Source organism: Cupressus sempervirens, chromosome 1, assembly GCF_028749045.1.
Source record: "Cupressus sempervirens isolate cs-2001-9-10 chromosome 1, ASM2874904v1, whole genome shotgun sequence".
Taxonomy (NCBI): domain Eukaryota; kingdom Viridiplantae; phylum Streptophyta; class Pinopsida; order Cupressales; family Cupressaceae; genus Cupressus; species Cupressus sempervirens.
In genome coordinates this window covers 379,483,208-379,555,296 of record NC_143118.1, presented here as the reverse complement: position 1 = coordinate 379,555,296, position 72,089 = coordinate 379,483,208, and the positions used below count along the sequence as shown (strand labels likewise).

General features: G+C 33.9%; 1 pseudogene; it reads left to right on the top strand.

The window, feature by feature from the left end:
• Window positions 1-30,771: 30,771 nt before the first annotated feature.
• Window positions 30,772-52,462, top strand: LOC149577838 (UDP-glycosyltransferase 92A1-like; annotated as a pseudogene).
• Window positions 52,463-72,089: the final 19,627 nt, after the last annotated feature.

The following is a 72,089-nucleotide window of genomic DNA, read 5'->3' as shown; positions in this document are numbered from 1 at the left end:
ACCACATTATAACATAATCAATAAAAATTTAATGAATTTTAGTTATCTTCAAAAAAATTAAGAAGTGGTTCTTGTTCAACCCTCCCATGCCACTGCACTTTGCCACATGAAAATAAAATGAAGTTTCACTTTTCTTTTTCTCTTTATATCCTAACAATGTCAAAATTTTGACAAAAGTACTTATATATTGTCAAAATTTCAAGAGAAACTTAAATCTCGTCAAAATTTTGACAAGATACTTAAGAATTGTCAAATTTCAATTTTTTCATGATCATATTAAAAAAAAGACAAATTGATCAACCAAATTGGCATTTCATCAAAAATTTAGGTCAAAAGTGGGACTCAAATGTACTAGTGCTAGATCTACTTTATTTGTATTTGTGGTACTTAGATATCCTTGAATTTACATATAGAATGCATTTCATATATTCACATTGTGAAAATACAAAAAAGTATAATTGCATCTAGTCATTCCATTTCCTTTTAAGGAGATTTTTTAATCTTTATTTCCCAATGTTTTTTAGATATTTTATTTGATGCATATGATGATGATTTTATGTATTACTTCATTGAGGCTCGTCTTTTTAAAGATGATGTTAATCAACATTTAGTGATTCATGATGTTCCTAACCTTGATAATGGAACTATTTGAGATGAACCTTTAGATGATAATGTTGATTACTCCTTTCCTCATGAAAATATGGCATGGTTAATACCTTTTCTTTTCAACATGACCTCTATTTTAGGTATATTTTTCCTCCTAGTAGAGATGAAGCATTAGTGGACATTCAAAATCCTTATCATCTCTCTTCTAGCCATAACCTTATGAACAATCAAGAGCTTTATCAAATTAACATGGTTCATATTAATCAACATTTTAATAAATCTTTCATGATTATTAAGGGTTTTCCTCAAATAAATATTAAGGGAAAATATAGTGATCCATTGGATTATCCTTTAGTGCCTCACACCTATCATACACAGCATAATTCTCAACCTACTACCTCTCTTCCACCTTGTCAATATTTTCTTCCTCCTCCACCTCATCTTCCTTGTTGGATTATGACTTGGTCTCAGAGATGCGTAATGCCCCCGCCAAGATTTCTCTTTGGGAAATTCTTCAAACATATCTTTTGTATCATGAAGCTTTGAGAACAACTTTACCCAATCTCTCAATTCTACCTCCTAATTAAGATAACATCAATGCCTTTTTACAATAGATGCATACCACTCTTGTCCCACCTGCAATTGTGTTTACTCATGAGTATTTTCCCTCTAAATAGCTTCAATATTTTCACAACCTTATTATGGTATTTGTTTCTATTAATAAATCTACTGTACAATGAACTCTGATTAATAATTGATTGGGTTTGAATATTTATAGTGTGGATATGCTAAAGTCTATGGATGTTGATATTTTTACCATTCAACTTGATAACATTCCTATTCATGGATTTGATAACATTGATAAAAACACTTTGGGTATTATAATTCTATCTATGAAAGTTGGCTTGGTGACATTGGATACTCCTACAAATGTTATGCCTAGATCTCTCAATTATAACATTCTCTTAGGAAGACCTTTGTTGCATTCTATGCATGTTGTTCTTTCTACTCTTCATCACAAGGTTAAGTTTGTTTATAAAAAATTTATGTATACCCTCCATTTCTATGATGTACCTAATATTTGTTTAAATATACAATATACTATTGTTTCTCCTCCTACATAGGAAGTGAAGAAACCTAAACCTAAATATAACCCTTCTTCTTCTACTCTTTCTAAAGATGATTGGGGTACATTATATTTTAATGCTACTTTTATTGGAGAGTATAGAGTTAATGATCTTTCATTGATGAGAAATAAAGTTCCTCCTCTCTTTACAAATGTTAATTCTACTTGCAGTCATACGTTATCTATCAAACCTACTCTGTCTTTAGGCAATGGTTGGAAAAAAAAAAAAAATTCTTTCAACACCATTTTTTCTCATACATTAGGATATGTGCAACAAAGTAGTTCTCTGTCCACAACCTCTCCTTTATCATCTTCAACTAATAAAGAACATTTTTTTCCTATGCTTTGTCATGCTAGGGTGATTTCTAGACCTAAACATAGACATAAACATTGTCAACAACTCATGAATCTTTCATTTTGCATGTATGATCATTATCATGATCGCTCTACTATTGATTGTAAAGCTTTACAATAAAAGATTCAACAACTTATTGATAATACATATTTATTTTCATATCTTCTTATGGTGAGATCTATGTTTATCTACATTTTTGTAAATAATATCTAGGTCCCTATCATGTATCTCCACACCTTGTAAAATTGTCAGGTTCTCTCTTAGGGGTTCATTATCCTTCATGGTTCACTCTGTGAGCAGAATAATAGGACATATTTTCCCTTTTTTCCTATACTTGGGGAGAAGCTAACTATATCCATAATCCTCATTCTTTCAAGGATTCACTATTTCCTTTGGTTAGGTGTTATTCATTTACCATATCACATCTAATCTTATATTATTAGCAAGTGCAATTTCATGGTAGATAGATCACTTGCCTTGGAGACTCATAATAGTGTGTTGTCATTTTCAAGGACTTACTTTTTCACTTCATGCATGTTGTTTTATTTTACTCTACCCTTCCATGGCCTCATAGGATTTGTGACCTCTTTGGTTTAGACTAGGTATTGCTAATGGATACTATCTTGATGTCGAAACTACTATATCCTTCTTTATCACTTCCTTAAGATAAAAGCATAAGAAATTATTTTCCCATTTTGGGGGGTGGCAGGGTGGGGGGTGTGTACATGGTGCCCTTATTTTCATGTCTTGGATTTGGTTGAGTAACATGATGCACACACTTGCTAGACCATTTGACCTATCCTTGCAAATTCTCAAATAATTCTCATCAAGTAAATTATGAATTTTGAGTATGGCTTAGGGTAGTTTTGTTAAATTAATTAGATATTTTCTAATTAACTCTAGTCTACTTAAGCTACACTTTAGCCATATAATATTTAATTCTTTCATTAATTATTATTATGATACCTAGGTTAGTTACTTGTTAGGGTTTTGATCTCATTTATAAGGATGACCTCTCTTTGTAATTATACATTCATTCACTTTTGATAATAGATATCTCTTTTTTCTCATCAAGAATGTTTCATCTATGGATCTGGGAATTCCAGCCTCCATAGCTTTTGCTTCTCTCTTTTTGTGACAAGTGTTTGCATGCAGGTGATTCTTGGGAGTTGTGGGGTCGATCTTTCATCAACTTTAACAAATTTTTCCTTGGATGCTTGGTATACTTCTTAAGTTAGCCTCAAATATATGCATTGATACTTCATCCCTCCTTTATGAACATCTTTTCTCTTTATGGAATAAGCATATTTATAAAGAATGGATTCCTTATGGGAAGAAAATATCCTTGACATTGGCTCTCTCTCTCTCTCTATCTCTCTCTCTCTCTCTCTCTATCCAAATCTCCCCCCTTTGCACATACATGCTAGATCTTATATATGGGTAACACATTCAAGAACAATATGCTAAATCCCATACACGAGTAACACATTTTTATAATTTTATATGATTCAAAATGAGAAGCACATTTATCATTGGAGAATTAACTACACCCCTTATCTCTCTTCTTTCAATCAATGATTTATTATGATCTTGAGGTTAACAAAGACTCAATCTCTAGTGGGCTTGATGGATTATCTGTCTCCTTAATTGTGATAATATTATCATATGTATTGTGCTCTACTTTACCAAGAGTTTGGATTGAGTCAATACCTAGTAAAGATGTGTGCTAAATGTACTATCTTAAATTGAAGGAAATACAATTTAATGCTCATTGAGCACCTATTTTAATGTGAGATCACCATTTCCTTGTATTTATCTTCCTTTCCTCCCTTTTCTTCTCCTTCTCCTAGGTGTAATTGGTGTACAATCTAATTGATTCTCTTGAAAGATCATATTTTCATGGTGTAAAGATCGATGTAGGACCTAACCACTTAGGTCCACCCTTTTCCTCATACAATCACTTGGAATCTATCTTCCACACAAAAATGGATTTTTTTCAATAATTGTACCCAATTTATGAGAATCAAGACCTATTTTGGGATCCCACAAGAATTCTAGAGATTGTGGGTCATGTTTGACAGGGATGTAAGCTAAATGATGTAATGTATCCCTAATTTGGTCCTAGTTTGGGTCTTTTCTTGGGTTATAATTTTGAGGTTATTTTAGGGTACAAATCTCTAGGCAAGCCAAACTATCGGAGAAATCTTTTTTGAGCCCTTTATAAACCCCTCCTCTTTCTCCATTTATCATCTCATCTCATATTAAGCATTGACAAGATCAAGTACTCATTTTAAAGTTTTCAAGCATTCAAATCATCAAGCATCCCTCAAGAAATTCATTCATTGAAGATCAAGGATTCAAGCATCAGTCCATTGAAGGAGTTTATCTAGAAAGATCCATTGTTTCATCTTCTACATCCATTCATCTTCATATTCTTGATCTAAATCAATTGGTGAAGTAAGCACACTACATGTGATTTGAGATCCTACTATTGTAAGGTGAATCTACAGATTTACTTTACATTTCTTCAATTCAATTATTTTAATTCAAATTTATGTCCTAAATTGGGGGTTGAATAAGGAAAACCCCCCATCAACAAAAAAAATTTAGAGCAGAGGAAAGTAAGTCATTTAGAGCTAGAAATAGTTCATTCCTTTGAGAGGCACTTGAGATCCTTATTCAATTAATCAACATCATCATTCTTTGGTCCCTTCTAATTTTTCTCATCCTATTCCCCCATCTTGAAAGTTTTCATCATTCTACTCTTTCTTGTAGGCACTCTAAACACAACTTCAAAATTAAGCTATTTATCAACATATATAAAGAAAATATAGAATCATTGAATTTATTTTATAAATAGTGTGAGGGATTAAATATAATAAAATCTATTTTGGAGATCCTTAACCTAATTCATCATATTATTATCCTTTTCACACTCTATATTGTGAGCCATGGACCATTTTTCCATAAATACTTCCTCTTGAATAACAAGGAATGCACTATCCAAGTTCACCATCTCTTCAACATTCTATAAATTAGCAATGATGTCCAAGGATTTCTCTTCTTTGGTATCTCATTCTCCTCATCGTAGTCTTCATCATTTGAGGTATCTTTGTCTTCACTCCTACAGGTTCAAACTCCTAGTTAGTTTGAGAGATCACTTCCTCTATCATTTTCTCTTTAATATCTTTGTTGTTCCTCAACCTAGTAGATATAAAATTCAAATAGATGATATCAAACACTTTATCTCTTGATCTATTTAATTTGTGGCCTTCTTGAGTCAATTTATTCTTTTTCAAAATCCTATGATAGTTGAGGAAGAAGTTTCACAAAGGATAATTGGAATTCTATGATACCCTTTTTTTTCCAAGGTTTCTATGTACAATTTGGGATTATTTTATTTGTCTTTACATATAAAATATATGACCAATCATCATCTCTAACTCCATGCAATAGATTTGAAATTAAGAATTGAAGATTGTACCATGCTTATCAAAGCACTCCATTTGATGACCTTATCAATCCATTAGTAGCTGATTTCCTTAACATACTTTGAGGTCTATTCTTGTGTTTGTTTAAAATTGGGTGCTTTGAAAATATTTTTAGCTTTCTAAATAAGAACTATTATCTAACATTTTTTTGATAATCTTCACTTCAATCTTCAGAGCACTTTTGAGAAGGATCTTGAAAGTCTTGATCTCTTATGAGAATCACATGCTCACTCCACAATTCTTCTTAGAATATAGAATTTTGTTTTGTAAATTACAATAAAAAGATGAAATAAAAAAAATTTAAAAATTCTATAAAATTATACTTCTTGGATCCCTAAGGAGGATTAGAAACTACACCTTATGTACATTTTATTTTTAAAACCATTTTAAATAATAATAATAAAATGTAATATCTGATTTTATTATTTCAAATAAATAAAGTAACACAACTTTTAGATACATATATTAATTTGATGATATGAAGGTTTGTCACGTGAAATTATTATTAATATGGCATTTAGAAGACAAAGAAATTTCAAACAAATTTTGATTTCAGAGTATGTGGAATGCCAGCAACGGTACTTATTATATTTATCAAATAGAAAATTCTGGTAGAGTCAAACATTAGTCTACTGATTTGTAGAAGGTCCAAGACCCAAATGAAGATCCAAACTAAGCTCAGCTTCCTGCATTTGTGAACCTACATTATTATTACCATTATTGTTACTAGTATTCTCTTTGTGTTTTTGTTCTACATCTACAATGACTTCCTGCTGTTGAATCTCGAGCAAGTTACTCAGGTATATTGGTTGGAAGGGCAAGGGTAGTGCTGAGAAGCTTCCTAAATCATTTGATGGAGACTCCAAAAAGTACTTTTTTGGAGAAGATGACGTGATTGAGGAAAACCCAGAGCCAAATTCTTTGCATTGTGGAGTGGCATAACTCAATGGATTGCTAGCAGGAAGGCTAGTTGCAGAGCTTTTATTAATGGCACAAGATGGGTATTCTACATTGTAGCCAAAAACATCAGGAATGGGTTGAATAATGGGAATAACTATGTTAGAAGGCCAGTGACTATGAAGATCGGAGCCAGGAAAAGGTTGCAGGCCATATAAATTACGTTTACTGCCATAAAAGTCAGGGTTACTCCAAGACAAATACGTGTTACTGCCATATAAATTAGGGTTACTACCACATCTCCTGCTACTTCTGTTGGCCTTAATGAGAGCTCTCTTTTCCTTCTGTCTCTTCTCCTTATGAGCTTTCTGGTGCCCTCCCAGGGCCTGTGAATTCACAAACTCTCTGCAACAGTATTGGCATTCGTACTTTCGGCTCTCTGTAGTCAATCCAGAGGGGTTGCTACCAATAGAAGCCTTCATAAAGTCCTTAATTTTCTTACTATGATCCATGGATGTCTCTTTCTCTGCACTGCATTCACAGATGTTCTTCAATTCATAGCCAAACAGTTTGAGAGGAGGCTTAAACTTAGGCCCAAAGGCTGATCTCAACCCTTCGTTCACCCTGTTGCTTCTCTGATCTAATTTCTTGACCCTTGATTCTCCATGCTCAGCTATCTCCTTCCCCATGGAGTTTTTTTTTGATACTATTCAATATTGTTGCTTTTTACTAGTATCACGATATACGAATTTCCTCTCACACATTGAATTGATTGCCAAGGGAAGTATACTAGTATTTGTACAGGTTATTCATTCACTGCCCTTGTTTTGCAGTGATTCTTCTTTGCATGCAGTACAAAAACTAAAAGCCATAATAAAATTTATTTATCAAAGAAGAGTGGTGGACTGACTGCATGCTGCTTGGATGGTAGGCCATATAAACCCAAGTTGGGTAAGTGTTCTGCAATCTTCACCACGCGTCTTTTCCAACATTAAATTCTCGAACCTCCTCTTGCCTTTCTTAATAATGCTTGCATTTCAGACACAAATACAATGACATGCATCTGGTTTGGTCAAAGATATTTCTGGCATGCTTTGACTGCAGTGTGATTGGAAAAAAATTCAATTGCCTGACGGGGCACTAAAAATAATAAGAGTTAAATGCTCAATGACATGCATCTGGTTGGGTCAAAGATATTTCTGGCATACTTTGATTGTAGTGTGATTGGAAAAAAATTCAATTGCCTGACAGGGAACTAAAAATAATAAGAGTTAAATGCTCAATGACATGCATCTAGTTTGGTCAAAGATATTTCTGGCGTCCTTTGACTGCAGTGTGATTGGAAAAAAATTCAATTGCCTGACGGGGCACTAAAAATAATAAGAGTTAAATGCTCTTTAGATTCGAGTGCCTTCTACGTTTTTCCAAAGTTAACAAGGGGTTCACTTAGAAGAAGCTAAATTCTAGGTCATCGGACAGAAGCCTTTATTTTAAAAAATAAATTCAATTTTCATATGACATATGATTTATACTTCTCCGTGTTCTGAACTCTTAATTTCGTATCCATGATTGTGAATAATACTTCTTAATCATTCTGAAAATGTTTGCTTTTATTTCAGTGTTCTCCTTTTGTTCATAATTGCGACTTTGATAGTCCTGTTGTTTAACACTGCATGTTCAATCATTTGGGAGCGGTTTTGCAGCCGATGGGTTCTGTCCGGAAAGACAAGTTTAATGGTATATGTTAATTAAATCTATTAAAAAATGTTTTATGGTTTTCTTTTTTTTTATTTTAAATAAAAATTGGACGAGGTCATTGAAAGTTAATAATAATAATTAGTTTGATAACACTATATGGAAAGAGCTAGTAAGAAAATCCTATTTCCTTGTTACAAATAAAGATTATAAGATTAGTCAGATATGAAAGAGGAACAACTAGGCATCATTTTTGATTACTACCAATAACCAAAAAGCATCTCAAAATATACTATAATTTGTCAATACTATGAGTTGGCAAACTACCCTCTTGCCCCACTTCAAGGCCCACACACATACTTGAATCATCTATGTGATCACTATTAATAATCCCTCCCAATAGCTTGTTGAATGCATCATGCTTGTATGAGTTGATAATTATATATTTTTTAATTGAATTTACTAATCAAAATAGAATATTATTGGAATTTCAACTTGATAAATGAAATTATCGAAATAGTGACTGAAAGATTTTTATTATACCAAAAATCCTTAGAACGTTGGTAATAAAAATGAATCTAATGATGTCAATGAAGTACAAAATACTCAAATGCAGTGAAAGGACATTTCTAATCATTAAGACTATTGAATCACTCATGATTAAGATACATTAAATGAACGTGCTTTATACTTCGCCATGATTTATACTTCTCCGTGGATGATAAACTTCTAACTATCTGAGATAATACTAAAAGAGATGGAAATAATGAATCTCGAGGCCCAAAACTCTATGATAGTAAAAGAGAGATTGAACAAATGAAATCAAGAAATTAATAATAAAAATTTAAAACTTTACATATGTAGTATATATGAATATGTTATATGTATGTACATGGATACATATATATTTATTTATGTGAATAAATGTTTTTATTAATTTTAAAAAGTTTTACATAATTATTAAGTAATTTTTTTAAAATATAGTAGATATACATTTAAAGGAAATAATTCAATGAGTGCTATACTTAGGTTCAATGAGTGCTAAGTGTTTCATTCATTCTTATGAGAGATGGGTTCATATGAAACACTACTCATGAAACATAGGTCAGTGAGGTTGACTAAAAAACTACACAGTCAAATCTCGATAGCAATATTACAAAATAATTCAAAATTAATATTTCTTAAGTTTTTAGATAAATTTATTTAAGATATCTACAATATTGATAAGTTGTTTAATATTTTATCTAAAAATTCAAATATACCTAAAATACATAACTATTTAAAATTGATATTTATTTTAAATTTAAATATTTAACAATTATTAGAACCTAGTTAGAAATTTGCCAAAGATGCGAATTGTAAACTAGTTAAAGGGGAGTGGGACCTATTTATGTTGTTTCATCTATTAAGTTGATTTGGAGGTGTGTTCTTACTACTGTAATGGAATATACTTGGCTTGACAAGGGATATGATAGAGCTCATACCAATCACTTTGTGCTTCTTAATCACTTTAGATATATAAAAAAATGAGTGTTTTCCCTTCTATCTGTTGTGTTCATTGTCTCATAGTATTAATGCTTTAAGATTCAATCCCAAAAAACCCATCTTGCATAAGGATTTGATGAGGATGATCCATAGTTATGTGAAAAAAAAAATTCTTGGCCCTATTCTGAGGAAGATTGAGAAACATAGTGGTAAAATGGCTAGCTCAAGAGAAAAGGTGGGTAAAGGTATTTAAGGATTTTAGGGTAATTAGGTATGGGTTCCACTGGTTTAACTAAAAGGAAGAAGAATAAGGTCAATTATTCATATCTTGTGTTAGAATCTAAAGAAGAAAGTAAATATGAAGAGACCAAAGAAGCAATGGAAAGGAAGGACAAAGAGGAGACAGACACGCAAAATTTGGGGGAAGTTGAAAATTGTGAATTAGTGGAAATATTGTTTGGGGGTTGTAATTTCATGGCTTCCCCTCCTTTGTGTTCAGGTCAAAATGAAATGAGTTCTCATGTGGTAGTAAAGGAATAATGAATTCAAGCTAATCATGATGATATGATCTCTCCTATTGTGATCAAAGAAAAAGAAATTTAGATCTACCATCATAGTCTTGAGGATGAGGAGCCAAGACAAGTCATTAGGCTTTTTGAGTTTGAAATGTCAATTAGGCATGACTTGTTCATCTCTCTAAAAGATGTTGAAGGTATCGATACTGAAGGTATGTCTCATGGCCTAAAAAAAAATGATAAAAGGGACAAGTCTTTCTAGGAGGAAAAAGAGAAGAGACAAGGGAGGATTCCAAAGCTACAAGTGGTTGATGGGGAGTTCAATACCAAGCTAATAAAGGAAGACATAAATTATTTGGTCATTGATCCTTGTCATGGTGTTTTACAAAGTGCTAAATTTTTTTCCCTCCACTCATTTAGTCTAGATAAATGGGCATTTCATTCCCTCAAAATATTGAATTTAAAATGTAGAGATCTTGAAGGGAAAATTTAGGAGATTCAACATAAAGAGGAAGAACATGGGAAAAAGGAGGAGGTAGAGAAGAAGGGGAAATAGGGGATGATAAATGAAACAAAGAGTAAAATTGAAATAATGCAAAACTTGACAAGAGATGCACTAGCTAGATGTCAAGGTTTGCTAGAAGCTATTGTAGAGTGCATGAATAGGGTGTTGGGTATCTTGGAGTAGGATAAGAAGGTGAAGCTATTTCTTGACCTAGAGGAAGCTAAGAGGGAAAATTTGAATGATGGTCTTGGAAAATGTACCTAATCCAACACCAAGAACAAGAAAAATAAAGAGACTCAAATTGACAAAAAAGACATCAAAGAGGTCACAAAGAAGATAAAAAGTGTTCACTAAGAGCTGAAAGATAACATGGAAGAATTAGTCTACCTTCTTCTACTTTAATGTTGTCTCTTTCTTTTCTTTTTTTTCTCTAGTTAGACTATTTTTCCTCTATATGTATTGGTTTAAGTGCTTACTATAGCCAAGTTTTGTTGTAAGTGGATGTGGGTGTGTTTGTTGGTCAAAACACCATTTCATTTTGGTACTTTTCAAATTAAATTATTTTGTTACAATATAGTTGGGGTTTCGGGTCCCATGTAAAAAATCTATTTTATCCTTAATAAAAAAATTATTATTATAACCCTTCCATTTAAACATATTAGTAAATTAGGATATGTATCTTAAGTATGTCTTTCTACAAAATATTTAGAGATATTGATATAGGATCTGGTTTTCCTTATTATTTATTATACCTACATTTTTTACTTTTATTAATTTTTATAACAAACTTATTTTAATTTTAAATGGGACTTTTTTAAGTTTATCTTGGTGGATACGTCAGTTGAAAGAAATGATCTAGAGTCCAACATAAATATAGCATATTTCATAGGACACTAAAAGCCAACCCATGTGCTAGGGTATTTCCTCAAGAATGTCAATATTCCAATAGAACTTCCCAACCATAATAGTGAAGACCTTAGGTATGAGAAAAATGAAATCAATCTATGTTATTTTTATAATGAAGAAAAGGATGTTGAATTAGAAATCATAGAGCTCAAATGCATCACTTAGTTGGCATAAAAATACATGAACTTGTCATATAAAGGAAGAAGGGTGGTAGAAAATCAATAACTATAAATGGACTAAAATAAAATTACAAATCATTTAATATTTAATAAATTTAAATGAAGGGAAAAAATCTCTTGCAAAAGAATTAGGACCACTATATAGAAGAAATGCATGATCAAACACCATCTTTAGATACTTTTTAAAATGGCATAGTAATGAATTTAGAAAAAAGATGAGAAAATTAATCACTAGAAATGATAAAATTTTATATAAGGATACATAACCATCTTAGAACTTATATAATAATTTTTAATTTATGATATACCTTATGATGGACTCTTCCTTCAAACTTTACATTTTTTAGTACACTAGTCAGATATTTCAAAGTTTAGTTCCAAATTAAGGATATGTAAGTAAATCTATAATTTTATTTATTTATTTTTAATTATTAGGGGTGGGGAAACTATATTTATAAAATACTTTCCATATTTTGCATGCTAGTGAATCCTTTTATTTATGAAGGAAAGAAAACTTCACGAGTAAAAAGGGGATGAGGTAGATAATTGTTTTTAGGAGAAAATGTGAAAAGGAATAATTTTCTATGAGTATTGTCATGTGGCTTAGATTAGTCAAAGTGGTATATCAAATTTCTTGGTTTGAGTTTCCAAAATCAATTAATTATTTTATATATTAAAAAGCAACCAAAATGGGGGTCGATCCGGAACATAAATACAAAGCTTAAAAATCATTCAAGAGACACAACCAACATATTAACCAACCTCATTCCTTAATATAAGAAAAACACCAAAATAAGATGTTTCAAAATGTACTACAAATAATATCTACAATATTCTCATCATTATACATAAGACTAGCCCAAAAATTCCTATTGAGAATTTAACAAGTCCAGAAAAGATCAACATAGAAATCATAACAAAAAACCAAAAATGTAGCACATAGGCAGGAGCTAACTCTCCTTGATTTGGTTCATTGGGTTCTCTAGTATCAAGCATAGCTAATCATCTACCAAAATGTCATACACCAAAGGGGTTGTTTCCATGTCCTTATCCTTAGTGGTGGCCTCCTTGCTCACCTGCAATAGATTAAGAGTAGTCATAACCAAATGCATGACCTTGACAAAAATGTTAGCAAACTTATCAAAATTTTCCTCTAGGTGCTCATTCTTTTTAATCGTACTAGTGATGGTCTCCTCCAACCTGGCCATATCCAGTCTCACCTAGTATTTATTAGTTTTATCCATAGTACTCACCTCCTTCTAGATGTCACTCCCGCTAATATTCTCCTCCTTTTGATCAGTGCCTCCCACAAGAACCCCCCTTGAGTCTTTCTCATCAAATTACCAATTCTAATAGGAGATGCATGATCATTCCCTATTCTCCCATAATGCCTTCCTTCCTAGACTCTGGTGTGTTGGCCTCAGTTTTAAACATATTAGATACCCAAGAGGATAAAGGGGTGTCTTATTCCCCTCCCATAACCTCCTCATCCTTCCCTTCACTACCAGTCTTTTCCTTCTCTTTTTCCCCAAAATTCCTCCTAGTAGCTTTCCTTCTAGGTCTAGAGGGCCAATTTTCTTTCTCAATTATTAGTGGACTAAGAATTGTCATGTCTTTCCTTACCAAGGGTAGCCAAGGGTTTTTTTTCTCTATATTTTACTCCACCTACTACTTGTTAGAAACAATAGTCCACCAAGATAATTGAGAGTGGGGAGGGGGGTGGGGGGTGAATCGGTTAAATTATTTATCAAACTTAATTAATCTTAGCTATTAAATCAAAGTAAACATCAACCATAATAAGATGCACATACACAATTACACCAAATTTTTTAAATAGGGAAACCTTTCATAAAAAGGAAAACCCTGGTGGGAATGATGCCCACAAAGATATATTGACATAAATATTCCTTGTTAGAGGATGGACCCTGTTAGGAGTCTATAAACACATTCAGTACATAAGAGTCTTTGTTAGGAGAATTTGAATCCTTGTTAGGAGATTCCAACCCCATTAGGAGTTTGCCAACCTTTTTAGGAGTTCTAGAAGATAGAAGGACCCACTATCCAAATAGCTTCTAGGGCAAGACCACTAAAAGCATTGTCCAACTAATCTCTCAACTATTCCTTGTAGAATAGTTTTTCATATTGTGCTTTAACCTCTTTCTTCTATCCTATCAACTAGACCAATCACTGTCAAACTTTTTAGACAAGGTCACAAACATTAGATCTAAATATCAAACCTTAGACCTCATAATAAAACCTTGGCAACAAAGTTCTCTCCAACTTCATTCTATTCTGCTTATCCTCGCATATCAACTTGTTTCTCTTCTATTCCACTCTTTGTGCTTCTTGAAATTATTTATACATTCATACATAACAAAGGAAAATTTCCTTCCTTTATAACAAATCCATAAAACAATTCCCTAAGTTGGATATTACACCTTCCCAATTAATTACTATAGGACCTCATTAAGAACATGTTATACTTAGTGATAACATTAATCTATTGCCTTGTAACTTGAATAACTTTTTGTATGTGTAATATTATGATGATAAAAATTAGCCACATCATAAATAACATGTCTTCTACATTCTTTTAACCTTGCTTCTTAGAATAAAAACTCTGCTAAGAGATATAACATGTTTACCAGAGCATACTTCTATAACCTCTATCCCAAAATAGTCTTCACCAAAACTTGCATAACTTCTTCAAAATTAATATCTTATAATTTTGAGATTAGATTAATATACTAGACACTTAGTAGTATTTATCTAAAACCTCACTTAGTGAAAATTCTCACCAATCTATTAGTACCTACTTGATCTGTATCGTTGTTCTTCTGTTAGATACCACAAAAAACTACTACGTTTCAACATAAATGACAAATATAATCATAAATGTAACATATCATCATGATAGTGATCTAATCATGTTTTTATAATACTTCCCCATAGAATTATCATTAAAATTCACGTTTCCAATGATTCCCCCTTTGGCATTAATGGCAACATAGATGAAAAACATCTAGTTCCAAGAATATCAACATTAAAGACTATTATTCTTTCTTTTCAAATCCTCTTCATTAGTCATTATCGCCCATTAACATCAATGTCAAAGGTTTCAACAACCCTCTATCTTTGCAACAACTATCTCTGACTTACTCAAGTGTCCAAAGTCACTATTCAAAACAATATCTATCAAGAGTCTTAGATGACTCTATCCATCACAGATACCCCCCCATATAGGAATCATCAATATTCAGTCCAAAAAAACAATAGTGCTCTAGATCACTAGACTGATGCACTCTTGCATCATCTACTCTTATGTAGGTAGGGGCATAACTTCTAGCATACCCCACAAATACTCAATATTCTCTTTGGGAAGAGGCTTGGTGGAAATATCTACAATATGCTCTTTGGTGCTTACATACTCCAATCTGACTTCCTTTTCTACAACTTTCTCTCTCAACATGTGATATTTGATAGAAATGTACTTAGTTTTAGAATGCAACACTGGATTCTTATATATATTCACTATGCTTGTGTTATCACAATGTATGACAATAGGTTCACTGAACTCTATCCTTATATCCTTCAAAATTTTCTTCATCCAAACAACTTGATTACAATTGTTTGTTGTTGCAACATATTCTATCTCTGATGTATTCTATGAGGTAGAGTCCTACCTCTTTCTTAATCAAGAAACCAATCTTCCTCCAAGAAAGAAAGCTCCACCACTAGTGCTCTTTCTATTATCCATATTTACTGCCCAATCAACATCAATATAAGCATATAAAGTTAAATCATTAGATTTTTCATACCAAAATCAAAACTTTGATGTTCCCTTCAGATATCTAAATAATGTGCTTCTCTGGGATCAAGTTAAAATCTTGCAAAAATTCTAGTTGTATTTTCTATATTCGGCCTTTCATGAGTCAGATATTATAATCGTCTAATCATAAATCTGTACTTCTTCTACTCAACATTAGGTGTCTCATCTTTTGTAGATAACTTATGTCTAGTTACCATAGGTGTTCCAACTGGTTTACATGTTTCCAAACCAAACCTCTTCAATAGATCTTTCAAATACTTAGTCTAATAAATAAATATTCCTTCTTTATCCTACACAATCTATAATCCTAGGAAGTATTTCATCTCTCCTATTATACTCATTTCAAATTCCTTCTTCATTTCTTCTGTAAACTTATCACTCTCATTATCATCTCCTCCAAATATGATATCATCAACAAATATTACCTAAATCATCAATCCATTATCTATTTCTTTCTAGTATAGATTATTTTTTGCCATACCTTTGCCAAATCCAAGTTTTGTCAAATGCTTGTCCAAGCTTGCATACCAAGTTCTGGGTGCTTGTTTAAGCCATACAATACTTTCTTTAATCTGTATACCATGTCCTTGTCATCTGTTAAAGGAAGAACTTCATGTTGTTCTATGTATACCTCTTCTTCAAGTTCTCCATTAAGAAATTTTAACTTGATATCCATCTTATACTCTTTGAATTTCTTATGTGCTGCATAGGCTAAGAATAACCTCACTACTTCTATTCTTGACACGAGAACATATGTTTCATCATAGTCTATTCATTATTGCTATGAGTAACCTTTACATATCAATCTTGCATTGTTCCTTACAACTTCACCTTGTTCATTCATCTTATTCTTGAATACCCATTTTGTTTCTATCACATTCTTGTCTACTAGTCTGGGGACCAATTCCCATGCCTCACTATATGATCCAATTCTTCTTTCATAGCTTGCTTCCAATAGTCATATTTGTATGCCTCATCTACATTCTTCTTTGTCATATTCTTACTAGAAGTAGGAGTTGTTATATCAGCTCTTAGCTCTATTCTAGGTTCTAAACTTTGTTCCTACCTTAGCTCTCCATTATTCTATAAATTTATTGTTAGTTTCAAAGAATACTTCATCATTCCTTGGTTTAGTAATAACAACATTCTCATTATTAGAATTGTAGTCAACTACTCTTTCTTATATCCTAAATTTCTCATAAACTCTTACATTTGCACTTTCAACAATAGTCTTAGTTCTCATATTATAACATCTATAAGCTCTACTTTTGAATGAATAGCCAAGAAACATACCGTCATCATTTCTAGCATCAAATTCACCAACATCTTCATCTCTTTTGATATAACATTTGTTGCCAAAATTTTTGAAATACTTAACTATAGGTGAGTGACCAAACCACAGTTCATAAGGGGTCTTGTTTGTGTCTTTCCTAAATTATACTCTATTCATAGTGTATACTATTGTATTCACAGCTTCACTCCAAAAAATATTGGATACATCATTCTCAGCTAACATAGCTCTTGTTGCTTCTATTACTGACCTAATTTTTCTTTCTACAATGCCATTTTGTTCAGGTATTCTAGGAGATCAAAACTACTTCTTGATTCCATTAGCTTCAAAAAAGATATTAAACACATTTGAAGTAAAATCTCCTCTATTTGATCTTAAATATTTAATCTTCATACCTAATTCATTTTCAACTCTATTCTTGAATATCTTGAACTTATCAAATGTCTCAAATTTTTCTTTAAGAAATGCAACCCACATCATTCTAAAAAATTCATCAGCAATAATCATGAAGTACCTTTCACCATGGAATCCTTTAGTCCTCGTATGAACACTAAGATCTATATACACAATCTCCAAATTTGTTTTAGTAGTAAACTTATTGCTAGGAAAAGAAGTTCTAGTATGTTTTTCCAATACACACTCCTTGCAAATTGTGTTAGTAGGTTTTACAATCTTAGGCAAATCTCTAGTTGCAAACATACTACTAGTTTTCACAATGTTTTCATCGTTTATATGACAAAATCTCTTGTGCCATAACCAACTGTAATCTACCTTTTTAACCAAACATGTCATTTCAGTGGGATTCACCTGAAATACATTACCTCTAGATTTGGTTCTTGTTCTAATTACCTTTCCATCTTTGTCTCTGATCATACATGTATTCTCTATAAACTATAGCTAATAACCTTTATCTACTAGTTGTCAGTTATACATTTCCCATATTAAAAATCTGGATGAGACTCCACCTCAAATAGAGGATCATCCTATTTTACAAGAGTTTAGAGATGTATTTCCAGATGATTTGCTTGAATTACCCCCTAAAAGGGAGTTTGATTTCTCAATAGATCTCATACCAGGAGCAGAACCTCAATCGAAGGTTCCTTACTGCATGACATCTATAGAAATGTATGAATTGAACATTCAGTTACAAGAACTTTTAGATACAGGATTCATACACCCTAATGTATCACCGTGGGGAGCTCCTGTAATTTTTTTCAAGAAGAAGGATGGTACCTTAAGGTTGTCCATAGATTATCGTATGTTGAACAAGGTGACCATAAAGAATCGGTACCCACTACCCAGGATTGATGAACTCTTTGATTAAATGAAAGGGGCAATCGTATTCTCCAAGATTGATTTGCGATCTGGGTATCACCAACTCCGAATCTGAGAGGAAGACATACCTAAGACTACATTTAGAACAAGATATGGCCATTATGAGTTTGTAGTCTTACGTTTTGGACTAACAAATGCACTAGCTTCTTTTATGAACCTGATGAATAGCATTTTTAGAGATTGTCTTGATAAATTTGTGGAGATATTTATTGATGACATATTAATATAGTCCAAGAATTTGGAAGAGCATGAAGAACACTTGTGGATAGTGTTGCAATTATTAAGAGACAAGAAAATTTATGGGAAACTCTCTAAGTGTTCCTTTTATCAAAAGGAGATCCATTATTTGGGACACATTTTGTCAGCCAAAGGCATCGCCATGGACCCTGCAAAGATCAAAGCCATCCTTCAATGGCCAACTCTAGAGAATGTCAATGAAGTTAGGAGTTTTATGGGACTTGCAAGATATTATAGGAAATTTTTTGAAGGTTTTTCCTGCATAGCAGCACCAATTACATCTCTTCAGTGTAAGAGAAAGAGGTTTGTGTGGACGGAAGCATGTGAGAAAGCCTTTTAGTTACTCAAGGAAAAACTTACTCCAGCACCTATTTTGATTATTCGAGACCCAAATGGGTATTTTGTTGTCACCACCGATACCTCAGGGGATGGACTTGGGGGTGTTCTGATGCAAGATGATAAAGTTGTGGCTTACAAATCCAGGAAACTCAAATCTCATGAAGTAAACTATGCTCCTCATTATTTAGAGTTGGCTGCTATAGTTCATGCCTTACAGATGTGGTGACACTACCTATTGGGAAGGCCATTTGAGCTAAAGACTAATCATATGGGGTTGAGGTACATTTTCACTCAACCAAATCTAAATGCTCGACAGAGACGATGGCTCAAATTCCTCAGTCAATATGATTTCGGCATCGAGTATATAAAGGGTAAAGAAAACAAAGTAGCAGATGCACTTAGCCGCAGAAGACATATTGTTGCTATCTCTACATCTCGAACACACATGAGGGAGTATATCCTCCAATATCTTCCTGGGGATACTCATTATGAATGGGTAAAGTCAGTCTTGGATATGGATGTTGTTGATCCAAGATTTGACAACTATTCTTTGGATGAGGATGGTCTACTTAAATATCAAAACAAGATTTATGTTCTTGATTGTGAAGGATTGTGGAAAATTATACTTGAGGAAATGCATAACACTCCATTTTCAGGGCATCTAGGGGTAAATAAGATAATGGCTGACTTAAGGCCTTTGTATTTTTGGCTAGGACTCAAGAGGGATGTGACAGAGTATGTAGCCCAATGTTTAGAATGCCAGCGTGTTAAGGCTGAGCATGCTCATCCAGTAGGTCTTCTGTACCCCCACAAGATTCCACAGTATAAATGGCAGGTTATTAGCATGGATTTTGTATAGGGTTTACCCATGACTCGACAGAGGCATGATGTTATCTTAGTTGTAGTTGATAAGTTGACAAAGGTTGCTCATTTTATTCCTGGTAGCCTGAAGGACAAATCTCCAGTATTGGCAAGGAGGTTTGTTCAAGAGATTTTTCGACTGCATGGTATTCCTGAGACTATTATTTCTGATAGAGACACCTGGATGACTTCAAGGTTTTGGACAACCTTGAACACTACTTTAGGTACATGTTTGAATTTCAGTACAGCATGCCACCCTGAGACTGATGGTCAAATAGAGCGGGTGAATCAGATATTGGAAGATTTACTACACATGTATTGTATGGATCAGCAGTACAAATGGGAGGAATATCTTCCATTAGTGGAGTTTGCCCATAATAACTCTTATCAATCATCTTTGGGTATGGCCCCATTTGAGGCTCTCTATAGACGAAGATTTCAGACTCCTATCAATTGGGATAAGGTTGAGGACAAGATTATTGTACGTCCTGAGATGCTAAGAGAAATGGAAGAATAGATATCTCTAATCCGCATTCGATTGAAAGAGGTAGCAGATCAACAGAAGAGTTATGCAGACAAGAAATGCTCTTTCTGCCAGTTTCAAATTGGGGAGGGTTAGGCCACAAAAAAGTTCAATCTCTTTTGGCAAGAGTTCAAAGCTTGGCCCAAGATTTGTTGGTCCGTTCGAGGTTCTAGAAGTCATCAACCCAGTTGCTTATCGGCTTGCTCTGCCGCCTACTTTAGCCCACATTCATAATGTTTTTCATGTATCTTTGCTTAAATCCTATCATCTTGTTATATCTCACATTCTTGACTGGCGTGCATTACAAGTATAGGATCCAGGGGTGATGGTAGTTCAACCCACCCGAATCATTGAGCAACGTACCCTTAGGGTACGAGATAGGGATGTACTCCAGTATAAGGTCCAATGGGACCAGTTCAGGGTGGATAGTGCCACTTGGGAAGACGCTGATGATTTACACAAATCATTTCCCTATTTTTTTAAAACTATTTAAAACTGGATACATAATAGTTTTGGTATGTGTAAAAAAAAAACAATTTTTTTTGTGCAAGACATCGGGATGATGCCTTTTCCTAGTGGGAAAGGATGTCACGTCTCACCCTAGAACCTTTTTTTTTCTTGCTTATGTGGCTATGTCGACTTGGTCAAAATTAAGACTTAATTAAAAGTTAAATGAAAGTTAATGTTTTAAATTTCTAATTGAAATGAATTATGATGATGGATACATATGAAATATTACATTCAATGATGATGTTATTTGATGTAATCATGATGTGATGTTCATAGTTCTGATTTAGTTAATGTTATTCTTAAAAGATGATGCAAACAAGTTGTTAATAATGATTGATATTGACTCCATGTTATGGTTGTGAGTGTTTAAGTGGATGCAGGATTGTAATGTCCCCTTTCTAGAATTCATAGCATGATGTTGTTGTTAGCCTATTTCCCCATAGTCCCATAGGCTAACTAGGACATTAAAGGGGCTTAGAGGCCATTTGGCCTAGACAGTTTCAGTTGCAAGTCTTTCTGAGGGGTTCTGGGGCAACTTTGGGCATACTTACTATTTATAGTAAGTCATCTTGGACATGGCCGAACATTCAGTCACAGTGGTATGTCGATGGTAATTGTTTAAAATTGACAAGAAAACTTATTTATTATTGATAAGATTTGTTATGCATTGATAAAGCCATTTTATAAAGTTAAATTTAAATATTTAACTTTATTAATGCATAGACTATAGTTTTTGGGAAATATTTAAATTAAAAGAGTTCCCTTTATTTTTATAACACAGACATAAGGTACATAAAGGGAGTTATGTTTTATCCCACATTGAGAAAATGAAGGATTGAGCTCTTGTGAGAACACTATAAAAGAAATGGAAGAGCTTTTTCTTGTATGCTTGGATGAAGATTAATGTTATGTTGCTGGATATATGATTATCAGGCTTGGAGGACGGAATCCCTCTTTGCTAGCATTCTCTTCGCTGTTGGAAGACACAGTCAGGAGGATCAATGGTGTTTTCACTTTAGGAAACACATTGGGTTTCATTTGGGGCGTTCACATAAAGAAATTTACAAGGGTTTGAGGTGCAGATCTGAAGTTAGTTATTGCTATAGTGCTGCATCAACAGTATTTTTTCTACAGTCGGCATGAATAGTATTTTGCTACAGTACGGCATGAATAGTGTTGGTATAAAGTTTACTTTTTTTTTCAGCTGATTAGAAGTTTGGAAGGCTACTGACTACATCTGCAAAATACTACTGCAACTAATTCCAGGTTTCTTCTGTCAAATTTTGATACTTTGCATAATAATTGTTGAATACAAGTCTGAATAGTTGTTGCAGCCTTTAAGGCAGTTGTAAGTGCACATCTACATTTAAAAATCACCCTTTATCAGTAGATTGAAAGAGTTTCCAGATTTTTCATATATTGTTGAATGTGTGCCAAGTGTTTGTGAAAATGTTATGATGGGTATTATGCATTTTAATCTCACTTCATAGTTGTTCGTAAATCTACTCATTGGAAAGAAATTTATAGAGGAAATTAGCTTTATGAGTTTCCATACAAAGTGTTTGACAATATTCCTTATGTTAAATTTTTACAAGTCAAAGTTTCAAATCAGGGGAGGATATTAGAGTGGTATCAGAGCTATAAGTCCTGCCATCCTGTGGAGGTCTTATAGGAAATTTGGAATTGGCGGATAGAGGGGAAAGTGTTTGATGAAATGTCAAAACACTAAAATCAGAGCATTTATATTTGAGCATGCGATAGGGGCCTTATAATTTTTGCAATACCAGAGCAAGACAAAGTAGGAGTTTAGAACTACAAAGAAAACGGTCTTGTTCATCCGTACAGGGGGGTATAGAATCTAGTCATATAGACACATTAGAGGTATTCTTTGATCAAGATAGCAATATGGGTGACCGAGATGACAGGAATACAAGATTAGGTGGAGGTGGGAATGCCAGTCTAGAGCTTGGAGAGGAAAGATTCTTACAGTTATTAGAGACCTTGGTACAGGGTCAGCGAGTAGCAGAACAAAGGGCACAGGAACAGAATCAGAGATTGGATCTTATGATGCAGATGATGGCTCGTCAAATGGGGTTGAATGCTAACATGGGTGGAGGAAATAATCAGAATGGTAACAATCAGAATGGAAATGATCAGGATGGGACACATAATGGAGATGAACAAGTTGGGAACAATTTCGGTCATGCACCCCAACGAGCTAGGACAGTGAGTTCAAGGCCCATGATTCCTACATTTCCTCCTAGAGCTCCAAAGCAGCTCGTACCAGAGCCCCAGATTACTGATATACAAGACTAGTTGAGGAGAGATTGGGAAGTTGGAGGGCCAGATTTTACTACTGCAATTACCTTTAGGGAGTATATGGATGTGCGGATGAAACATATGCCATGTGGACATGACAGGAACCAGAGCTATGAGCTACAGAAGAAAGTAGGGAGACTTGAGTTACCATATTATGATGGCTTAGGAAATTCTACAGCAAGAGCTTGGGTTCAAAAGCTTGACACATACTTTCAATTGAACCCTATGCCCGAGGAAGAAGCTATTAAGTACGCAGCAATTCATCTGGATGGGTTAGCACACAAGTGGTGGCATCATGGTATGGTCACTATGGGACATGCACACATTACCTCATATGTGGAGTTTACAGAGAGGCTAATTGAACGTTTTGATAGGAAGGATCCAAAACTCCATTTCAAGGAGTTAGCTCAGCTTAAACAGTGGGGATCATTGGAAACATACATTTTAGAGTTTCAGAAACTTGCAGTGTTAGTAATAGATGTATCTGAACGGAGGATACTAGTTCTATTTATGGATGCATTAGCTGATCCGTTGAGAGGGTGGATTAAAGCTCTCAACCCTCCCACTTTTTAGGAAGCCATTAAGAAAGCTCATGACATGGATTCCTCTTCATCTTCAAAAAATAAATTCTAGGCAAAGAGTTTCCCTTCAAGGAAAGATAAGGATAGGAAACCTTTTCATAAAGAGGTTCAGTCAGCTAAGGAGGAAAGTAAGAGGTTGGACAATGAGACACTTAATGATCTCAGGAAGAAGAAGCTTTGTTTTCATTGCAAGGAGCCTTGGGATTTGTCACATAAGTGTCCATTGAAAGCAAAAGCTAAGTAGATGGAGTACTTTTCAGCCGAAGAGTCAGTAGATCTTCAAACAAGATATGTTTCAAGTTTAACTTCAGGTAACTCTTCTTCCTCTGATGATTCAAAACTCATAGAGCTCTCCTTGATTTCTTTTATTTCTAAAGGCCTTGATTCAACTTTCTCATGTGTAGCAGGAAATTGAATCACATCTTTCTTTTCTTCTATTTGTTTTGGCTACATTGTAATAGAAGAAGATTTAATTTCTCTAAAAATAACACTTCTTGAATAAAATACCTTTTGTTCAATAGGATTCCAAAGCTTGTATCCTTTCACACCATAGTTGTATCCATTGAAAATACATTTAACAACTTTGTTAGCTTTCTTTTTCTACTTCTTCTTTGGCATATGAGCATATGCTTTGCAACCAAACACTCCTAGATGTCTAAGTGAAGGCTTGTGGCCTGACCATGCTTCCATTGGTGTCTTATCAACAAGAGCTAATGTAGGAGACATATTTATTAGGTTGCAAGTAGTGGCTACAAATTTGGCCCAGAACTTCAGTTCTAGTCCAGTACCACTTAGCATACTCCTAGCCTTCTCCATTAGGGTCCTATTCATTCTTTCTACAACTCCATTTTTCTGTGGAGAATATGGAGTTGTCTTCTCTCTTTTAACACCAAAATCTTTACAAAATGTGTCAAAATCATTGGAGCAAAATTCACCACCATTATTAATTCTCAAACATTTTATTTTCTTTCTAGTCTACAACTCAACCATTGCTTTAAATTCTTTGAAACAACTAAAAACTTCAGCTTTACTCCTAAAGAAATAAACCCATGTTCTTCTATTGAAATCATAAATAAAACAAACATTATAAACTTGATCTACCAATAGAAGGAACATCAATTGGACCAAATATATTCAAATGGATTAGATCCAAAATACATGAGGACTTATGAGAACTTGAATAAAACTAAATGTGGTTTTGTTTACCATAGATACAATGCTCACAAAAATCAAATTCAAGATTGCAGTCATTCAACCCATTAACAAGGTTCTTATTTTTCAAGGTTTGTAGACTATTCTCACCTATGTGGCCAAGTCTTTGGTGCCATAACATGGTCTTCTCTATAGGAAACTTTGATTTGGTAGATAGAGTACTCTTGGTTACCCAAAAACTATGACCATCTATTGAAAGAGAAACCCTATCCTTTTCCAAAAAAGTAGTCATCGTTACAGTCTTATCAAAAGTACTATTACACTCAATCATGCATGCATCAAGCTAGTACAATGTACCCAATCTACTTCTTCTTTCTATTACCATAGCACCTTTCACCATTTTCACACCTACTCCAGAAAACTGTACATGTACTCCCACATCTATTAGTTTGCTAACAAATAACAAATTCTTCACTAGTCCTGGGATATGCAAGACACCATCAAATCTTCTAATTCTACCATCAAAAAATTTCGCATGAATACTTCCATGATCAACAATATCAAGAACTGAGTTATTGCCCAAATACACCTTACCACCATCAAAATTTTCATACTTACTAAACCAATTTCTATTAGGAGTCATGTGGAAAAATGCACTTGAGTCTATTAACCATGTATTTTCACCTACACGAGTGGCCAAGACTATGATGAAAGCATCTCCATCTTCCTTTTCAAACTTAGAATTATAATCTTACTTCTTCTTCTTTTTTTCTTTTCCTCTTTGCAGTCCTTTTAGAAGTGTTTGGGTTTGCCATAGTTCCAGCAAATTACCTTGGACTTATCAAGAGATTTTGATCTCCCTTTATTTTTGAACTTAGAATGGCCATGTTACTTTTTTTTCTTGCCTCTTTCTTTTGGTCTTCCTTGAACACTCAAAGCCTCTTTGGCATTCAAAGAGACCTTCCTTCTCATCTCCTCAAAAAATAGAGAACCAACAATGTCCTCCATCTTCAAGACAACTAAAGTGCTCCCTATGGCCATAACTAGGTTGTCCCATGAGTCTCGCAATGGACATAGAAAGATTTGGCACCTCTTTTCTTCATCCATTGGCACCTCAACAAGGGTCAACTAAGTCGCCAACTTATTAAAAATTTCTAGATGCTTAGAAATTTGTCCACTTTCTTCCATTCTCAAGGAATACAACTTCTTCCTCAAGAAAATCTTGTTTACAAGTGATTTCACTTGATAGATCTCATTTAACTTCTTCCAAAGCTTCTTCACGGTAGGTTCTTCATGGACATTAATCAGAATTGAGTTTGCAAGACACAATCTAATGAGACCTTTAGCTTTTCTATCTGTCACATTATATTGTATGGCAAAAGTCTGATCTATGGGCCTCAACTTGTTCACATCCATTGCATCTCATAGATCCTGATCAATATATAGATCTTCCATCTTCAGCTTCCACATCTCAAAGTTTGTGTCAGAAAACTTTTCAACATCAATTCTCCTCAACATGCTTGCCATCTTTGCAATCTTGCAACACAGAAATAAAATACTTTGCACAAGCTCCTACTCAAACCTTGATTAGCTCAAAAAACCATATACCCAACAAATAGAACCAAAAATGGCCAAGCTATGATACCACTTGTAAGGAAGAAAAGGTGTGTGGAAATGTTTCCTACACTAGTCTTGAGAGGATGGTTATGCAAATTTCAACTGAGTATTGTAGAAATCTCAAGAAATGCATAATAAAGTATAATTAAAATAACAATGAACACATAACATAGTGATTACCATGGGGAAACCCTTCTGGGAAAAAAATCCCACCCTCCAAAACCTACACAATGTATTATCAAACCAATATGATTACAATAGACTTGCAATGCAAGTTTTTATAGGAGTGCATAACCACAACTCAGACTCAGAGAGACTCCTTCTAGCACCACTCTTGCAAAAAATCAATTAAACAAACACCTCCCCAAGCCCTCCTCTTATATTAATTTTACAACCTAGAAACTACTTGTGGTTTTACAAAACCATGGTCAAAACTACCATGCCTCATGTTACCCATTTTGACATTTACATTTCCAAGATGGAAAAACAGCCATGTTAAAATAGTAATCCCGTCCATAATTCTTTCTCTTAGTTTAGACCCCCATAAAAGTCATAAAACAAGCTAACTATGCTCTAAATATGGCCCTCCTATATCCTACTATGGACAAGGCACATTTTGGTATTTTATATACTCTTTTCCAAGATATAAACAAGTGGAAAACTTCCACAAACAAATTTTGGAATTTTCCAAAAAAAGATTGCAAGGTTGAGACACATGTTCTCAACACTAGTGGTCCACATTCACTCCCAATTATACCTCACAACCACAATTTCCCAACAACAGACAACAAAGAGTTGAGAAACATGATAAGGGTTTCCATTCATGCACAAGTTTAAAATAGACATTAGGCATGTGATCACAAAGCAGCATAATAGGGTAACTTTTTTCTTCTAAATGGAAATTGGTCTTCCATGTTTTGTTTTGTTCTTTGGCATACCACTATTCTTTTGTATTCTTTTGGTTTCACTTGTTTTCTCTTTAACAAAGGCATACCATTTCAAATCAAACACCATAACAATGAAAAAATGAACAAATTTCATCAAAAGAATTTCAATCTACCAACCTTTAAACACATTTGTTTTAAAGACTATAGATTCACTAATATAATATTGTCAAGAATGGTGTAGATAGGTCCTATATAAGCTCTTAAACATTAATTATTAGTTCATTGAATTACATAAATTGAAAGTGAATTACTATATAATTATATTGATCATACCCTACCCAATATAACCAAAATTTTAAACTTAAGATAAAAACGAGAAAGGTATGTTCTTTCTGGACCAATATGAAATGGACTGTGAAAGAATCTACAAAATTGTGTTCCCATAATTGTTTCTTGCATGGTTAGAATTTTGCATCATATGTTTTTAAATTATTTTTTTATTAGTTTTTTTCTTGGTATATTTTTGGCTACTCCTATTTTCAAATAGAGAGCTTAGAGTTGTTTTCTATTTGAAATAAAAAATTATCTTTTTTTTTTTAAAGCAGAAAATGTTGAGAAAAGCTTGCTAATATAATATTCTCAAGAATGGTGCAAATAGGTCCTATATAAGCTCTTAAGCATTAATTATTAGTTCATTGAATGAATTGAAACAAAATTAAAATTATATATAAGTGCATTGATCATACCTGCCCAATACAACTAAAATTTTTAACTTAAGATAAATGAGAGAAAGGTATGTTCTTTCTGGACCAATATGAAATGGATTTTGAAGCGATCTACAAAAACATGTTCACACAATTTTTTCTTAGGTGTTTCTTACAAGGTTAAAATTTTACATCATATGTTTTTAAATTATTTTATCTTTTATTTTTTTTCTTGGTATTTTTTTGGTTGCTCCTATTTTCAAATAGAGAGTTTAGGGTTGTTTTCTACTTGAAATAAAAAATTGTCTTTATTTGAAGGAGAAAATGTTGAGTAATGCTTGTAATAGAATAAGTGTACTAACATAGATATTTAATTACTTAAAGCTTTGTGCTTTATTAAAACTTGTTAAATACCTTTGAATTGATTAGCAAAGGAGATTTGTTCTTTAATACTTCTTGGTACTATTAGAAGTATGCAATAATGTTAATTGACTTTTATGCATTGAGTATTACATTATTTTTGAAAAATTTAGTTATTATTAGGTTACCCAATATTCATGTTTAAATTATTATTCAACATCCCATGGTATGAATGAATATCAAAACTAAATATTGGAGCTACTACTATATTTTGCTAATTATTTATTATCTTGATATCATCATTTATATAACAAAAAATATTGTGGCTTAAAAGAACTAGTGCTAAAAAACAAGTCACAACTCATAGGTCACTTTAGCCTTAATTTATTTGTCCTCGCTAGTATTTAGTGATGTGACTTGTGATACTCAAATCTCTAGCCTCTACCTTTTTTTATTTCTTACATTTCAAACTAACAATTCACTCAAGATATTATGGGGGCTAAGAGTCTAGGAGGTCCAAGTAAGAGAACAAGGAAGAGTATGAAGAAAAAAGTTGTTGAGGCTCCTAAGGTTCCTAGGTTTGCAACAAAAGACATCATCTAGAGCACTACGAAGGTAGGCAAGGAGTTAGCAAAAGTCATCAAAGAGCTTCTTTAGTTGCTGGTTGGGTTTGCTAGAGTGTTGGTTTCTAGTCCGTGGTTGTTTGTTGGTTCTATTTATTTTTTTGTTTCCAACTTTTTGTGTTAATCTCTAGGTTCCAATTCCTTGTAAAACCTAGGTTTGTTTTTGTTTGTTTACTCTAATGGTTTTAGGTCCCTATAAAACTTGGTCTTTTGATGTTTTGTGGTGAACTTCAGGTTTCAGGTCCTTGTAAAACCTGATGATGCTTCATGTTTATCTTTAGGTTTTGTAAAGGGTTTTGGGTCCCTTCAAAACCTATTTTTGCATCAATCTAAAAAAATTCACTCAAGATGTCATACAATTAAATACAATACTTCAGTAATAGATTTTGAGTTCCTCCTTAAAAATTGTTATTCTATACAGACTTGCTTCCACAATTCCACATATTTTATAATGTCAATTTTACATGTTCCCTATATATATACATTTATATAGACATATATATAATATTTTTAAATAAAAGACCTATCAGCATACCCTTTGCACCTCCTTTGGGTGCAAGTGCTAGTAGTAGTATTCTTGTCTCCTCTAACAATAGTTTATTAAAATAATATCATATTATAAACTAAGTCACCACACCTTGTTTAAATACAATTTCTAATTAAGTCAATAGACTTCTTCTACGAAGCGAACACTCCAAAATATTGTCTCATGCACAATCAGTTGTCTCATGCAAAAATTACAAAGTGTATTTTTATGCCATCACATTGTTCTGCTAATGTCTTGCTGGCATATTCAATTTGAATTCTAGAGAAGTAGTCATAAAAACTAGTGACAATAGAAGTAGTCATGTACTTGTTATCATATTTAATTCTAATTCTAAGAGAAGTAGTCATGAAAATTAGTGGTGACAAGTAATAGTAACTAACTATATGTCATCTTAATGAATTGATCCATCATTTGACGCCTTTGCGTTTAGATAACCATTTTCATTGCATACTGAATCTTTATATACTCATCACTTTCTATTCATATTTCAGATCTTCTTAGTTGGTTTTAGACTTGAAACTTTTTTTTACTACACACCACACATGTTGTAAGCTTCATCGTGATGATCAAAAGACTAGGACATAGCTTTTCACTATCATTTCATTTCTTTAGCATAAAATCATGTAGCTTTTCAGTGACATCCTATTTTTTGATACACTTAGAGTTTTATGGGCAGTTAACCCAATATTAACATCTAACATATCTAATAAAGCTTGGAAGGTGAGCTTGTATTATGAATTTCCATTGATTTACCAATTTAGTTCTTTCCATTCAACAAGAGTATATGCAAAATTCTTATTCAAAAGTATTATAGTAGACATCTCTAGTTTTTTTATAGAATTAATTTTAGCAAGAAATTTAGTTTTGCATGTATCTAGTTTTTCTATGCGGATACAAGTTTTATTCTATTAAGATCTAGAGTCATATTTACTTAATATTAATTTCCTAAGTATGTTAACATAATAAAAAACATAATGTATGTAATATGTTATTATTTAAACCCAATGACATGCAAATGCTTATACTTTCTTTGTTCAAGATTCATCTTAATTTCCATCCATAGTTGTTCTTTTGTTTCTTTCTTAGTGTATCATATATATTAATTGGGACATCATTTTATAATTTGTTGAAATTAATTGAAATAGTATAAATAACTATTCCACAATATCTCTTATCATTTAAATATTGCTTTCACAACTACAACCTATCGGCATACCCCTTGCACTTTTTATGGTGCAACTGCTAGTTACAATACATTAAACTCTTGGAACCTCTTACAATACATGCCTGAGGTTGATGGATGGCAAGGACCCATGACACCTCTTCTTGAAATGCCAAATACCAAGGAATATCAATAGCTGGGAACTCTTCTCAATACTTTCCACTATTTGGAGTCAAAATTCATGGACCATTTGCGAAGCAGAAGTAGCAGACATGTCTAGATTGTGGGTCGTGTCTTCCCTAATGCTTCCAATGGAGCCCATGGTTTCTACATTGATTCTCTCATCAATGATTTTTGTGTCACATGGCTCAACTCATGTCCTCCCTCATAATTCTTTACATTTCCTTTGGCACCATGGTCAGAACCTCCTGCCATCAAATGGAGACTTTGTGTAAGAACCATGTCCTAATCAAAGATGTCACATTATAGAAGAATGAAAAAAATACAAAAGAGAAACCAATCACAACCAAAATTCAAATTCAAGATCTTATTCATTATCCATTAACTAATAAGATAAATATGATTAGTTTATCAACAAATTTAGCATAACACTAAGGTGTTGATATATATTGCATGACCATTATATTGTATAAACTATGGTATTGAATTACAATGTATGCCCATCTTATACATAAGGAAAAGTACATCTCAATCTTTTAGGATTACATTACTCAATAATAATAGATTTATCAATTGAATATTACCATGCATCATCACTAAGATGAAAAGTACAAGACCATCAAAATGGTTACTAAAACGTGTCATGTGTCCTTCAATGTATTTAGTCTCCAAAGTCATTAGATGTCATCCATCTTCTATCTAAGAAGGAAGTGTGGCCCAGTCACTTTTACCTCACCAACCATAAAGTGTTTACTCCCATGGGATTCTTCCTAACATGAAGAATGCCCAGACCCTAGCATGAGAACCCTAGCTTCTCAGAACAAAATGGATCAGATGGAACTAGTGCAGCTGTGAAACATACTACATGTAACCATATGCCTATTATCCTAATCACAAAATATAGTAGAAAAAACAAAAGAGCACTATACATCTACACATATGTAATGAAAGAAAAATTGTAACACATCTACCCACATGTACATTTCTTTTAAATAAATCATATCTACACATATGCAAGAAAATTTGAGCATAGTCACACACATACTACATGTCAAAATAACATACTTAAATGCAATACAAAATGGCTTGCCCAAGCACAAAATTTGTTAGTATTACCAAAAAGAAAGACAAAATGTAATGAATCTTAGTTTTCAAAATCTAACAGGTTGAGAGAAGTGAAAACCTAATGCATCCATCTCCACCCTCTATTTTTCCACATTTCACCCTTCCATAAAAAATATAAACATCAAATACTAGGACTAGTCATTAAGAATTTATAGCTAACACTGTCATTTAGTACTCATCAACCTCAATTTTTTTTAATAAGTTTTAGTATTTCCTAATTTAGGAGGTAATATCACTTAAATCAGTACATAGACTGATAAACATTACCCATAATACAGAGTATTGGATCCTTTTAACAATAGTAAGGAACCTAAAAGCTGCCTACTATAATGTTTGGTTTTCTTTGTAAAAATTATCCCCATGTCAATGATATTACTATGGGTGATTATTGTAGATATATGATCAGATCATTATCATGATGATATGTTACATTCATGACTATGTTCGTCATTAACATCAACATAGTAGTTTTCTATGGTATATGACAAAAGAATAGTGGAAAGATCAAGTTGGTACAGATAGATCATTGAATACATTTAGTAGTGAGGTTAAAGAGAGATACTACTAAATGTCTAGTACATGCAACTAACCTTGGAAGCATAAGATATTAAGTTTGGAAGAAGTTATGCAAGTTTTGGTAAAGACTGTTATGAGATAGAGTTTATAGAGGCATGTTCTAGTAAACTTTTTATATCTCTTAGAAGATTTTTTATTCTGAGAATTTGAAGTTAAAGATGTGAAGAAGAATGTTGTTGATATCATGGTTAAGTTCACTTATCATAATGATATGTGTACATAAAGATGTTCATGTTGCAAGGAGAAAGATTAATGTTATCACTACGTGTAATGTGTTCTTAATGTGGTCCTATAATAATTGATTGAGATGGTGTAACAACCAAGTAATGAAATTGTTTCATGGATTATATACAAAGGAAGGATATTTTCCTTTATCATAAGTGTGGCTATATGGAAGAGAAGTAATTGTAAGTAGCACAAAGAGCGAAATGCGAACTTGAGTAGAGTAGAGCGAAAGGGAAGGAAACTTCATTATCGAGGTTTTATTGAGTGATCTGAAGTTGGATACTTGCATCCAAGGTTCATGAATTAGTCTACAAGGTCTGGCAGTGATTGGTCCATTTGACAACATAGAGGAAAGAAGTTTGAAGTATAGTACATACAATTATTCTATAAGGAATAATTGAGAGATCAATTGGATAGTGAGTTCTATGGTCTTACCCCAAAAGTTGTTTGGAAAATGGGTCGTTCTATCTTCTACAACTCCTAACAAGGTTGGAATCTTCTAACAAAGATTCAAAATCTCCTAACAAGGACTCATATGTACTACATGTTGTAATAGACTCCTAATAGGTTCCATCCTCTAACAAGGAATATTTATATTAGTACATCATCTTATGGGCATCATTCCCACCAGGGTTTTCCCTCTCATCAAGGGTTGCACTAGTTAACATATGGTGCAATTGTTTGTGTGCATCTTGTTATGGTTGTTGTTTACTTTGATTGAATGGATAAGATTATTTAAGGTTGATAAATGTTTTAATTATTGGATAACTAATTCAACATCCTCCCCCCCACCCCCCTACTCAGTTATCTTGGGGGACTATTATTTCTAAAAATTGGTATTAGAGCTTTAGGTCCTTGAAGATAAAGTTTAACAATTTGGGAGATCCGTGGAAAGCATGTTTAGGAAAGATAGTCCAAAGTTTGATGGAACAAATAATCACAATTGGAAGGAAAAGATGAAGACACGTCTATTGTGTATGGGTCCAAGATATTGGATCTTGACAAAATCATCAAAGATAGTCATTGATGAAAAAGATTTGGAAAATTGTACTAAGGAAAAAAGAGATCTGTTTATGTGCAACATGAGAGATGGAGAAGCACTATTGATTACACTTCCTAAAATTGAATACAATCAGGTCAAGTTACTTGTTGCTTCACATTTGATTTGGAAAGCTTTGGAAACTAGGTTTGAAGGTGATGAGCATTCTAAGAAATTGAGGCTACAAAGTTGGATTTGTGCATTTCAAGATGCTAAAATGATGGAAGGTGAATCAGTAAGAACATATGTAGATAGAATATCAAAAATTATTGCATATATTAAATCTCAAGGAGGAACCAAAGAAGATGATGAGATTATATGGAAGATATTGAAGAGCTTAACACCACCATTTAAGTTAGTAGCTCAAATGATACAGTTGTTGATATCTTGTACCAAATATTTCACAAAGGAGACATTACTTGGAAGACTTGAAGTAGTTGAGAATGAGCTTAGATAGTCTGAAGAGTTGACCAAAAAAGAAACAACTTTTAGTGCCTTGAATATTTGACCTTTTTTATCAAGGAGCACAAGTTCTAGAGAAGACTTTGCTAGTAGCAGCAGATCTGATGAGGATAGAAAGATTAAAGAAAGAGTAGCCCTTCTATTAAGAAGAGAAAAATATGCTAAGAAAATATTTAAATGTTGGACTTGTAATGAATTTGGTCATTATGCATCTAAGTTTCCTAAAAGAGAGAAATAGTATATAGGAAATTTCAAGCCTAGAAGAGACAGAGAATGTTTGTATGCAAATGAAGAAGATGATTCTGATGAACAAGTAGTAAGTGCTAGTGATAATAAAATTGGAGTTGTAGCTATTAAAGAAGAAAGTCCAAAGAAAGTAGTTGTGGTGTCACAAGTTGAAAAAGAAATCTAATTGGATAATTGATAGTGATTGTTCACATCATTAGACTAGTGATATGCACAAGTTTGTTGAATTCAAAAGTTAGGATGGAGGCATTATCAGAGTTGGAAATAGTGCAACATGCCAAGTTAAAGGTATTGGATCTATAACTCTTGATGGTAAAACTAACACTGAGGATGTAATTAGACAACTAGTGGATAAAGGTTATTTGTTGTAGTTCACTAGTAAAGACATGCATGATTAGAGAAGAACATGGAAAGGTAATTGGAACAGGAACCAGATCTAGAGGTAATATATTTCAATTGAGTCCTATTGAAATGAAATGTTTGGTTACAAAGGTAGATCACACTTGGTTATGGCATAAGAGATTTTTTCATATAAACTTTGACAGTATTGTAAAGACTAGTAGTATGTTTGTAGTTGAAGATTTTCCTAAGATTGTCAAACCTACTAACATAAATTGCAAGGAGTGTGTTTTGGCAAAGCATAACAGAACTTTTCCCTGCAGGAAGTTTATTGCTACAACAAAATTGGAGATTTTATAGACAAATCTCAGTGGTCCTATGAATACTAAAGGTTCTATGGTGAAATTTATTTGATAAATTTAGTTGATGACTTTTCTAGAATGATGTGGGTTGCATTTCTTAAAGAAAAATCTGAGTCATTTGATAAGTTCAAGAAATTCAAGAATAGAGTTAATAATGAATTAGGCATGAAGAATGTTTAAGATCATATAGAAGATTTGATTTTACTTCAAATGAGGTTAACATATTTTGTGAAGCTAATGGAATAAAAAGACATTTATGAGCTCTGAGAACCCCTAAACAAAATGGTATAGCTCAAAAAGAAGAAATGGATCAATAACATAAGCAACAAGAGCTATGTTAGCTAAGAATGACGTATCCAAGATTTTTTTGAGAGAAGCTATGAATACAATAGTCTACACTATGAATAGAGTATAGGTCAAGAAAGACACAAACAAGACCCTTTATAAACTATGGTTTGGTCACTCACCTACAGTTAAGTATTTTAGAATTTTTGGCAGTAAGTGTTATCAAAAGAGATGATGATATTGGTAGGTTTGATGCTAGAAGTGATGACGGTATGTTTCTTGGTTATTAATTGAAAAGAAAGTCTTATAGATGTTATAATCTGAGAACTAAGACTATTATGGAAAGTGCAAATGTAAGAGTTGATGAGAAATTCAAGATACAAGAAAGAATAGTTGATTACAATTTAGATGATGATTTTGTTATTAAACGAAGGAATGATTAAGTATTCCTTGAGACTAACAATGATTTATAGAATGAAGGAGAGAGAACATAGGAACAAATCTTAGAAAACTTAAATAGAGCCAAGAGTTGAGATAACAACTCCTACTTTAGGTAAGAATATGACAAAGAATCATCCACCTGAGCAAATCATCAGAAGTAGAGATAAAAGTGTAATGACACGAAGTAGAATCAATGAAGAACTATGTTTTATATCTCAAGTTGAACCTAAGAATGTAGATGAAGCATGCAAAGATGACCATTAGAAGCAATCTATGAAAGAGGAATTGGATCAGATATTAAAGAATAAGACATAGAAATTGGTCCCCAGATCAATAGACAAGAATGTGATAGGAACTAAATGGGTATTCAGAGAAAAGATGAATGAACAAGGTGAAGTTGTAAGGAACATGGAAAGATTGGTATGTAAAGGTTACTTACAGTGAGAAGGAATAGATGATGATGAGACCTATGCTCCTATGGATAGAATAGAAGAAGGTTATTCTTAGCATATGTAGCATATAAGAAATTCAAAGTATATCAAATGTATGTCAAGTTAGCATTTCTAAATGGAGAAGTTGAAGAAGAGGTATAGATAGAACAACCTGAAGGTTGTCTTTTGAAAAATGACAAGGACATAGTATGTAGACTAAAGAAAGCATTGTATGGCTTCAACAAAGCACCTAGAACCTAGTATGCAAGGTTGGACAAGAATTTGGCAAAGCTTGGATATAGCAAAGGTATGGTAGATAGAAATATCTATTAGAAAGAAATTGATGATGGATTGATGATCTTGGTAATATTTATTGATGATATCATATCTAGAGGAAATGATGATGAAAGTGACAAGTTTGTAGAAGAAATGAAGACAAAATTTGAAATGAGTATGATAGGAGAAATGAAATATTTTTTAGGATTATAAATTATATAGGATAAAGAAGGAATCTTTCTTTCTCAAATTAAGTATTTGAAAGATTTACTGAAAAGGTTTGGTTTGGAAACATGTAAACCCATTTGAACACCTCTGGTAACTGGACACAAGTTATCTACAAGGGCTGAGACAACTACTATTGAGTAGAAAAAGTACAAATCTATGATCGTAAGATTGCAATATCTAACTCACACAAGGCCACATATAGAAAATATAGTTGGAATTGTTACAAGATTCCAAGATGATCCCAGAGAAGCACATTATGTAGTAGTCAAAAGGATATTTAGATACCTAAAGGGAACACCAAAGTTTGGATTTTGGTATGTTAAGTCTAATGATTTTACTTTATGTGCTTATACTAATGCTAATTGGGTAGGCATTATGGATGAGAGAAAGAGGACTAGTGGTGAAGCCTTCTTTCTTAGAGGAAGATTGGTTTCTTGGCTAAGCAAGAAGTAGGATTGTACCTCACAAAGTATAGCGAAAACAAAATATGTTGCAACAAAAAAAAATTGTAATCAAGTTGTTTGAATGAAGAAAATGTTGAAGGATATAAGGATAGAAATCAATGAACCTCTTGTCATACATTGTGACAACACAAGCACAATAAATATGTCTAAGAATCTAGTGTTGCATTCTAAGACCAAGCACATTTCTATCAAGTATCACATGTTGAGAAAGAAATTTGTAGAAAAGGAAATTATATTGGAGTATGTGAGCACTAAAGAGTAGATTGCAAATATTTTCACTAAGCCTCTTCCCAAAGAGACTTTTGAGTATTTGTGAGGTATGTTAGGGGTTATGCCCCTTCCTACATTAGAGTAAAAGATGCAAGAGTGCATCAGTCCAGTGTAACAGAGCACTATTATTTTTCTAGACTAAATGTTGATGCTTCCTATATGGGGGAGTATCTATGATGGATAGATTCATCTAGGACTCTTATTGGATGTTGTTTTTGAATAGTGTCTTTGGACACTTGAGGTGAGTAAGAATCAGTTGTTCTAGAGTTTGATGGTTATTGAAACCTTTGACATTGATGTCAATGGGGGAGAAGTTTAGCATGAAAAATAATTTGAGTACATTGAAGGGAGAAGTATAGTATGGAAAATAGTTTGATGTAAAGGACATTGAGGTATATCAATGGGGGAGAATGATTTATGAAGAGGATTTGTAAAGCAAGGTTAATAGTCTTTTGCAGTTGGTATTCTTGGAACTAGATGTTTTTTTATCTATGTTGTCATCAATGCCAAAGGGGGAGATTATTGGAAGCATGAATGTCGATGATATTCCTATGGGAGAGTATTGTATAATTATGATACAATCATTATCATGATGATATGTTACATTCATGACTGTATTTGGCATTGATGTCCACATAGAAATTTTTTGTGGTATCTAATAGAAGAACAATGGAAAGATCAAGTTGGCATAGACAAATCATTGAGTACATTAAATAGTTAGGTTAAAGAGAGATGCTACTAAGTGTCTAGTATATGTAGATAACCTCAAAAGCATAAAATATTAAGTTTGGAAGAAGTTATGCAAGTTTTAGTAAAGATTGTTCTGAGATAGAGTTTACTGAGGCATGTTCTAGTAAACTTGTTATATTTCTTAGCATAGTTGTTATTTTGAGAAGCCAAAGTTAAAGATGTCAAGAAGACATGTTGTTGATGGTGTGGTTAAGTTTTCTCATCATAATGATACATATAGGGAAATATATTCAAGATATAAGGTGAAAGATTAATGTCATCACTAAGTCTAACATGTTATTAATGTGCTCCTATAATAATTAATTAAGAAGGTAACTGTCAGCTCAAGGAATTTTTTTATGGATTTGATATAAAGGAAGGACATTTTCCTTTATCATAAGTTTGGCTATATGGAAGAGAAGTAATTATAAGTAGTACAAAGAGTAGAATATGAAGTTGAGAAGAGTAGAGTAGAAGTGAAGGAAACTTTATTGCTGAGGTTTTATTGAGTGATCTGAAGTTGGATACTTGGATCCAAGGTGTGTGACATGGTCTACAAGGTCTGATAGTGATTGGTCTAATTGATACGATAGAGGAAAAGTGTTTGAAGCATAGTACATACAATTATTCTGCAATGAATAGTTGAGAGATCAGTTGGATAATAAGTTCAGTGGTCTTGCTCCAAAAGCTATTTAGAAAATTGGTCCTATCTTTTACAACTCCTAACAGGGTTGGAATCTTCTAACAAGGATTCAAAATCTCTTAACAAGGATCATATGTACTAAATGTTGTAATGGACTCCTAACATGGTCCATCCTCTAATAAGGAATATTTATATTAGTACATCATCTTATGGGCATCATTCCCACAAGGGTTTTCCCTCTGATCAAGGGTTTCCCTAGCTAGCATATCTAGTGTAATTGTCTATGTGCATCTTGTTATGGTTGTTCTTTACTTTGGTTGAATGGATAGGATTGTTTAAGGTTGATAAATGTTTTAATTATTGGATAACTGATTCACCGCCCCCTGCCCAGTTATCTTGGTGGACTATTATTTCTAACATCACTATGACAAGACTAAATGTTCTCATCAAGACCCTTGTAATACAATGTTTAGATATTTGAAACACAATATGTGTGACATAGTAATATAGTGGTAAAATAAAGATTCATTAAGGAATTTGATTGCAACAATAGTATAAGAGTATGGAGATTTAACACAAAGAAAAAGTCCATTTTCGTCATATCATTGTATGTGGATTTTTGATCTATAGTAGTGTTTTTGGAAGTTATAGACAATACCAACACAAGGTATTCTGAACATGTAGCAACATAAATTGTAAGCCTATAGCTATTACATTAATATAGCAATGTTAAATACATGGTTACTAACCACAAAAACAATACAATACAAAGATTTCATGCAATTGGTATAACAACAATCCAATACAGCTCATATAATTTCCTTTCCTCAAATCCCCATAATAGGGGAAGAATAGAATACAATTTAGATATTTTCCTCATAAAATCTGTGGAAGTATGTTTGGTGTTTTAAAATAAACAACTAAGTTAGTCTTGTTAATAAAAAGGTTTACTCACATTCCCATTCAAATGTCTAATTATTATATGGTAAGTGGACTTGAAAAGAGCAACCCATTGGAGTAGATGATTGTGGATGTTTTAGATATCCTACAACTAGCCAAAAATGAAAGCCTAAGGGTAAAGAAGACTATATTTATTCTCAGTCACTAGTGAAAAAAGGCATAGCTCAAACTCATTGCAACCCATATACAATCAAGAAAGAAATAGTGTGTAAGAAAAATAGAAAATCTTTCCTAATTTGCAGCAGACCCAAACAAGGAAAACTCAATTAGAGAGTGCTACATTTTCCTTAGGTTTTAGCAGTCACCGTTGTTGGTACTTGTTAAATCTTTGAGTCAACTGGAATGGAGACTATGAGGTAGCTTCTCTTAACCATGCCCCTTCCTAGTGAACAACCTACATACAAGAATGATAATGTACAACTATGTTTCCAAATGAATATAACGTATTGAATGTTTAGTATCATACCTATAGATCCGACATTACTGTGTTGTTTGGTATTATTAAACAAATCTTTTACATTTGATATTTGTACAAGGATCCTCACAATGTATCTATTTTTACAATAGCTTAAATTTACACTTATGTGATTTAATAAAAAAATTACATTGACCTCTCCAAAGTGAAATAACATAATGCTTAAAATCCTTGCAAAAACAACTAGGTGACAAATATATAGTTACAAAAATCAAAATCTTTAGAGTTTTCCATGCATTGAATAAGTAACATGTGATTAACTAGCACTTAAAGGGGAACTTGAAAAATATGTTGTCCTTCATGCTCAATCCAAACTCCCTCTGTCTACTTCCAAATTTTTCTCCTATTGGCATCACCCCCAAAGTAAAAATAATTATTATTTTGATAATATTAGATTTTTTTTGTACCTGACACAATTGCATTATTCTTTCCTTTTCCTAAATATGTGCATAGTATTGTTAGTTATTCCCTCATATGTGTAAGATGCTTCGGATCTAAAAAGAGAAAATAAAGATATATTTTCCCACCTTTGGTTATAAAAAACCTATCAATTAACGATGTCGTAAGTAAAATAATAATATATTATCATAGTATAAAGGAATCTTTCATTAATAACCTCTCCATTATATTTTAAACATTCAAGAATCAAATTAACACAAAATAGAATGCAACATTATTTAAGCATCTAATTCTGAAGTGGTGTGTGGGTGCAACTGTGAGATCCTTTTACTCATCCCCTTCTAAGAGGCTAACCCTCTTTACCTCAACCACACTCTCATCCCTTTGATCCTACAACCACTCAAACACTCATAACAAGCAATAAGTTAGTAATCCAAATAGTATATTTAAATACATCATTAAATATAATCATGAGTGGCATATATCATAGCATCATATAAAATGAAATGTGACACCACATAACATCCATTTGTGCATCAATTAATCACTAATCCACCCTCAAAAGAAAAACTAAGTTACAAACTTAGGAAATCAAGTTAAATATTTCTTAATTTTTCTTCAAACAAAAGGGTTGACTAGTCTAACTTTGACTCAATCATCATATAAGCATCCAAATAAGCATTTTCAAGCATGTCGACAAGTGAGATGAAACATCCCTCCCCTCTAGGAAAAGGCATTGTCCTGATGTAAAATCACAACAAAAATAAGCATGCACACACATCCAAAATTGATATCTAGCTAAAATAAAACAAGCCATACAAAAATATGAGGAAAGGATTTCTATAAATCCTCCTCATCCTCCCAAGTGGAACTATATACACCAAATTGCTCCCATTGGACCTTATACTAGAGGACGTCCCTGTCTCGTACCTTGACGATATGCTGCTCAATGAATCAGGTGGGCTTAACTACCATCACTCTAGATCATGTACCTTAAACACATGCTAGTCAAGCACATGAGATATCTTAAGATGATATGGCTTAAGCAGAGACCCATTGAAAACATTATGAATGTGGGTGAAAGAAGGTGGCAAAGAAAGCTAATAAGAAACTAGGTTGATAACTTCTAAAACCTCAAAAAAGCCAACAAATCTCATTGCAAACTTTGATATGACAGTAGAATGTTTGATCTGACTACTTATAATCTGGTATTGCTGATTTTAGATCTCAATTTAGTCCATCTTGATCCTTTCTAATCTAATATGAAATTGATGTATCCTCGATCCTCTATTCTACAAATTAATTCTGCAATTCTATCCTTCTAAGTCACCTTGAATTTATACTAATCAATTCACCCCTTTCAATTCCTTGAAATCTTTGCTAGCATCAGCTCCTCACATACATTCTCTAATTCTCTCTCTCATACTTTAATTATGGGGCTTCATCTCCCTTTAAAAATACTTTGGTGGTTTAGGGTTAGGTATGAATCTACGATTGAGATTCATTCATTTTTTCCTACTCAATTCCTTCAATTTTTCTAATTGGTTGCATGTTGATCACATAGGGAATCCAAACAAATTTGATCTTATCTTCAAAGCTTCAAGATCTATCCATTAGTTGGTGCAAAAATGATTTACATGGTTGTTTGTGCCATCATAAACAACTAGATCCATTCTGTGTTACTCAACACTTGATAATACTGATGCTCAAGACATATTGTAATTCTATCTAACTCGGCACTTGAACTTTCTCTACATCTATTGTTCACTTAGCACTTGAATTGCTTGGCACTTACTATTTACTCAGCACTTGATTTACTCAGCATCTATACATATTATACTTGGCATATGTTACTAGTTGGGCATGAACTTAGTAAAAAGCTTAAGTGTGTTGACACTCAATTATCAAAACCAATTTGAGATCAACAATTTTTCCAACCCTTCATGGTTGTGAAAATATATCCTATTCTAGTACTTAAGTACACCATCATCATCAAAAGAATAATTAACAAATCTTGAATCAGAGGCATCGGTGTCCAATACTGACTTCACCTATTCATAATGGGTATCTCCAAGAAGGTATTGAAGAATATAATATCTCATATGAGTTCAAGATGTAGTGATAGTGGTGATATGCCTTCTAAAATTAAGTGCATCTGCTACCCTTTTCTCTTTTCCTTTAATATACTCAATTCCAAAATTGTATTCACTGAGGAATTCAAGCCACTGCCTCTGCTTGGCATTCAGATTAGGTTGAATGAAAATATACCTCAACCCCATATGATCACTTTTAAGCTCAAATGGCTTCCCCAACAAGTAATGTCACCACATCTGCAATGCATGTACTATCGTAGCTAGTTCTAAATCATGAGGAACATAGCTTAGTTCATGCAATTTGAGCTTCCTAGATTCGTAGGCAACAACCTTACTGTCTTACATTAATACACCCCCAATCCCATCTCCTAAAGCATCTATTGTGACAAAAAAGTGTCCATTAGGATCTGGTATAATTAAGATCGAAGCGGTGGTAAGCCTTTGCTTAAGCAACTGAAGGGCTTTCTCATATGCTTTTGTCCACTCAAACCTTTTGCCCTTTTCTTAGAGAGATGTGATTGGTACTACTATGCTAGAAAATCCCTCAAAAAATTTCCTATAATACCTAGAAAGACCCATAAAACTCCTAACTTCACTTATGTTCTATAGAGTTGGCAATTCAAGGATGGCTTTTTCTTTACAGATTCCACTGCTATGCCATCAGCTGATAAAATATGCCCTAGGTAGTGGATCTCTTTCTAATAAAATGAACACTCAGAGATCTTCCCATAAAATTTTCTCTCTCTCAGGTGCTCCAAGACTATATGCAAGTGTTCTTCATGCTTTTATAAATTCTTGGAGTATATCAAGATATAATCAATAGATATCTCCATGACTTTGTTGAGACAGTCTCTGAATACATTGTTCATAAGGTTCATGAAAGTAGCAGGCACGTTTGTCACTCCAAAAGGTAAGACTACAAAATCATAATGCCCATACCTAGTTCTAAATGTTGTCTTAGGTATGTCTTCATCCTAAATCTGAATTCAATGATATCCAGATCTCAAATCAATTTTAGAGAATACAGTTGCTCCCTTCATCTAATGAAATAGTTCATCAATTCTTGGGAGATGATATCATTTTTTTATGATCACCGTATTTAGCATGTGGTAATAAATGCACAACCTTAAGGTACCTTCCTTCTTCTTAATGAAAATTATAGGAGCTCTCAACGGTGATACACTAGGTCAAATGAAACCTTTATCCAAGAGTTCATGTAGCTAAGTGTTCAACTCATACATTTCTATGGAAGTCATATGGTAAGGAACCTTTGAATGATGTCATGCTCCTGGCACAATATTTATGGAGAAATTGAACTCCCTCTTAGAGGGTAGCTCAAGAAAATCATCTAGAAACATGTCTCTAAATTCCTACAAAATAGGATGATCCTCTAATCAAAGTGGAATATCTTCCAAATTCTTGACATGGACAACATATAACTGGCATCCCTTCCTTTTTGTTTTCTTCAATTGCATAGCTAAAAATTTTCTTCATTCAAATGATTGTTTGAAACCATTTAGCATCACTGAGTGACCTTTGATATTATGGCATTCGATCACCTTATCCTAACAATTAACTAAGGATTTATGTTTACTTAACTAGTTGATTCCTAGGATGACATCATATGAGCCCAAAGACGCTACATACAAGTTTAACTCTATTTGAAAGCTAGGGAGTTCCAACCCACTGCAAAATAAGCATTGTTCTACCCTATGTTCAGCCCTATTACCATATTCTATAGTCCAAGGTTCAGCCATAAAACTGGCCCTAATAGGTATCTTAGCTACTATATTGGGATCTACAAAACATTCAATAGCACCAGTATCTATAAGAATAGAAATAGGGTAACCAAATAGTGTACTAGTCATCTGTATAGGAGTGGCTTGAAAATTTGCTTGCCTATGATCAACTATAGCATGGATGTGGTGCTATGGTGGAAAGTCCCTCTTGTTAGATCATTATGGACACTTAGCAACAAAGTGGTTACCACCACATACATAAAATCCTATCCTAGGGCCCCTCCTATCATCATTATTATTCTTTTCACCCCTGTCATTTACATTCCTTCTATTTCTATTTCTTTTATTTATATTGTTTTGATTCTTGTTATTGTTCCAATTTTTCTTATTCAAATTCTTGTTAGAATTGTCCTATCCCTTATCCTTCATGTTTTTGATTTGTTGTTTCTTTCCATTTCCTTTTTTCTTGTCATCCTAATACCCCCTATTATCCTTATAAGACTTGTTGTCTTGGAACTTCCTTTTATAGTTCTAGTTGGAAGATTTAGATGAGGAAGCATCCTTCAGTCTCTATTCCTTCTTAAGAGCCTTATGCAGTGCAAAATCCATGGTCTTAAACTCCTACATTTTGATCTCATTGTATATCTCAAGTCATAAACCCATCACAAATTTTCAAGTTCTAAATAGCTCATCATGTTGATATTGAGGAACATACTTCACCAAATGAAAAAGATGTTCATGGTATGTGTAACATTCATGTTCCCCTAAACTAACTTGTAGAAATTTGATTATTTCTTGTCATAGAATAGCTGAGGTAACCATTATTTGTGGAAAAGATGCAAAAATTCTTCCCACATTACCTCCCCATGCTCAAATTTCTTTTTAGCCATTGCACCATCCCACCAGGTAGCTACCTCACCCATCAGCTAAAATGTGGCCCAAATTATTCTAAATTTTCCTGTATAGTTTCACACCAAGAAATACTTCTCCATGTTGGTAATCCATGCCTCAACATCTTCCCCTAAAGCTCTACCATAAAATCTTAGTGAGGTCACTTTCTTGAGATCTTTTCTCAAGTCAACTACTGTTTATAACCTATCAGTATTAATGAGAGCAATCTAATGGTCATCATCGACCTTCTGCTCTACGTTAGACCTCCTATGAGCCTCATCCAATAGATCATCCTCAAATTTATTCCTTAGTTCCTCCTCCTACTTATGTATGGCTCTAGAGTGCTGATCTTCGTCATGCTTTATTGCCTCTTTGTTAGTTTGTCTACCTCGAGCCTCATGCTCTATGTTATCGATTCTTTGGCCTTGTTGCTATAAAAAAGGCTCTTGTTGGGTCAAAAATGTCAATATTTGATCTAACCTCTCATTAGGTTCCTCAGCTCATGCACCACTACTAGACCCACCTCTATGATTAGCTATTCCGGCCATGGTGATAACTCAAACACTTGACACACATGGGTGAAAGTTAGCATGGTAGCCCAAGGCCTAGGATTTAAACATAGCTCTAATACCATATGTAAGAATGATGTCCTAATAAAAAATGCCACATCACATAAGAAAAAAAAATGCGAAAGAGAAACCAATCACAACTAGAGTTGAAAAGTCAAGATCTCATTCGTTATCCATTAACTAATATGATAAAAACAATTAGTTTATTAACAAATTTAGTATAACACTAAGGTGTTATTTTATATCGCATGAACATTACATCATATGAACTATGGTGTTGAATTACAATGTATGTTCATCTTATACATAAGGAAAAGTACATCTCAATATTTTAGGATTGCATTACTTAATAATTAGAGATCACATCAATTGAATGTTACTATTCATCATCTCTAAGATGAAAATTACAAGACCATAAGAAAGGTTATCAAAAAAATTCATGTGTCCTTTACTGTATCTAGTCTCCAAAGCCATCTAATGTCGTCCATCTACTATCTAAGACAGAAGCGTCACCTAGGTGCTTTTACCTTGCCAACCACAAAGTGTATACTCCCTCAAGATTCTTCTTGACATCTACAATTCCCTAACCCTATCACAAGAAGCCTAGCTTCCTAGAACAAGATCGATCAGATAGATCTGGTGTAGCCATGAAATATACTAGATACAGCCATGTGCCTATTAGCCTAATCATAGAATATGGTATGGAAAAGAAAAAAACACTACACATCTACACATATGCAGTAAAAGAAAAATTGTAACACATCTACCCACATATAAATTTATTTTAAATAAGCATATCTATACATATGCAACAAAAAGTTAGCATAGTCATGCATAGGCTATATGTCAGAACATGTTACTTAAATGCAATACAAAATGGCCTGGCCAAGCACAAAATTCATCAGTATTACCAAAAAGAGAGACAAAACATAATAAATCCTACTTTTCAGAATCTGATAGGTTGAGAGAAGAAAAAACCTAATGCATCCATCTCCACCCTCCCTTTTTCCACATTTCACCCTTCCATAAAAGGATATAAACATCAAATACTAGGACTAGTCATTAAGAATTTACAACTAACATTGTCATTTAGCACTCAATAACCTCATTTTTTTTTAATAAAGTTTTAGTATTTCCTAATTTAGGAGGCAATATCTCTTAAATCAGTACATAGACCAATGAGCATTATCCATAATTTAGAGTATTGGATCCTTTTAACAAAAGTAAGGAACCTAATAGTTGTCTAGTGTAACATTTAGTTTTCTTTGTACAAATTATCCTCATCTCTTACTATGGAAACACTAAATGTTCTCATCAAGACCATCGTAATATTGAATTTTAGAGATTCAAAATACAATATGTATGCCACAACAATATAGTGGTAAAATAGAGGTTCATTATGGCATTTGATTGCAACAATAGTATAATAGAGGCCAAGTCCATTTTGGTCACACCATTATATGTGGAGTTTTGGTCTACAGTAGTGTTTTTGGAAGTTATAGAAAACACCAACCCAAGGTATTTTGAACATGAAGCAACATAAATTGTGAGCCTACAACTAGCACATTAATATAGCAATGTTAAATATGTGGTTACTAAATGAAAAAAAAACACAATATAGAGATTTCATGAAAATGGTATAACAACAGTCCAATACAACTTACATAACTTACTTTCCTCAAAACCCCATAATAGAGGAAGAATAGAATACATCTTAGATATTTTCCACATGAAATATATAGAAGTATGATTGGTGTTTTAAAATAAGCAATTGGGTTAGTCTTATTAATAGAAAGGTTTACTCACATTTCCATTTAAATGTCTAACCATTATATGGTAAGTGGACTTGAAAAGAGCAACCCATTGGAGTACATGGTTGTGGATATTTTAGATATCCTATAGCCAGCCAAAAATAGGAGCCTCAGGGTGAAGAAGACTATATTTATTCCCAATCACTAGTGAAAGAAGGCATAGCTCAAACTCATCGCAACCCGTATGCAATCAAGAAAGAAATATCATGTAAGAAAACACAAAATCTTTCCTGATTTGTGGCAGATCCAAACAAGGAAAACTCAATCAAAGGGTGCTACATTTTCCTTAGGTTTTAATGGTCACCACTATTAGTGCTTGTTAAAGCTTTGAGTCAACTATAATGGAGACTACGAGGTAGCTTCTCTTAACCATGCCCCTTCCCGGTGAACAACCTATATACAAGAATGATAACGTACAACTATGTTTCAAATAGAGGAAGCTTTCATCAATAACCTATCAATTACTGATGTAATAAGTAATATAACAATATATTATCATAGCATATAGGAAGCTTTCATCAATAATCTTTCCATTGTGTTTTAAACACTCAAGAATTAGATTAACACAAAATAGAATGCAACATTAATTAGGCATCTAATGTTAGAATAAATAATGAATTAATTGTTAATTATTTATTCTATTACTTAAGCTTACTTGGGTAAATGCATTTATTTAATATTTTGTATTTAATGCATGTAGTGGTTAGTTTTTGACAACACGGGAGTTTGTTCCCTTCTAGCATGTTCCACCTTTTGTGGATGTGTGCTGAGTTGTCATTCTTATCTTCTACCACCTTCCATCTTTTTCTACAAGCTTCCTTGAGGTCTTTACAAGTGAGCTCTCCCTCTTTTTATTTTCAACATAACATAACATAAAGGCATTGTGCATATTGTAAATACATTTTCTTCTTGTGTTTGCACATATTGTCTCTCGTGTCCATTTAGGGTTTTACCCTTGCTCCATGCTCTTCCTCTCCTTGGCTTCTCTTTGACAAGTTTTCGCATGTAGGTGATCTTGGGCATCTTCGAAGTTGACTTTCATCAACTCCAACATGGTATTAGAGCCTTCCTGCTGCAGCTTGGTTGACGAATTTTGAAGCCATGATTTGAAGTCACAAACCCTAGTTTGTTTGTGCATTTTTTCTTCAAATCAGGGGATCAAAAAATTTTCAGAGCACATTGGGGCAAAACGAAAATCACCATTGGATCCAGAAGATCGTTTGTAGTTAGGATTCATATAAAACTTGTCATTTTTTGAGATAGAGCTCTGGGAGGTAAAAAAAATTTGTTCAAGGGGCTTTCCATACAGATCGTACGGATGCATGGCGATTTTAAAAAAATTTAAAAAGGGGCGCAGGGTGCACCATCATGGCACCGCCTAACAGCCACCTCGGGGCTGCCCCCGCCCAACTCCTTTGGTTGCATTTGCAAATCTTCTACTTTAGTTTTTGCCCCGCTCCGCTATCACTAGCCCCCTCCTCTACCTCCGCTGTCTGCGCCGCTGCCCAGCCTCCACCATCGGCTAGAGCTCCGTGCCACCCCACCGGCTATTCAATTTTTGACGCCAATCTGTCGCTAGTTTCCCTCAGCTCCAATTGTGGCCACCTCCACTGTCTACATGTCTGCTCCATCAGCCCACCCACCCAAATTTTCTACATAGTCAGTGCACATTCTACACGTGACACGTGGTGCAGGTTCCACGTGGCACCTGGTACATCAGCCTCTTGCCACGTGGCATCCACATGCCACTACCACGTGGCTTCTTTTTTTGTGGTGACAATCACATGGCCGTCAATTTTTTTGCAGTACAATGATGACATCATTATGTCATCAACATCCTTCTTGCACCTCTCCTTCAGGGTCATTTTGGACCTACTCTTTATTTTTTGGCCATAACTTGAGCATACGGAGGTATTTTTTCGATCCAAAAGAAGCACCAAAAAGCTAGTTCTAAGATGGAGACTTTGGTCCAAGAATTTTAAGATTTTGATGCCTTTTCATTGCCCATTTTTTTAGTTAAAGTCTAAAGTTATGTTTTTGACTCCGGCAAGCATATCTTTTGCATCCCATGCCCGTTTTTTGAAAACTTTATATTTTTGGAAAGATGGTTCTGTCACCTTATCAGAAATGTGGTCCTTTTCTTGATTTTTTTTCCCATGATCTTTCTATCATAATTTTGGCATTTTTTCTATATGGTGAATATTTTGAGTGTTTTAGGCCCGAGGATCATTTTCCTAGCATGGTTTCTCTTGTTTTTAGTTGTACTTTATTTTGTTGCAACTTGTTTTTAGTTTTGATCATTGTAGCTATCATTTTGAAGCATTTTTTTGTATGGCACTAAGATAAAGTGCCACTTTTGCATTCTGGGGATTATGAACGTTGTTTTGAGTCAGTTGTACATGCACTATTTTCATAAAGCACCATGGGGAGGATAGTTGTTTGCTATTTTAGGCATTCTCCCTTTGTCAAGTGAGTGTCCCTTCCATGACATTAGCCCCATGCAGAGTCTATTTGATCATGTCTTTATAGGTGTCTATACCTCTTTCCCTCTCTCGTCGTTCTTGGTTCATTTGCAGGAGACTTTGGCCCACCTTCTCAGTTGCCGATCATCACAGCTCGTCTGCATTAAGGGGGGGTTATGTTGTTGTTCTAATGCATCCATGGTTTGATGGTTTGATAGTGTGAACTATGTATTCATTAGTTGATCCTATATACAAGGCGATTGCAGTGGTTGGCTACCTATGCATTTCAGTGAGATGGATCATCTACCATATAGACATGCTCGATTTGTGCCTTCTTCTTCCATGGAGGTTCTTCAGATCAGCAATTTGGCAGATTTGTGGCTTCTTCATGCTTCAGTGATGCTTCTTCATGATCACTTCTTGTTCTTGTTTTAGGTGACATTTCCCTAGTTGGAGGCTTCTTCAATTCTTCACTAGGTTACCTCTTTTTGGGGGAGGGTTTTTCCCACGTGGTTTTCTCTCTTTCCCCACTTACAAAGTTTGCATTTTATTGCATTGTACTTGGGTACCTAAAATGGCCTCGTTTCTGGGACCCATTCTGCATTCATCTTAGTTTTGTGAGCTTAAGGCATTTCCCTAAGTTGCACTTAAGGGGGGGTGTTAGAGTAAATAATTAATTAATTATTAATTATTTATTCTATTAATTAAGCTTACTTAGGTAAATGCATTTATTTAATATTTTTTATTTAATGCATGTAGTGGTTAGTTGTCTACAACACAAGAGCTTGTTCCCTTCTAGCATGTTCCACCTTTTGTGGATGTGTGCTGAGTTGTCATCCTTATCTTCTACCACCTTCTAGCTTGTTTTACAAGCTTCCTTGAGGTCTTTATAAGCAACCTCTCCCTCTTTGTATTTTCAACATAACATAACATAAAGGCATTGTGCATATTGTAAATACATTTTCTTCTTGTGTTTGCACATATTGTCTCTCATGTCTGTTTAGGGTTTTACCCTTGCTCCATGCTCTTCCTCTCTTTGGCTTCTCTTTGACAGGTTTTCGCATGCAGGTGATCTTGGGTGTCTTTGGAGTTGGCTTTCATCAACTCCAACATCTAATTCTTAAGTGGTGTGTGGGTGTGGTTGTGAGATCCCCTAACTCATCCCCTTCGGAGAGGCTAACCCTCTCTACCTCAACCACACTCTCGTACCTTCAAAACTACAACCACTCAAACACTTGCAATATATAATGAATTAGTAACTCAAATAGTATAATTAAATACATCATTAAATATAATCATGAGTGACATAACCTGACATCATATAAAAATGAAATGTGACACCACGTAACATCCATCTATGTATAAATTAATCATTAATCCATCCTTAGAAATGAAATTAAGTTACAGACTTATGAAATTAACTTAAATATTTTGTAATTATCATCAAACAAAAGAGTTGACCTATCTAACTTTGTCTTGATCACCACATAAGGATCCAAATAAGCATGTCTATGCATATTGACAAGAGAGACATGACACTTTGGCTTTGATCATTGAAGCTTCTTGACTGACCTTTATTTGGGCCATTCATCCTCCCATTGGAGTAACTAATGCATTGAATGACTTTCTACTAGAAGGATTTGAAGGGAGAATGATGGAGTTGAAACAAGAGCTTCTTCTAATGGGTTGGACGCTATAATTTCTTATCCTTTCTCATTATTCAACCTATAGATTTCTAAGCCATTGTGGATAGAATTCTATGCTTGAGAGCCTGAGCGAAGGTGTGCCTATGATTGGTGGCCCATTGCATTGGATCAATTTTATAATTCTAAGCTTTTGGAGGAGGAAGTCAGCATGAGCATCAATATTTTTAGGGGCATGGAGGGATAATTTGACAAAGTAAGGTGGAGAAGATTATGAGGTTGTTCATGGATGGCTACTTGGGAAGTGAGATGCAGAAAAAGGTGAGGCAACTGAGAGATATTGTGAGGATTGTAGTTTTTGCAGATGAAAATGCATGCAAGGCTTCATCAATTGCCAACATTGATGACTTCATAAATGAAGTAAATCTCTTGCTTTTGTTACCTCAATCCTATAGTCCATGAAGTAGTTTTGTTGTTTTTTTCGTGGGGATTTTTGTGTTTGGGATGTGGTATTAGTGAAGAGTCTTGTGATGAAATGAAACACTTTTATTAGTCCATGTCTTATCTATAAGACACAAAACTAATGCTTTTGGTTGTGGTTCAAAATTTAATTTTTTATAACTAAAGGCATGGATTTAATATTTTTGGTTGTGGTTCACAAATTAATTTTTATACCTAAAGTCATTGTATTCTTAAATTCCAAAATTAATTTATTTTAAAATAATTTCTACCCATTAACTCATTAATTTCGATTGACTTCCCCCATTTTTCTAGGGGTAAAATTAATATATTAATACAAAAATTTCTAAAAATTAAATTCCAAAAACTACTTCCAAACCTCTAGAATGTTGTTCATGTTGTTTACAGTGTTGGAAACTTGCCTCTATGATAAAACTAATAATTCATGCCTCCATGAACACATCTCCAAGCATGGAGCAATCTCATTATCGAAAAAAAAAAAATCACCAAATCAAATAACACATTTTCAAATCAACTCTACAAAAATATTTCAAACAAATCATTTCAAATTGACAATGTGGGAAGCTATGCAACATATTAATTTAAATCTATTCTTTTCCTCTGAGGCTTGAAAGAAATTGGAAAGTTGCACAACAAATTATTTCAAATCAATTTGTTTTAAGGATGTATTATTTTCAAATCCATTCATTTTTTCACATGCTTATGAGAGAAATTTTCAACCTTAACAAGAAAAAATCACAAAATTGTTGTAACCTCAGCAAAAAAATACACAATTTACAAAGTTGTAGAAAAGATTTTTTCAAATCCAATTTTTTTCTCACAGGCCTAAGAGAAATATGCGACTTTTCAATGTGTTAGTTCATGTATTTTTTGGAGAGTCACCTTTATTTTGATTTCTATTTCCTTTGGAACCTTTGGTTTGATTTCCCCTTTAGCCTAAATTATCCTAAGTACATAACATACAAGTTTTCCTAAAGCTAAATATTTCTCTTAGCTTGTTGTTAGTCAAAACTTGTTCATTTAACCAAAGTTCTAAACTTTCAAACTTTCTAAACTATCGAACCTATTGGAACTTTTGAACCCGCTGAACCACTTTGAGCTTGGTTCAAACTAGTTGAAAATAGTTTGACACTTCAAGAGCATTCTCCTAAAGGATGAGCAAGACTAGGTAAAAACAAGTGTTAAAGCCAAGGGAGACTAAAAATCATGAATGTGAAAGTGGACCCTGCTTTCCTCCAGATGATGTAAGCAAAGAAATGATAGCACATGGTTTAACGATAAAAAGGTCTATTATGATGAAGTTAATTTTATTTGAAATAATTAAATGGAAAGCTCCCTTAAAACAAGACTCAAGAAAATGACAAGGATAACACATGGCAAGGTAATTATGATGAAGTAAAAAGTTGTAAGGATGAAAGGATATTCATTTATGACAATTACTACAAAGAATCTTGGCGTAATAAATTGTTAGATAAGTAAATCTTACCAAAATTTCATTCTCCATGTTGATTAATTATTCACATCCTCACAAACTCATCTTTAAAGGTGAGTTTACTTTTATTTTGAATATTATCTGTGAAGATATGTAGGATAGAGGATTCACAAGTTTGAAAAGAATTACTTTAGCAAGTTCAAAGGTGAATTTTTGATGATTCCTCACTTAAAGTTTCCCATTCTCAAAAAATTTCTCTTTGGGTTTAGTTGACTATTGTGATTTTCTTCAAGAATTAGGAAAATTGAAATCTTCCCTACATTTCTTTGGTAACCATGCTAGTATGGGTTGCAAGAGTCCCTTGTTAATTGATACACATTTAAGGGGGATTAACACAAATGAAGTTTGTGATAAAATTCAGTCAAATGTAGAACTGGATAGTGGGGTATTACAAATCATGATTTTCCCTCAAGTTGTTATAATCCTTGAACTAGTTCAAGAATGTGTGAACCATCATGACATTAGGTATCAATGCATTAAGAGAAATGATGGCAAAAATTTTCTTTTTGTAGACCGATACACCACCACATCTGTGTTTGAAATACCACATGAAATTTTTTTTGATTTTACCCATGATGTAACAGGCTTTGATGACACACAACAATGAAACTTGTAAATTCAAAACTTCACTCTTCATAACATAAATCACCACCCCAATACTCCATCAATCATAAAATTGCCCATTCTATGGACACACTGATTAGAGGGCTCAATCCCTTTCTTCATTTAACAACAATATGGCATTCAATATAGGGAATCATACTCCATGAGGGCCATCTACCATTGACTTCCTCTTTTTTTCAATGATCCACTACACATTCAAGTTAGCTTGCATATCGAGAACTTTCCATGCTAACTGAGTTCTTCCTTAATCACTCATAGTATGCTCCAGCATGCTATGCTTTGTGGTCAGTTTCATTACCTTGCTTCATTCTATACAATGCTCAGATCATACCAATATTAAATCACCATCTCCTTCTATTCACTGTGTGTACACCTCCTTGGGCTGTGCGGTTCACAATGATGCTCACCACCTTGTGCTAAAATTCCACCTCTAGCATGCATGGCAGATAACATAAGTTCATCACCTTTCCTTTATTCAAAAACCAAGATCAACACAAGATGATCTTCGTGGTCACCTTGGAATATGACTATCGTTGCAATCTAGCTTGGGTTCTATCTAACTCCACCACCTTTCTCTCTTCTCATTATCAGCCTCCACATTCATTCGGCTCACTGTGCAATTAGTTTGAACAAACAAATTGCCACCGTGTCTTCCTTTGGTGGATATCGGGTTTTCTCCTTCCAGAATGTTGTCACCTTTGACATGTATTGAGATCATCCTTTGTTATCAGGTTTGCAATATAGTCCTGAGCTACTGTAAAAACTGTCACCTTTCTTTTTTCAAACACTCGTCATTGTTTTCCTTACCAGAGACTCTGTCTTTAGTGAGGCATCTACATTTTCCACTTGCAACGGCACCCTTCTCTTATCGAGATGATTCATGAAAGCCGGCAACTTTTCATTCTAAACACTAACGGCTTGAAACAAAGACAATATTATTAAACTCCTTCCTTGTAAATCAAACTACTGTCCATTGACCCACTACTCCATGGTTTCTTCATGGTGAAAACAGCTTCGATACTATTCTGATACCGTTGCATAGCTTGTAACTAACAGGAGATCTACATAACGGTTTCTTGAACACTGTTGCCTTGTCGCTATACATGAACTGTTTTAGATTCAACACAAGAAAGGGTTAACAATCGGGTTTAACCAAATCCTTTCCCTAACTAAAAAGATCATTAACGTCCCATATCGAGACTGTTAAGGAAAATCGAATAGAACAACATCTAGATAGAAAGGTCAGTACAAAACCAAAACACTAGCTTCATTAATCATCAATTTCAACATAAGATCTCTACATACATGGCTACCTCCACAACTAGACTCTTTTAATACACCATGCAATTATAGAAATTGTACTTCCTCCTCTCACAATCTTCAATATTGAATTGAATGCTCACACAGAGAAAGAATAGAAATAACAAAGGAAAGACTAACAAAAAAAAATTGTACATACTAAATGCCACTACTTCATTAATGCTCACCAAGCTTTTTACAATGCTAGGCTCTCCGGCTGTTGCCAAAGAGCCCTTCAAAAATTTCATTCAAGACTCTCAAAACTTTTAAAACTTCTTGCCTCTTGATTTCCTTCTTTTCCTCTCTTAACTTCAACTGTCCCATTCGGTTCCCACTCTTTCTTTTTAAAGAGTTGCTGGTGGTTATACAAGGTTGGTTATTAAAACCATACCTCCTATTTTAATGCATTATTGTCTCCTCATGGAGATCTCTTTCCTAATACAAGGGAAATGCCTTTATAATACATTTTAATGCTATATTTCACCATTAAAACATAATATTGCTACTTCATAAACAATTTGTACCCCATGGTTCCCAGATTTGAAATTTTTCCACTATTGCAAACTCTTGCCATGATTGGCCATGTTGGAGGGGTCTCCCATCAGGCCAAGTTTAATTGAAATTCTGAGAGGAATGTCATAGCTCATGATTAGACTGAAAAAATCTATAACAGAGGTTTACGACTGCCAAAGGTTTTAAGTGGACTATTATCTTGGTGGACTATTGTTTCTAATAATTACCTATTGCCCAAGGAATTCATGGTCTTCATAGATAACCAAGCACTAAGATGTATCAACTCACATGAGAAGCTAAGTCAGAGGCATATCAAATCAATGGAGTTCTTGTAGTCCTACACTTTCTCAATCAAACACAAAAAGGGCACAAACAATAAGGTGACAGATGCTTTGAGAAGGAGGTCGCTAAGAGTACAAGAGGTCAAGCTCCAGAGCATAGGATTGGGTGGATTTGAGGACCTATATGAGGAGGATGCTAACTTTTTAGAGACTTGCAAGGTATGTACTAACTTTGCTAATCATTTCCATAGTGACTTTTCTAGACACACCTTGCAAAATGGGTTATTGTTCAAGGGTTATTGTTTGGTTTTAACAAGATATTAGACCTTGTGGAGAGGTTCTATTAATATCCCAAGATGCAAAGGGATGTAAGGAGGTATGTGGAGTAGTGTGGCATATGTCAAAAGGCAAAGGATAGTTCATCAAATGTAGGACTCTACCAACCTCTACCCATTCCTAATAGGCCTTGGGAATGCATTAGCATGGAATTCATAGTGGGATTACCAAGGGCTAGGATAGGGTTAGATTGTGTGTTTGTGGTGGTGGATAGGTTCAACAAGATGAGCCATTTCATCCCATGCAAGAGAACACATGATGCAAGATGTTGGCCTAGTTTTTCACCTTGCATAATTTGGTTACACTTCATAGTGAAAGAACCAATGGTATTATATTTTAAAATGTGAGATGTATTAAAAACCATAGATGAAATTATTAAAATTTTATGAAACCTTTTTGTTGTGCCCTAGGTTTCAAAATTTTTGAAAATAATGTTTTATAAAAAATGTGCGAGAAGCTTTCTACCCTAAGGCTTTATATTTACTTTTTCCCATTTTTATTTTAAAATTCACTTTCCCAAAAAAAATATTTTTCGTTAAACCATGGATTTACCCTTTGTTAACTCCTTAATATTTTATGGAATGTTTTAACCATGACAAGTTTTACATTTGCTAACTATTGATCTCAGAAATATCAACGATGAGTGCTTCCCCACAATATGAATTTTCTTGACCTTTAGAAAATGCGAGGAAGCTCCTGATTTCCACATAGCCCTTTGTGATGCTATCACATAAATGTGTCATAAAAGATGGAGGTGTTAGAATGGTTTTAGAACTTTCAAATGGTTGTCATAGCATGTTGGTAATTTCAAGCCATCTCATTTGTCGAGTTGAGCAGTGGAGTTACCTTTTTGCAATATAACAATGCACCATCAATCTTGGGAAGATCTATAGTAGGCACATTACAACAATATAAAGATGGTCTATGTTTATGAAATGTTGTAAAGTGCCCTAGTGAAATGTGTACTTGGTGAGGTGATGCACCACTAGTTTTAAAAGGGTGTTGGAATAGTTGGCAAATGTCAAACATGTTGGAAAAAGAAATGCATTTTATTGGTTACTTATGCTGACTAGATTGGAAAGGGGTAAGATATATGACACCATCAATCTTTGAAAGATCAACAGAAGGTGTTTTACCACTTCATGAAAGTGAATGAAGTTTAACTAAAGTAGAGAAGCCCTTGGTTGCCATGTGGACAAGTGGGGCCTGTCATGCAAAGGGTCACCTAGTCACACCGAGTTGGAAAGAATGCTGAAATGGTACATAATGATTGGTGGAGTAGTCTACATGTTCATTGAGTTGGAAAGTGATTGTATTAGTGGGCCTAAAAATTTGAAGCCGGACTTATAAAGTTATAAGGATTTTCATGATTGTTGATCTTGGGAAGATTGATGATCAACACTTTCCTACAACATGAAAGTGCTCAAAATTCAACTAAAGTGGGGAAGCAACCTATTGACTTGTGGAAATTTCTAAAAAAAGGTTAATGCAATCATTTTGATTTCAAACTAAGCCATCCAATTCTTGATGATCGACGGTGGAATTTCAAACTTCACGGTGTGACACAGAATGTAACTATTGAAGCATTAACTTTGATTAATGTTGCTTCGTGTGAGCTTAATGTTATAATAAAATGTCTAATTATCCATTATTGAGAAATTAAGTTGCATAATTATCATAGTGCAAATATTTCCAGATTGAAGGGTGAAATTTTCCAAGGGTTTTGACATATTGCTAAGCAATTTCGAGAGAAGAAAAAGAAAAAAAAATGGGTAAGTCATCTAAGCTTCTAGAAAATTGAGAAGTTGTATTTGTATTACGGTAAATTTTAAACATGGCTCCATAAAGATATTTTTTGGGGAAAGTAAATTATTTGAAAAGAGCAGTTAATGATGACTTCCTAAAACAAATGCCATAGTCTATGAACAAATTAACTAGGGGAAAAGAGCTTATTCTGAAAAGCCCTAGGTTATTGGTTAGTGAGGGTCTCTATGATAAAGCAAACCAGTTAAGGGACACTAGAGTGTATTTTGGAGGATTAGGGCTTTTCTTAAAATGATTTACAGAAAGAAAAGTAGATACTCCCTTGAATAATGTATGTGAATTTGATATAGGAAAACTAATCATTCTAGGATTTTTTGTTGATGATGATTTGCTAGTAGTAATGGCAAAGAAATATGACCCAATTACCAGAATTTTGAAGAACCATGTTGGTGATAATCTCTTTATGGTTTCACTAGAACTAATCAGAGAACTTTTTAAGTTAAACCCTAACCATTCAGTTCATGAAAAAATAGACATGGAAGGTTGTTCTCACAAAAGCTTGCACCCTTGTCCAAAGTTTTTACCTAAGGACAACCTTGTGAAACATGGAAACTACATCCATGTTGTGGGACTTGAACTATAAGGTTAAATCTCTAGAGAAGGTAGGCTTCCTTTACTAGCAAGATGCACCTAACTACTCTCGGAGAGGAAAAGGAAGAAGGAATGCATGAAAGAAAATCTACCTAATCTAACCTAAAGGGGTAATGCACCAAAATAGAGTGTTTGAACTTACAACTACCCATGAATGCACAATCAACCAGTTGTAACCTCAAAGAATATAGATTAAGACTTTTCTTAATTCAACAATTACATGTAGATCAAACAACAAAAGAGTGGTATAGGAAGAAACTCCACTTAATATCATCCAAATGTCAAAAGCAGATGCAATCATGTAAATTGCAAAACAAACACAAAACATTCACTAGAGGTAAAGAACCTTGAACAATGTGTTAATGGCTAAAAGACTTAGCAAAGGATTACAATGGTTCAGAGGCATGAGAAATTACAATAGTACACATGAAGCAATACTAAACAATTAGAAAAAGATCAACCCCTTACAAAGATTACAAAATCTCCCTGTATAGCTCAGACATAACTGAGATATTTTCTGTCCTAGACCAAACTCAACTGCTACCATTTAAGAATACAAAGAAAAATCATGTAGATCTAGAGAAAATTTGATCGTAGTATAGGTTCAAATATGATGCAAACCAATATTTTTTTGAAATAGAGCCTTAAAAAGATAGAAACGGTGATATTAAATCACTCTGACCAAATAGATGGATAAAACTAGAGATGGTGGAGTGTTTTATTTCATTCACTATGTGCAACATTCATTGGAAAGTGGTTGGAAATGAGCATGAAGATCAGATTGTGCAAGAAAACATTTCTTCTTCATAGCTAGCTCAACAAATCGACAAAATAAAAAATTCAACTAAATTTTGCAACTAAAATGGGACATGCGGGCCAATAATCTTATTTGATTTTGCCATCTCGACAAAGTCTCCACATGGTTGACCATATCACTTTATCCACTTCAACACCTACTTGGAACGCTTTAGAATAACTGACCCCACATGTCTCTCTAGCATAAGATTAAAACCAAGCATATCTCCTTTTAAAACCTTACAAAATCTAGCAACTTTGTAAGATCTTACATCTTTACCTTTGACCTTGTGGTCCTACGACATCCTCAATCTTATGATGTCTTCATCTTATGATATCGTCTGACCTTCATAGCATCATAGTGTTCCTTTTCCTTTCTCTTGATGCTACGATTCAAGCTTTGTCATAACATCACAAGATGAACCCTTTAAGGCCTTTGACCACTCAACTAGCATAGAATCTTAAGACTTTCTCTCTCTTCTCCTGATGCTATGGTTCTTTGAGCTTATGACTCCCTGATCTTACGAGTCTAGCATAACATCGTAGACCTTTGAAAATTGCCCCGCGATCTCCTGATCACATACCATCTTAAGACTTAAAACCTTGTCTTATGATATTATGATGACCCCACTATTATGATTTTACAATCTTATGGTGGGCTTCCCTGTCTTAGCATCTCATCTTTATTTCTTGAGCTCCCCAATCTTACAACCATCATAACATTGCAAGCCTTCACTTTTCCTTGTGCGATCTTACGAACTTGTAGCATTGTAGGCCCTTGACTTTTGACTCCCAACCTTATGATATCATCTTTTCATGGCATTGAATACAAAATGGGATGTAGCCATTTATTTTTTAAATTCAAATGTGGTGATTCTAGCAGGAGGGAAAATTTGACAAACAATTCTACTGACTCAAGGGGGATGCAAGCCTACTATACATATGACTAATGACCTTATGAATCCATTGGGCTACAAAGTCATAAAACATAAAGATCTACCCAGAAAAACCGTAAAAATTGTAGAAAACATATCTAGGAAACTTCAAAACAACCTCTCTACAACCAGAACCAAGAATAAAAAAGACTTTTGCAACCTTCAAAACTTAAAAACTTTCTATCCTCCAGAGGGACAACCTATGTGCATGCACTTATTGGAAAGTAAGAAAACTACTATAATATGTACAAAAACCTTTAATCTTCTCTAAAAGTAAGGTTTAAGGTGAATCTCATTGACTTAGATTGGGAGAACTTCACCATCAGGCCTAGATAGCTAAAAAGTGTTGGCCTCTTTGCAACTGGTAACTACATAGGAACCACTCCATAATGTATCAAAATTTGAGTGTCTCCTTGGTATTTCCCTGTCTACATCCCATTTTAATACTAGATCACCTTCTCTAAAGATTCTAACCCTAGTCTCCCTATGAAAAATCTTATTTACCTATTGCTAATGTGTTTCTAGGGTCTGTATGGCCTATTCCCTTTTCTCGTCTTATTCCATTAACTCCAACTAATGAGCTAGTTCTAGGGATAGAAACTCTAATGAAATTGGAAGCCTTGCTTCCCTACCATATACCAACATAAAAGGTGAATTTCCTATGGCCCTCTTAGGTGTTATTCTATCAGCCCACAGTGTTGTCCTCAACTTTTGATGCCAACATCTTTTATTGTCCTCTATAGTCCTTTTCATTCTCCTGATTAAGTTTCTGTTGGATGACTCAGCCAATCCATTACCTTGAGGGTAGTACTTTGACGATGTGCTCAAGTAGATATTATGATCAATTTCCCATGCACAAATTTGAGCTCCTACAAAAGATTTTTCATTATCTAAAATAATGGTTGAAGGGGCACCAAACCTAGTCACAATTCCATCAAGGAATTCAATAACAGAAGATTATATGGCATCCTTTAATGCTATTGCCTCTGTCCATTTGGTAAAGTAATTTGTGGCTACCAAGATCCATTTATGACTAAAACTAGAAGAAGGATTGATAGGGCCTATGAAATCCAATCCCCATGGAGCAAAAGGTTGGTCCACCTGAATGGGATGAAGAGGAAGAAATGCAAGCTTTTTCTTACCATAGAAGAAGGCACATTTTTCACACTTCCTTACATACTTATGACAATCATGGAACAAGGATAACCAATAGTAACCAACCCTCATGTTCTTCATTGTAGTTGCCCTTGCCAAGTAGTAGCCACCATCAAGACCATCATGAAGCTCTTCGATCATTCTTTTAGCTTGGTATATGCTAATGCATCTTAATAAGACTCCATTAAAATCCTTCTTGGATAATATTCCATCCACCGAGACATAAGGGATAGACTACAATCTAAATTTTCTTCCCTTAGCTCTATTCAGGCCATGTGGATATCTTCCCTCTACCAAGAAGGTAGTCATATCGTGCAACCAATCATTCTGATGTTCATTCCCTGCTAGTTGCTCATTATGTATTAAGAGGGAAACTTCCTTGGGTGTCTCAAAAGAAGAAATGATTTGCTCACACAATCCCTTTCCTCTCATAAGTTTGGTGATCCTAATATCAATGTCATATTCCATGACTTTTGTGAACCATCCAGTTCTTTTTTTATTGATATATTTGTTTATTAGGAACTCCTCTACACTTGCATGTGGAACCAAGAGCTAAACCGTTTTATGAGACAAAAGATGTCTAAATTTTTTTAAGCCCTTACAAAAGAAAGGACTTTATTCTCTACATAATTTTATCTTCCTTTATAATCCTTAAGCCCTTCACTAAAGAAAGGAATAGGCTACTCCAACTTCTCATCATTCAGCTATGTTAGCATAGCTAATATACTTGACTCTTCTCGAAGGGAGTAAAGGATGAAGTTTCTATCAAACTTGGGATTGAAAAGAGTGGGAGTCAATGCAATTGATTTCTTGATTTCTTCAAAACTAAGCTTGCCCTCCTTGGTCCAAGTAAACACCATATTCTTCTTCAACATAGCTGTGAGAGGTTTCATCGTGGAGGCAAGGTCAGGGATGAACCTTCTTACAAAGTTGATCCTACCAAGAAAGCTTTGTAATCCTTTCTTATGACTGGGAAGTGGGGGAGAGAGAATTTATTCTACTCTTTTTGGATCTATTGTTAGCCCATCTTTTGACATAATATGTCCTAGGAGCTTTCCTTAGTCAGTGGAAAATTCACACTTCTTGGGATTTAGGGACACACCATACTCTTTGTATCTTTCAAATACCTATCTCAAATGATCAAAATGATATGTTGCATGTTTTTAGAAAATAGTTATATCATCAAGATAGACTAATAAAAAAAATTCTAGCACACCCTTGAAGGCCATCTCCATTTCTTTTTGAAACGTGGCACCTATATTGGTTAGTCCAAATGGCATCTTACAATAAGCATAGGTTCCCCATTTGGTAGTGAATGTTATTTTACATTTGTCTAACTCTTGGACTAGCACCTTATTATAGCCTAAGAAACCATCTAAGAAAAAAAACCTTTCTCAGCCACTAACTTTGGATAGAATCTATTCTATAGAAGGAAAGGAATGTTGATCTTTAAGAGAAGCCCTATTAAGATCCCTAAAATCTACACATAATTTGATTTCTCCATTCTTCTTTCTAATAGGAACAAGATTGGATACCCATGAAGAGTGCTTAATAGGAAAAATGATATTGGCTTCTATAATTTTGGATAGTTCTTTTCTCATTAAAGATTCAATCTTTGGGTTGACTGGCTTTTTCTTTTGTCTAATAGGCTTAACATCATGGTTTAAATCTATGGTATGCTGAAATAAATTTTGGTCAAAACCCCTTAAGTCTTTGTATGTCAAAGCAATAAAATATTTGAATTCTTCACATAAATTAATGAAAACTTCTTGTTTGGCATCAGTGTATAACTTTCCTAAGTTAAGAGTCTTTCCATCAGTAATAGTGACATGAGTGTAGTCATCCCTCTTTGCATTCAAGTTTGGACCTCTACCTTTGGCTTGATCATCAAAGTTGAAAATGTCATCTAAGGTGACTATACCTTTAGGCAAATTATTGGAGTTTAAGTCCATAATCTTGTCCCTGTACTGACTTTGCAACTTGGATTGATTTCTAGCAAAGAACTCTACTTCATTTTTCAAGAAATTAACAATATATAAATTAGAATCAAACACTTGCCAATTTGTGCAATTATCTAGGATGGTGGGCCTTACAAAAATTCTAATTTTCTACTTTTTTTCATTAGTAACATGCTCTAGTATGTCATAATGAGCAGCAATGGTTGCAAGTCTATCAGCATGTTTTTTTTTGTTTCTTGACATGCTCTTAATATTGAAAGCTTGAAAGCCTTCAAGTAGATCCCAAACTCTATGTTTTTATGATTTAAGAAGGTTTTTCTTTCTAATATTCTGAATTCTAACTTGACTAACAACCAACTCACAGTCCCCAAATACCCTTAAGAGTTTGATGCCCCTCCTTTGTGCCTATTGGAGACCTTGGATTAGAACCTCATATTCTACCACATTATTAGTACAATATAATTGGAGCCAAAAGGAGAAGTAGTACCTTACTTGTGTAGGAGAAATCAACATCACACCAACCCCTAATCCATTCTTATTTCTTGATTCATCAAAATACATACTCCATATCCCACTCACATCTTCTTTGGTTTTCATAAGGTTAGGGAAAAGGCAATCCTTTTCTAACACACAATATGTACCAAGTCTTGTCTAAAGGGCTTATGATATGGGATTAAATTGATATGCATTAGCCCATTCATATAAGAGAAAAATAGGTATCTCTTCTAGAGAAGTGGTAGGCTCATTCACTATGTCATTCTCATCCATTTCTAGGATAGTGCAATTCATATTGATGAGATTAAGGGTGTAGGCTTCAATATGATGGAGGGATAGAGTGTCTACTCTTATTGAAGCCTTTGTCCCATATCTTGTTCTAAAAAACATGCATGACCAATCAAAAGATATGTAACCACCTATTTGTGCATTGAAGTCTCCTAAAAGACAAATGGAAAAGTGTGGTTTTACTTCAGCAGTTGATATATCTTGAGTTATGGTACAACTAGGGCATGCATGTAGGGCCATTTCCACATTCCTAAGGACCCCTATAGTCTTAATAGTACTACCATCCAACTATAACACATCCCTAACAATGGGTTCATATTTCATCTCTAAAGCATCAACAACACAAGTAGGCATCGCTGAACTACTAGCTCCTGAATCAATCATTGCAATTTTGGACTAGTTTATCCCCTATAATTAGAGAAACATAAAATGGAGGAGTTCTAACCTTTTTACTTGTTTCTACCTCCTTTGATGGTTGTACCAAGCTTGTGGCACTTTCCATGCTAGTTGTCTAATATTTTAGTTCAATACTTTCCAACTCCTACTACAGTAGCTTCTTTTGCATGGGTAAGGTAAAGACAACATCCCACATGGAAATATTCATATTTTTATTCTTCATCTTCTCTACCAGACTAAATGAGGCATTAGGTTCTTCGGTAAAAGCCTTGGGATTTGTATGTGTAGGAGATTGAGATGGAACAACTTCGAGACTATTCACATCTCCTCTAGAATTACTTTGTTTTTTGTTGTGGAGGAACATTGGTTTGATCATCTACTACTTGTACATGATGCACTACATTTGACATTGAAGCTTGATTAGGAGGAGGAGGGGTAGCATCTTCAATGGCTTTTCTTTTTCTCCTACTGTTGTGAGCAATGGAATCCTATTTTACATTATAGTGTTCTTCTACCTAATGATTCATAAAGGAGCAATCACCTTGTCCTTGCATATATGAAGCATCTTTGGATTTCTTTTTCTTGTATAATTTTCCTACTACAAGCTCTTGAATGGTCAAAGCCAAATAAGATTCAACCTTCTAACACATGCAATAGGCATAAGAGTAATTATAGGAGGGAAAAAAATCTTGATCTTGGGCAATATTGTTTTGAGGGACTATGGCTCTACTTTGGTTTGCATTTGAGGTAGAGGAATGACTATTCCTTACTACTTTGAGCTTTCTACCTCTCCAACATCACCATTTTTTTGCCCACTTTTTCATCATAGAGAAGCTATCTTCCAGCTTCCTCTCTTAGCCTTGCAATCTTTTATCTATGTTCAACATCATAGACTATATCATCTCCTTGATTTCATCTATTCCATTTGAAGATGTGGAAGCTTGAGGGACTGGAGCAAGAGATTATGATGTATAAGTTACGGGAATAGGGGCCATTATTGGTCGGTGATTTAGGACATTGAGGAAGAATGGCACATAAGGCCTTGGGGATAACTTTCCTCCTTGTATCAATATGTTTTCAGCCCTTATTGCAATTTCATAAGTATTAGGTAAAGTGTCTCCTCCCATGGTTTGGATTGTGGTGGCAATGTCACTATTAAAAGCTTTGAGGTAATGTAAGAAGGAATTACCAGGGTTAGGCTTCATTGAAGTAGATATTCTATCCCATGTTTTCTAAAATCTATAATTGAAATTGGTGATACATTCATTGGGGGGCTCTTTTTATAGTAGCTAGTTGCTCTAAAAGTGACAAATAGTCACTTTTATCCTCAAAGTGTTTACATGGTCCTACTCCTCATCCATACCAATCTATTACAGAACCATGTGATAACCATTTGTACCATTGTAGGGCTTTTCCTTTTAAAGATGAAGCTAGGAATCTAATGGCCACATCATCTTCTATAATACCATGGATATTATAGAAATTTTCTACCTCTTGAATATGTTCCAAGAGATAGATAAAAGTTTCACCAGTAAATTCAAGTTTACTTTTAAGTGCAGCTACTAGTATGTCATGTCTTTGTGCCAATAAAAGGGGACTTCCACCATTAAAGGTGGAAAAAGCATGAGAACTAGGTTGGGCCATATGAAATACTGGTCTATTTATATGAGCATACAACAACCTAGGCTAAGATCTAACAATAGGATGAATAGAGATGGATCTTGCAGGTGTATTTTTTACTATTGTACTCCTAACTAGTGATAAGGATACTCTAGTTTTTCTTCTTCTAGGATTTGAAAATGAAAGCTCCTGGTATTGAAATTTACCTCTAGAACATGCCCTTGTTTCAACTTTGGGCATGAATCACTACAACTCATTCTGAACTAGATGTGGAGGGTGTAGAGTCACCGAGTGCTTTATGGGATGAGCCTCTTAAAGGCCTACAACACTGAGAGTAGCATTATCTTCTTAGCACTAATCTTAAAATCTTACTTTTGACACCAGTAGACTTAAAAAAATTTAAATATTGTCCCACTAGGTGTGCCAAAAATTGTTTCCACAAAAGCTTGCACCCTTGTCCAAAGTTTTTACCTAAGGACAACCTTGTGAAATGTGGAAACAACCCCCAAGCTATTGGAATTGGACTATGAGGTTCAATCTCCAAAGAAGGCCAACTTCCTTTACTATCAAGATGCACCTAACTACTCTTGGAGAGGAAATGGGAGAAGGAATGCATGAAAGAAAATCTACCTAATCTAACCTAAAGGGGTGATGCACCAAAATAGAGTGTTTGAACTTATCTCTACCCATGAATGCATAATCAACCAGTTGTAACCTCAAAGAATACAGATTTAGACCTTGCTTAGTTAAACAATTACATGTAGATCAGACAACAAAAGAATGGTATGGGAAGAAAATCCACTTAATATCATTTGAATTTCAAAAGTAGATACAATCATGTAAATTATAGAATAAAGACAAAACCTTAAATAGAGGAAAAGAACCTTGCATAGTGTGTTAATGGCTAAAAGAGACTCAACAAAGGATTATAATGGTTTAGAGGCATGAGAAATTATAGTAGTACACATGAAGCAATACCCCTTAAAAAGATTACAAAATCTTCCTTTATAGCTCAGGCATAACTGAGATATTTTCTATCCTGGACTAAACTCAACTACTACCATTTAAGAAATCATATAGATCTAGAGAAAATATAATCCTAGTATAGGTTCAAATACGGTGCAAACCAATATTTTTCCAAAACAGAGCCTTGAGAAGATAGAAATGACACCATTAAATCACTTTGACCAAGTAGATGGATAAAACTAGAGATGGTGGTGTGTTTTCTTTCATTCACTAGGTGTAGCATTCATTATAAAGTGGTTGGAAATGATCATGAAGATTGGATCATGCAAGAAAACATTTCTTCTTCATAATTGGCTCAATGACTCAGAAAAATAAAAAAGTCAACTAAATTCTACAACTAAAATGGGCCACATTAGCCAATAATCTTATTTCATTTTGCCACCCTAACAAAATCTACATGAGGTTGACCATATCACTTTATCCACTTTAGCACCTACTTGGCACCCATTGGAATAGCTAACCCCACATTTCTTTCTAGCATAAGATCAGAACCAGGGAAATCTCCTTTTATGACCTTACAAAATTTGGCAACTTCATAAGATCTTACATCTTTACCTTTGACCTTATAGTCCTACAACATCCTTGATCTTATGATGTCCTAATCTTATGATATCCTCTAACCTTCATAGCATTGTAGCACCCCTTTTCATTTCTCCTGATGCTATGGTTCAAAATATGTCACAACATCACAAGATAAACCCTTTAAGGTCTTTGACCACTTGACTACCATAGAATCTTAAGAATTTCTCTCTCTTCTCCTGATGCTATAGTTCTTTGATCTTATGAGTCTAGCATAACATCATAGACATTTGAAAATTTCCCCATAATCTCCTGATCACATACCATCTTAAGACTTAAAACTTTGTCTTATGATATTACGAATACTTACTTTTCAGCTACGGGTAAAAAGGAATGCTACTAAAAAAATCTGAAATCTAACATTCGCCCTCAAGTTTATACCTGTTGCAGCCTTGGGGATATAAACATTGTGAGTGTGGAACCTATGGATACTCTGCAGGACATGAAGAACCAACAAGTAATGATACCAAGGTAATGCTACCAGACTCATGCCTTTCCACTAAGCGTATAGACTCTAAACTGCAGTTTGAACTAGTGGTTCCTCCATGAAGCCCCCCACCCCCAATTTACCAAATATGTTCACATCCCATTCAACCAAATTGACTTATCTTTGATGGAAAAAAAATTAATCTATAAAATCTACTAGCTATTTGAACTTTTAGCTTTTCGTTTACTTTGTGTGACAATGGATAATATAGACTGTCGAAATTGATGTGTAATTTTATGGAGAAGCATGTTAGAATATGGATAATTTATTATTGATCTTTATATCTATATCATCTAACATATTTCAAACTTTTCATAAGTTGCAGGACACATCAAAGGCAACAAAGGTGAGGCTAGAAAAGGCTGGGCAGCACAGACTTGGCTCTGGGGGATATTCAAAAATCAAAGCACGCGGTGTAAGTAGCAATAAATGAATTGCAAAGAAAAATTATTTATAAAATGCAAATAATTTTGTTAATTAATAAAAAAAATCAGGGCACTGATTTTAATCTAGAGGCCACAGAAGAACACAAAAAAATTGTCTTCAAGCAAGGCTATGCAACGGTGGCTGAATGCCTATGGAAAAATTCCATTGGCCCAACCAAATAGTCTCCTACACCATGTGCATAGGTAAATATGCCAAAATATATATTAGAAATTGAATACTTGAGCAACAATTTATTTGATAATAATGTGCATGACATTGCAATGCAGCCTGTTAATCGTGACACAAATCATACGCAACATCATGAAGCCCTTAATGTGCATTGTACTATCGATGGAGGTTCTCATTTGTTATTTAAAACTAATTATATAATTATTAATACAATTTAACATCTTTAATTGAGCTTGGTGTAACCTTTTTGTGTTGAGGATATAGAATCATGTCGTGCTGAATGAGTACCAGAGGATGTTCAGACTGATCAGGAGGTAGATCATGTCACACATTCAGGTAAAGAAAATATATGTTTTGTTCTTTTAAATTAATTTTTTGATTTATAGTTATTTTGCTTAAAGAAAAACTCATAATTCACTAATATAAAATGGTGCAAATTTAACTCATGAAGTACTTGTTATTGTAGCGGACCCCCCCTTTGGTGCAACGACCTCATGATGTTCCTAAACGAATGAGGAGGAGACATGTGTTAGAACAAGTAGAGGAGGGGGATGACGAGGACATTGATATTCCTCTTAGAAATTTTATGAAAAAAAGAAATGGAAAGAAAGCAAAAAAGATATGATTATTCATGAATGACTTACTCTTGAATATTGTTAATGAATATTATTCATTAATGTTGGGTGTTAATGAATATTGTGTTAATGAATTATTCATGAATGACTTACTCTTGAATGTTGCATGTTAATGAATTATTCATGAATGTTTTGTGCTTATGAATTTTATGTGTTAATAAATGTTATCATGTGATTATAATGATTGAATGTTATATTTCAAAAAAGGATGAATTGAATGTTATTAAATGTTAATGGGGATGACAAGGACATTGATATTCCTCTTAGAAATTTTATGAAAAAAGAAATGCCAAGAAAGCAAAAAAGATATGATTATTCATGAATGACTTACTCTTGAATTATTAATGAATGTTGTGTGTTTATGAATTTTATGTGTTAATGAATGTTATCATGTGATTATAATGATTGAATGTTATATTTCAAAAATGGATGAATTGAATGTGATTAAATGTTAATGGGGAAGTGATGTTCAGGGGCGGGGGGGAAGGGACCAAATGAGCTTCCACCTTCATGTGGTTGGCCCTATTAAGTAGAGAATATTTAACTATTCTCGAAACCAAGTGAAGCTCAAACTTTAGAGATAAGCTTATAGTTAATAGTGACAACCAATTAGCAAGTCGAAATGAAGTTCTTCATTACAGGTACCTTTTTAGTTTCTAAAGCACAAAATCATGTTTTAATATTGTATAGTTTTTTTCTTAAGTTAAAAGTATTCTTTTACTATAACAACATAATTTATGATCATTTTATTAACTATTCTAACATTGCTTTATGATAAATCCTATTTTGACAAAGATGGCGATACGTGGTGTTGTCTATTCCTTGGGAGATTGGATTGCACAAGTCTATATCTCAACATCAACATGGCAAATGGTGTGAAATTGCACTTTCCTTAGTCATGGTTGCATACCTACTGAACTCTTTCATTTGAAAAATGAATAGAAATACCATATCTAGTAGATTCTCTATGTTGTATACATTTATTGGTAATGATTCAATGTCATACCATTTGATGGTAGCTTCTAGAGTTTCATTTAGTTGTAAGGTGTGTGTTATCTTTTCAAGTTTGTATACTTTGTTTGGTAGTTTGGTATTAATTTATGATTTCTGGGATCTTCTACCTTCACTGTAGTCTTCATCATCATCCAACTTATTGTTTAGTATTTTCCATGTTATCCTCTATTTCCATGGTCTTCAGCATGGTTGAGTATTTTATCAATCTAGTTCAAAGACTCTATGCACCTAAGGTGGAAGCCATTTAGAACTAATAGTTGGAGAGATCGTGTTTCCCCTCGCAAAATTAGAAAATGTCATGATTTTAAGGTCAAGAAGGAAGAAGTCATAACATTTTGAGTAGCAAAATATGCTTAAAATTACATATTTCGTTGATTCTTTGGTGAAGTTTCTTATTTCAATTCAATTGATTTTGGCTGTCAACCAAATTCCTTACTCCAATGTATATTGTATTTTAGTGCTACATTTTCATAGGGATCTAAGTAAAATGACAGTTGACTATTATTTATATTTGAGAATTTGTGTTGTGCCTTAGTATGATCCTCTGACAATAGAGGAGAAATCAATCTGAATTTGTTTCTCATGTCCCATGTTGGATGCTTCTTCTTGTGTAACTAACCACTTTTGATGTGGGTTATGAACTCTGATGCT